The sequence below is a fragment of the Chlamydotis macqueenii genome, chromosome 2 (assembly GCF_036417535.1).
Source record: "Chlamydotis macqueenii isolate bChlMac1 chromosome 2, bChlMac1.mat, whole genome shotgun sequence".
Classification (NCBI taxonomy): domain Eukaryota; kingdom Metazoa; phylum Chordata; class Aves; order Otidiformes; family Otididae; genus Chlamydotis; species Chlamydotis macqueenii.
This window is the reverse complement of record NC_141557.1, coordinates 124434726-124502928: the sequence shown is the minus strand read 5'-3', so window position 1 is coordinate 124502928 and position 68203 is coordinate 124434726. Positions and strand designations below refer to the sequence as shown.

Genomic DNA, 68203 nt, shown 5'->3' with positions numbered 1-68203 from the left:
TTTTACATGTTTATACCTAGGCACAACGGTATCATGAGGGTTATCATCAAAGCCAGTAAGTCTGTAAACTTTCCTACCAATCCCTGGAAACAATCTTCTGAAAAACAGATACCACTACACACACACACACACACACACACAAAAGTACTGAAAAAATTAAACGCTACATATACTTTTAAACCCTCACTGCTCGAAATGCCATAAAATCCCAGCAGCTTAAACTGCTGTAAGAATTTAAAACTGATCATTCACCTCAAATCGTAAGTTTTACTAGACATTTTTCACCTCCTTTAAAAACGAAAACCCCGATTCAGCTTTTAGCAGAAGTGAGACTACTGCTTCACCGTGATTAGATATAAGCAAAGGAAAAGAAACAAACGAACCTGGGGCCTGATGTTGTCGACGTTTGTTCCATGCACAGTGCCTTACTCTGCACTCCTCAGCCCTAGCACACGTGGTAGTTTTTGCGAGATCGTGGCCTTGTTTTAGTGTAACACAATCAATCTAATTTTTACAAGGTCAGAAAAGTTGGAATAAGAGGAAACAAAATCCAGGCCGGTTGTGTCTGGAATCAATTAGGGCTTACGCGCTTTTCAGATGCTGCTCGTCTTTCTGTTAGACAGCATTTCAATGTACACGCACCGTTAGCGTACCTGGAGGCACGCACTGCGTACGGTACGTTTCTCCATTTATTTAAACCCACGTAAACGAGGGACTTCGGGAGGTCAAAAAAAGGAGAAGGGGTGTTCATCTGTCAGTGCTCTGAACGTACAGCTTAGTTATCTGCCGCCCCAACGACAAGCTGCTTAGAAGGGCCGAACGTCCAGGCACGCCTGTGGCGTGCTCCACCTGTCCAAAAAGCAAAACAGAACTGAGGGAGTTGTCCAGGCAAACACCGGCTATGCCCACTGTCACCTTTTGAGCTTTAAAATTTAGAAGAGAGAGAATACGTTACTTTGGCTCGTACTAAAATTAAAGGCAATACCGGTACAGAGGGGATGTGCAGGAACGTACGATCCAGAGAGATCCTTGCTGCATTCACAAGTAAAACGCATGAGAACAAAAACGTTCACTTGTTGCTAACGTTGTGAAAAAAAAAAAATTTACAGGCACAGAAGTTCAATTGTCTAACGGCATAAAGATCAAAATGTTTACCTTCGCTGCTTCTTCCCTCGCCTTTATTTTGCCATGTACAAACCCGCAGCGAAATAAAGTGCTTTTCCCCCACTGCAGTCACTGCCTAACGTAAGAGGTTGGCCTTATTTTGGAGACAACACGATAAACAAACAACAAAGTGCGGCGGAAGAAGTTTTAGACCTGAAATTTCCTGATATTTTTCTACGCGGAACAGCGACATCGCGTCTTTGCTGTAAACGGGGAGCCACCGGGCTGTGCCCCCCCCCCCCCCCCCGGGGATCCCAGCTCCCTTTGTGCGGGGGGCTGCACGCACGCGCCCAGGGAGCCACCCCCCCCCCCCGAACCCCCGAGGGTTTGGGGCCGAGATGGGGCCAAGGCCCCGTCCGGGTGCCGGTGTCGGTGCCGGGGGGGGAGGTGGGGGGGCGAAGGACCAGCAGCAGCCGGTGACAGCCGCCCCCCCCCCCCCGCCCCCGCCGGGGGATACCGGGTCGGGCTCCTCCCCAGCGGGACCGAGGTTGCCGTAGCGACGGCGGCGGGACGGGACGGCGCGACTCCTAGGCCGAGCGCCCCCCCCGGCAGCGCTGCGGGGGAGCCACCGCCCCGCCCCCCAGGGGGAACCCCCGCCCTGCCCCGCCCCCCTCCCCCCACCTCCCGCGGCGATGGGCGCGGCGGAGGCCGCCCCTCCCCCCTCACTGGCCCGCGCCGCGTGACGTCACCCGGACGGGCTTTCCTATCCCTGACGGCTGCCGCCCGGCCGCGCTGATTGGGTGCGGCCGCCGGCCAATGGGGAGCGCCGCCTCCTCCCTCGCCCCTCCCCCAGCCCGCTGCGGAGCGGAGCGGAGCGGTGCGGGGGTCGCCGCGCCTCGGGCACTCCGGTGTCTCCGCTCCCAGCCGCGGCCTGCGCTCCCTGGTTCCCCGCAGGGCTCCCGCGCCCCTCCCGGCCGGGCTCCGTCGGGGCCACCGTCTGCGCCCCACTCCGGGGCAGGCAGAACTGCACCCGTTTAACTTAAGCTCCCGCTGTCCCCACCCCCGTAGCCGTATTTATTTGGGTTTAATAGGTGTTTATTGTACGTGAGGGCGGACCATCGATCCGAGCTAAATCAAAATAACGCGGATTTGTATCGGCCGGGGGGGCGGGGGGAATTCAGGGTGCCACCCGAGCAGGTTTTTACCTCAGACCTGCGGAGAAACCGGGGGCGGTTGGGGGCGGGCAGGCCCCGGTGCGGGGTTAGGCCCGAGCGGGGGGCCGGTCAGGCCGCTTGGGCGGCGGGAGGATGATGGCTCCGCTTGGGTTGTGGCACTTCGCCTTCCCAGGCCAGGGTGGCGAGAGCCAAAGCGTGGGGAGCACAAGGGTGCGATGATGGAGGAAGTTACGGCACATGGATGTCAGGGCCCGGCCTTTTTTTTTTTTTTTTCATTTTCTGTCCTGGCTTATGGGAGGAGCACATGGTCGTCCTAAGAAGCGACAGCACTGGGAGGAAGAATTACCTCATGGAATTGCGAGCACTTTCCAAGCAAAGGTGGAGTCTGGAGCAAACAGCAGATCCAGCTGATAGTGGCTGATAAGCCTGGGGAGTATCGTGTTGCTGCTTTGCGTACCTCAAAGAGACGCCTCAGTCCTTGTGGAGCAGGAAGAGGAGATGGCTCGAGCAGACCGGCTCCCAGCGCCCAGATAATGAGACGTCTCCTCCTTCCTGCAGCAAGCAAAGCTCATTCCTTGGCTCATGAAGCAATAGTATCCGTAGCAGCCTTTCCTCTACTGCAGCCTTGAACGAATCCTCTTTACTTTTGGTGAACAACAATAACTCAACAACTTTAGAACTTCAGAGTTCTTCTGACGTGGAAGGAAAACTGCTTTTTGCCTGATGCAGCAATTGAATTAAACTGGAAAGCCAGTGGGATGGAATGAAGTTGCATACACCTTCAAAATAAAGCCCAGTGCTAGTGAGTGACCCAGGAGTGGGGATTTAGCAGCCTCCGTGCAGGCCGGTCAGTAAGGCAAACCTTCAGCCTTGCACATCACCTGGTGCTCCGTGCCCAGGGCTCATACCCCCGGCTGTGGTTATCCAGCCTTTTCCTGCGTGTCTGCGTCAGGTACAGCTCAGTGAGCTTCCTCGCGTGTCCTATACTTCTCCCGGGTCCTTAACAGCGTTAAACAGATGGGTCTATGACCAACTATGTATGTTCCGTTTACATAGCGGCATTGCTACAAGCAAACATCACTCAAAGTAGACAAACTAAAGCTGTTTGTTTGTTTTTAACCAGTGACAGTTAAAGGTCTTCCAGAAGAACAGGGAACTGTAAATACGCCGCTCTTTTTCTTGAGTCATTCCCCCTAAACAGGCATCCACTCCCAACCTCCAAGTAGGAAAGGAAAAGGTGGGAGAAGTAACAAAAAGGAAAGGAAGCGGGATAAAGAAGATGTGAAGAAACACATAAGAAACATGGCATGGAAACTGGACACCTCTGAAAGAATTGGATAGGAATCCAGAGGACATGTCAAAGTATTAATTTTTGATGCACAGTGGTTGGTCCTGCAGGCCAGTGCTGTGACATAATTGTATACATTAAATTTTCTTCAGTGGTAATGATGGCCTTTTCTCTGAAGTTACGTGGCTTTACAGAAAAACATCCCAGAGAGGATTGCAATATTGCACATACTTCACAAACTTAATTTCTGCTTCACAGCAACAGCTACGGGAGACACCGCAAGCATTTCAGTTTCTGTGTGGGAATGTTTTACTCGTGAGATCAGAGCTGAACAACACGAGGCAAGGAGAAGCACCATAGCCCCCGCCTGCTGGATTTTTACACGCCGCTGATGGCCCAGACACATTTGTCGGTGACCGGTTAGTTTAGGTCAGTCAGCCATGCTTTGCTTAGAAATGGCTGGATTGACTCTCAAGGACATCAGAAACAAATTCTTTTTTGCTCTGATATTCTCGGTCTCAAATACTTTTGATGTGAACCTAACCAGCAAGCCATGAGTAAAGTCCAGTCATCCTCACAAATTAAAACATAATAGAAAAAACACACAAAAAATCCCCACTTCCAACTATGCTGAAGACAAAGCTTTGGTGCATTTATGTACAACAATCCCAGACAGGTGTTGTATGTGGATTCAGGTTTTTTAAACCAGCACTTGACAAGTTAATTTGCCCCGTGCCCTCTGCAGCTGTTTCTGTTCCCATCTCTCTTCCTTAAACCACGTGTACCTGTCCTCGAAGTGTGGAAGCTGCCTCAGCTTTGGTCTGAGCACTGCCAACGTGCTCCTGGCAGCAGGGTGTCCACATTTATAAACTCCTTCACCACAGCCAACCCAATGTTATGCTTCTCCAGCAGCACCTTCCCAGGTGTAGGTGGCAGCCTTCAGCTGCTGGGTAACGCTTGCTAAACAGGTGGCCTCTCCTGCATCCTCTTCGTGGGAGACTGCAAGCAACCCCACGGGTTTTTGTCTTTCCGAGTACCCTTGTTATTTAACTGTCTCGTAAGTCCCATTATTTCAGACATTTCCTGCATCTGAAAATATTTTCCCAAGCCCTAATCAGAAAACTAACTGTTTACTTGACTAACTTGGGCAATATTAAATTGACAATTGTTAGAATTGTACCTTGGTCTCTTCTGAGCTGTCCTCTCATTTAAGGATTTTCTTGCCCCCCAGTATTTTATGCCTAAGGCTAGGGAAAGGAAACAATCAGCTTCCCGTTGGTCTGACATGTGGTACTGGGCTTTGCTTAAGAAGGGCTAATTAGATCCTGCTATAATTTACACCAAATGTACTGTAGTCCTCCCCCCCCCCCCCCCCCGCCAAGATTCTGCCTAATACAAACATTTATATCTCTGACTCTTTAAAGAAGGAATTTTAAAAATCATAACTATGGGGGGGGGGGGGGGAAACACAAAATATGCTGATGCACTGATTCATCTACATTCATGCTGCCATGGACAATTTCACAGGAACTGTAATTTGGGATGGGAGTTCAAATGGACGTACAGGCAGTGTACTTTCAAGAAGGCTTTTGCTACACCTTTCACTTCTGCATCACATAGAGCCGTGGGATGTAGCAGTTAAAACCCATGTCTGAGTATCAGACACATGTTCCAGTTTATTTTTCAAAACAAGTTTTCAGAAATACCCATCACCACGGCAGGGAGATTTGCAGTACTGAAGGTTGCAACCAAATACATTTTTTTTTTAAATTTACTTTTAAGTGAACAGTATACCCGATAGCATAGAATAGTGATCTGTTTAATCAGCGCTCCTGTGACAACAGTGTACTTTTTCAGACTGGGCAAAAACTGACTGCAGAGCACGCTGGTTTTGCCTTTTCCAGCTTGGCCTGCCTGCGGTAAGATCGCTACAGCAACAATCTCCTTCCTCAAGCCAATCCTGAAGCAGAAACACTTTTTTTTTCCTGCCCCCGGCCCCCCCCAACCCCGAGCTGCTAAGCAAAGAATAAACTTTTAGCTTCGCCCCTCCTTTATTGGAAGGGGAATAGGGTAATATGCCGTAATTGGTTTTTCATGTTTGCCAAGAGTCTGTTTCCTCTTATCATCCACAATATTTAACATAAGTCTTGTAATAGTTCCAAAAATAATAAAATCTGTCCCAAGAATAAAAATGATAGATCCACAACATGCTGCTTTTTTGTCATGGTCTTGGTTTCGTAACATTCTGTTAGTAGTTTTTATTGCCTAATGTTGTGGTTTCTTTCATAGGCAGCAGACCCAGTAAAGACATTTCATCAGCTACTTACACAGCAGCAGCCTGGATTATTTACAAATGGAGATTTCAGTACGGTATTAAAATAAATCACCACTGCATACTGTTAAAGTTACATTGCAGGAATACGGCAGAAGGAAACCCAGAGATTCTAGGGGGAGGAACATTAAGTACATACAAATCATAAGCACGATATCAGCAAGCAAATTTGTTAAGACAGTCAAATAAAATGTGTTAGTCTTCCTCCTCCTCCCCTATCGCCCCCCCCTGCAATAATGGAAGAGGCATAGGCAAATTATATCCCCCCCATGCAAAACAGTACACGTAGTATGTGTAACAAGTAACGCAACCCATGCAATACTTCCCTCATGGTTTTATATCATGCAGCAAGAGAGTGTTTATCCCTCTCTCCCTCTGTCTCACCCTTCCATCCCCAAGGCAAATGCCCCACATTGGGCAAATGCCCTGAAGTGTAGGTGTAACAGATGTGAAGTGGTAAAGATGGAGAGCAGCACTTTGCTCACTGGATTCAGCTTGAATGAAAGAATACCACAACAGACAAGACAAAAAGGAGATCGTACACAAGAGAAACTTGATTTAGGAGCTGGGGAGGGAAGGAAAAAAAAAAAAAAAAAAACCAAACCAAAACGAACCACAAACAAAAAACCTAAGAAGAAAGCTGTAGGACAATCAGCAGCTTCAAAAGAATCCATCAAGAGGAATCCTCATCTCAAGCTTCAGCATTTACAAAAGCAATACCCCACTGGTAACAACTTTGAGAAAATGCAGGCATATTGAGGTCTTCTCATTTAGAATGATTACTTTAAAAAAAAATCCTTTAATGCCAAAAATTTCTTATGATATTTCTAAGGTTTTTTTTTAATACACGTTTTTTCACTCTGATTCAGTTTAATTGTAACTTAGAGCCTGATAAGAAGTTTTCCTTTCTTCCCAAGAACAGATTTAGCGCTCTCACAGTCACAGGTAAACTTTTCAGGCAGAAATAACTTTCCTAACTTAAATATGTGCCATTTAGCCCAAAACTAATCTCTGCCCTTCTAACCCCTCCAATACTGTGTTTGAAGGCTCTAAGGAAGGTTAGGAAGGAACACAAGGAACTAACCATCACAAAAAGCATAACACAGCAGAAAGGAGACGTCTCTGGAGCAGAGAACAAAGCACTTGCTGCCTGCGAGGGGCTTCAGCCAGCCTCTCGTTATTTTAGCTTATCAGGAAGTGTTTTGGCAGTCATTTACCTTAAGTCACTGCTGAGTCTGATCTTGCACAAGAATAAATCAGAATGATTGAAGTCAACAGAAACACAGGTATAAGATTGAGGGGGAGTGTTAATCTTCCTTAAACGACTGCCAAAATTCCTGGAGCTTCTCATTTTACGTACAAATAAGAGAAGTCTTAAAATCATGCTTAGAGGATTTGCCACTCTAGATTTACTCTTCTGTAAGTTAACTGTGATTTGTACCATATACTAAACTGGGAGTACAGGGAAGCCGCACCATGGCAGGATTTGTCAGTACCAATAATAGTCTTACATCACATACAACAGCTGTACAAGTTGCTGGGGAATAATGAAGTGTTTTAATTGTTTGGTTATGAAAATGCAACCAGTAGAAGCAACTGGAATTCAGCATGAAAAGCTGGGCAAGTTATCGGTCACTCATGTACAAGTAAAACTGAAACCTGTGAAAGAATACCCTTGTAAAGCAAATGCTCTAGAAGTAAACCCTCATAATTACATAATTTTCAAATTCTAATAGGATAAAGTAGGATGAGAGGCTTCTCAAAAAAACCCAACAAAAATACACAACTTTCTCATTGTGAACAAAAGGATTATGTATGCACAAAGCTTGTGACAAAAAGCCAGGCAGAATGCAAGGAAACTTCAGGTTTGTCCTAGCTCCTCTTTGAAAGTACCAGATTTTTGTATGATGCACAGTGCAAGACCAGCATGTCAGCTAGGACCAACCAACATCATTAAAAAAGATAAAAATCAATAAGCACCCGTGACTATAATATGTCACAACACATTCCTCCCACCCTTCACCCTCCCCCAAAAAGTGCTGGTGGCTCCTCACTATAACAGCCTTAGATTCCTGGTCAATTCTATATGCTTTTAGAAAATCAGTGGCTGTCTGAAACTTTAGCTTTGTAAATCATCAACACTTAAAACAGCATGCATTTTTGTTCTTCTCAGGATAGGGTACAAATTCCCTGCCTCTGCTTCCTTAACAGGGGCAACATTTACAGCTAGGAGACACATACTGCCCTTTGCAGTGTAGCTGAGGCTGCTACAGAAGAGCATGCTTTTCTACCATCTCGCCTCAAGCAATTGAGTTCTGCAATGTTTCCTGTTCCAAAAAAAAATCTTCTTCCCTTCCCCCAAATACAAACAAAAGGTTCCACACATTTTTTAAACTTTATTTAATCTCAGAACCACTGCTATGTTACACCTGTCAGGCTGAAGTTTATTCACTTCTGATGTTAAACTTTTGACAGTAAGAATGGATAACATGAGGATCCATGTCCCCCAGTGTTGTGTTGCAGTTAGTATTGGTCCAGTAAAACAAAAGTTTTGCGGTCATTCCCCCCCCCCCCCTTTTTTTTGTTAGATACATGAAGCATGGCCTAGCTTTAGTGTCACCCTATTATCTGCAATTTATATAAATAGGATGAAGTGGAAATTCAGTTGTTTCCTCATTTGTAGGAAAAGCGACATGAATATTCTGTACTTGAACAAATAAACACTTAAACATAGGATTTTGTTCTGTACTGTTGCAACCCTTTCATTTGAGGCAAAACATCCACCCCCGACCACCACTGCAATAAGTACCAAAGCATTTCTAGTCTTCATTTTCAGCAAGATTTCCAAACTGGCAGATTTTATTTTCACACCCTCTTCACAATAGACAAGATGCTTACCATATATTTAGGATTACAAGTTGTCACTAAAAGAAAACTTTACACAACCACTGTACATTTAGGTTGAAAAACTGTCCTTGCATGAAAAATATACCTAGAAATCAAGTGGTAAACAAGAAAAAACATTAAGAAAAGATTAATGTTTTTATAATGTGCCATTTCAAATTTATCAACTCCTCCTCTACTTCTCATTCATGCTCTGCTTTTACCTATAGTACTCTTTAAGGCAAACAGCTAATCCATTTCTGAAGAGGTGCTGTGGAAATTGTGGACAAACAGCAAACATTTGGCATTAAAATAGATAGCACGTATGTAGCCTCTAGTAATATACATTAAGCATTTCTCTTGGACTTCAGGATAATGACAGGGGAGGATGAACATGCTAACAATGTCAAAAAGGCTTAAAATTTAGCGTCCAAGCAATTTCTATTAATGCTTCTGTAGTTTTCAAGCTCTAAGTAGTATAGAATTTATGCAAATGCATTAAAGAATTCTAGCTTGGCAAGTACACCCAAGCAGGTTATTAAACTATATATACAGAAAGTGATAAATACAGAATTAAAAGAGTCCTTCCGCTTCTCTTGATAGCCTTGAAAATTGACAAAAAACTTGAGGACAGCTCTACAATATTAAACATTAGGTAACCGCAGGAGCTGGGAAACCTAACTACACAAACTGATTAAAATACTCAGATGACTTTGTAGTGTTTAATACAATTCAGTTTGTAGGCAAGGGCACAAGACAACATTTAACAAAAATAATCACATCAATTGACCTAGAAATCAAATGTAAATAGATATGAATACAATCTCCAAAATCTGTCTTTAAGTGAACATTAACCATTTATTCAAAGTTATACAAGAATTTGAAGGATAAAGTCTTCTTCTGCAACAGGAAACCAACTTACAAGTTTCATGTCTCAGTTGAATCGGAGTGGAGGCGAGCGGGGCGGAGGGGAAGGGAAGGGTGAACAAACAAGTTAGTAGGCCCCATCCAGGCAGCTAGAAAGTAAAAACAGGCTCAACAGCAGCCTCCTCCAGCTTGTTGTCCTCCCTGATTGCCTGCAAGTGTTGCATTAGTAGCAGCATGCTGAGGGCCAATTTTTATGCCATTTGCCTGAAATGAAATTTAATAGACAGTGTAATTATTTCAGAACACTAATATAAGTGAAAAACTTTTTTTTTTTTTAGAAGATCATATAGCAAATTCTCCTAATGTATGCCATAAATATAGCCAAATTTATATAAGTTTTTAGGAACATGATCTTGGTGATTGAATATAATTTAAAAGAAGGTGCTTTCCTTCTCATTTAAATTTTATCTCAATGTTAAACTCCGTACCTTAAACTCCTAAGATGAAAACACAGATCAAGAACTGTATCTGAATACTACTTGGCATAGGCTTTAAAAATACATAGCATTTGCTAGAAACGTATAACCTCTCCCCTCTCACCAAAACCTCCATTAGTTTAATAGTTTCATATGAAACTTTTCCTCTCTAGACAGCATTTCTTTCTGTGTTGAATCAGCTGTAGAGGCTAAGGGCATATGAGTGTTCTGTGTCATCAATAATTTCTATGATCCCGAAAGACATGGCTACTTGCCAAGAACCCACACACAGCGTAGCTCTTTCATTCATCAAAATCACACTTATATCTTAACCCTCACTCCCTCAAGTGGATTTTACCTAAAAATACAGCACTTTGAGAAAAGTAATACAGTAGCTTCAGAAATTAAGCTCTTAAGGAAACTTTGCGTCACAGTAAATCTCAGATTTATAGTGCTTGGCAGTTGTTCTGCAACAGTAGTAGCCTTGGGGTTTCTGGCACTAGCTCAGTATTGACAGCAGCTGATGTGGTTTCTTTTCGCTCTTTGACTCCTCTTTAATAAAAAGCATGCCCTATGGCTCATTGGTTTTGCCCCCTCTGGGCTGATAGCAACTTCTTGAGGAATCAAGGAGCCGGCCTTGGCATAAAGCCAAATAAATAGCATGGACTGTTGGCTCCTGACAGCACGTTGCAATCAGAGCTCCACGAGGCACAGTAAAGCAGTCAGCTCCTATATGAAACTCAACAGATACAATGAGCAATGCTTTTTCAGATTCTCAGATTACTGTCCAATTTATATTGCACTTCAGAGTGCATTTTCTTTAGGAAAAATATTAAAGAAAATTTTAAGTTTTTCATCACTAAACTGAATTTTACAAGTGTTTCACTGAAACACCATATATACACACACATTTTCCTAGTCAGAATTAGCATCTTTGAAGGATTACTCTTGTTTAACTACAAGTTTCCTAATGCAAATACTTTGCATACTACTGAAATTTCTCAGTCTTTCCTCTCTAGAGTAATAAGAATGGTATTTTTAATAGTCTAAATTTTCTAATGTTGAAATATATGAAGGAGAAAGAGGTAAAGCTATTTGAGTCCTCCCAGTTCCCTCACTACTCTGAACAATTCTGCAAGGACTTTCACACTTTAAGAGAAGCATCACACTGACAGTCCCAGAAAGAGAATGCACCTATTCACAGAACAGACAGAGAAGAGAGAGTGGTGGTGCAGATTTCCACGTGGTTTCACCAAGCACCCTCAGCAATGTTATTTAGGGACATACACAATTGAAAAAAAAAAAAAAAAAAAAGGCAAACAAAAAACAAACAACTTGGGCACCAGAAATAACTGACCACTTCACACTATCAAATTTTAACTTTTTTACATAAAAAGTCACACCACATAAGTGTTAACCGAGAGTTTATACAATCCTCACATTTCTGTATGATCTCAGTATTTCCATTTACTCCCACTGAATTTGAATCTGCTTTTTATGTGGCCACAAACCTCCCTCCTAACTGCTCAAGATTTTCAACAGCACAATCGTTCCAAAATTCAAGGGACACGCAGGTCTTTCTAGGCTCCTGCATTACAAAAGTGCTCCCTGATTCACCTCCCCAACCCCTCCCAAACAAGCAAAGAGATAGGCCCCGGTAATCTGTAATTTCAGTAATGTGCATAGGCAAAATGGCTAATCTTTTATTCCCTACAGAATCCAGCCACCTAAACCAGGAACATTTCAGAAGTCTTTTATGTAACTCTCAAAGCAATCCCTCCCCTCCACTGGACAGCTCATGGAGTACATCTGGCATATCAACATGGTCCCCCATTTACATAGTGGAAAATTATCTTCGAAAACAGATGACACCATATGGAGAAGTGGATGAAAGTGGATTTTCTTCTCTTTTGGGGATTTATATTATTTTGTGATGCTTCATGGATGGATAGGGTCACTTATTTTAATCCATTTTTATCACAATGGAAGACAATTCTACATCCAAATAGAACACATAAATATTTTACTGCCCAGCCTTCTAGGGAAGGTGAGTTTGGTACATTTAAAAAAGCAAACAAACAAACAAACAGTGTTCAGAGTACTAAAAAGTTACCTCGTTATTAATGTCAAAAACTCCTTCCTGGATTTTCTCGTAGATCTCCTTTGCGGTGTTAATAAATGCCTAAAATAGAGGGGAAAAGAAACCCACGATGAGTGTGATATCCTTTGGTGTAAGATGCACTAATTGGAGCCCAATCTCATGTGCAGTTGCTTCAGCAAGACTTTTCTTCCTGACCTCGGCAGGAACAGGTATGACAACAGCATCCTATAACCTACCCAGGAGTAGCAATGGATCACACGCTGTTTACAAAAACAGTGGCATTTTCATAACATCTGTATTCTACAATCTGTTGTCCAATAATTGCAGGGAAAAAGTGGTTTTTAAGATATATAAATTACTTCTAAATTATTTATTTCTGACCCTTATGGATAGATTGTGTGGCAGATGGTTTCCCCTACCCTTAATATCTTCGTAATAGGCCACTCTAGATTAGAGTGCTTAGCAACATAAAACCACAGGGTACTTACAATGATGATGTAAGGATGCTGTCTGCTGGATGAAACCTTATGCTATCATTTAATATTCACCTAATTTTAAAAACGTATTCTCTTTAATTAATCTTGCACACGACAGGTAATAGACAACTTAACAGCAGAAAGGAGAAGCCTCAGGTTTTATTATGATTTCTGAGAATCTATTGTTTTAATTCAGATAAAAGACTTGACATTTAGGTCTGAAAAAGTGAACGATATATACGTTTTTGGTTAAAGTTTACAATCAATTATTCAATTTTTCATCTCTCATTTAACTTTATAGGTCAAGTAATACCTAAAATAATGTATAATTTAAGAGGTGATTAACGGCAGCTAATAAGTACAATCAATGTCAAACATATAGTTCTTTTTGTTTTAAAATGCCAACACCATGCAATCATACAAGATATGCTATCTTCTGCACAAGCCCATTACAGCAAATACAGATCTAATTCAAATATAAAAAAGTAAACAGGGTTCATGGAGAGGAACAAATCATACCTTTCCTCATTTCTACACTGGAAGCATTTGACTGCTGAACTTGCCACCAGAGCTTTGTTTCCTAATTAACAGGACTGATATGTTTTCACCTTTAAAGGCCTTACAGCTCCCCAGAGTAATCAATCTACTGCAGCTCAATTACTGCACCAAGCACACACCACAGCCAGTGAAGGAGACTTCAACGACTGCGGCAGGAGCAGAAAGATATGAATATGCATAAACTCTAAGTGGGTGATCGAATCATCACAGAGGGTCATGAGAATTTGCAGCAAAATAATGAGAAGAATTAATCATTGCAGATTCACAAGGCACTTAGGAAGTGAGTTCGTTTTTCAAACATGCGTTAGAGTTGAGAAGGAAAATTGGCTTTCGGCCAACTACGAATTGATTCAAATTCCTCAGAAATTGAAGTTTCCAATGTAAGAAAAAAAAGTCAAACTCATCTTGGTTTCTGATAACACACTAATAATTGTAATGGCCTCATACACAGGCCTACTGAAAGTTTCAAGTCAAAAACTTTGGAAATTCACACAGCTGGGATCTGTGAGGATACTTACACTTGCTTGCTCTTTCACTAGGACATTAAACAGAACTTGAAGTCTTAAAAATGTGTTATGATAACTTCATGTAAACAAGCACTTAACAATTGGCACTTCTAACGTTTCTAGAAGATGTTGGCTACGTACACCTAGGCTCTTCGAATTAATTTAATGAGAATTACATTAGATCTATAAAAATTACTTTAGACCAAGAAAACTAGAATTTTAACAGACTAAAACAACTGAGTACAAAGTATCTTCTGGATGCTACACTCAAGAACAGATCACCACAGGAATGCATCTATCCTCACAAAGAGTAATAAGGTGCACTTGAAAACACAGTGTGATTTAACAACACTCAACTGCCCCCACCCTAGTTATTACACATGTACTGTAAGCAAAAAACTATACTGAGTTCAGTACAGTCTATTTCGATATGAAACATACTGCCTAAGAAACTGTTGATCTGAAAAATCCAAATATTCCATTCACCTCAGTTCTGTAATTTCAGATGCCTTGAAAAGACATAATCTGATTACCACATTTCCATCGGTGATTCTGGCACACCACATATTAGTGGTAAACCAGCACGTACTGTTATTCTGGATGGCAAAATGGCAGGCCGCACTGGGTCACACATAAATTATTATTACTTGAAAACAATGGTTTCACAACATTATAGTGCATAATAAATCTACCTCATGTTTTCTTCAGTTGGTATGAATTCTGAAAAATTAATACTAATCAGCCATGAAAAGAGACTTGCATCCCTTGAGACTTCCATTTGTCTCTTACATCCATCTATTTCAAGTTAGCTTACACTTCAAAGTATAAGCAGACTCAAACTAACCACCTTAGAATCTCACTGAAAACAGCAGTCCACTCGCTTTAAGAATATCATATCAGATTTTGCCATTGCATGCTAGTGCCCCAATTAGCAAGGACAAGAAGGTGAACTCAGTATAACTGACTTCCTGTAAAAATCTCTTTTTATACTGCATGTTCTAACTCTTATCTGGAACATGCAGTATACTATAAACTCTCAATTATTTATGGGCAGTTTATCCTATTTGCAGATTAACTGGGCCATAGATGTGGAGACACAGAGTGGCTTCCTCTCAAATCCAGTTTGGATTTATGAGACCATGTGCAGGGGACTGCAAGAACACAGCTGCAGCACTTCATATGCCAACTTGGATCCAGGTGCAGTTTAGCCACTTCCACACAGCACAAGACCTCAACCAGTAAGCCTTCATGGACTTGGCTGGCTGCCTACCAAGCCTACTGCGGTTGCACGGTACGTTCCCATAATGCTGCTGTTACTAAAGCACCATACAAAGATACTCAAGCATCTCCACCCCAAATCAGCTCACGTCCAGGTTTCATTTCACTACCCCAAGAGAGATAGTACCAAACTCAATCTGGGTTTATACTCAGTCACCTGAAAGATGGCAAGGCCCTAGTACACAGCATGTCCATTACTCATAAAAGGGAGAGAGAGACTTTTGAAAAAGCAGTATGTTAGACTTCCAAATATAAAAATTCCAGACTACGTTTCAGGAAAATTAAAGAAAACAATGTAACATTAAATGTAAACATTTTCCCGAAGTCCAACTTTTGGTTTTAATCTTTCAAAATCACAAATTACTGATGCTTTTATGCACGAGAATACTGAATATACCTATACCACAGCATTAAAAAAAAAAAAAAAAAAAGGTTTTATGCAAGTTATTCAGTGATTTGTTTTAATATAACATGTTTTTCAATGGTGTTCACATTATAACTAGGTTCTCAAATAACAGCAATACCCTGCTGAGGAAAGTTACATTACTGTACAAATGGGAAAGCGAGTTTTGTAAGATGTCATCTGCCTGTTGTGTCACACCTGCATCTACTGCAAAGCTAAAAAAACCGAGGTTTTTGAGTCCCACACACCAGTATAATATCACTTTAGATAATTGTATAAGGAGTTTTATAGATCGTATTGCTACATGGGAACCAAGAAGGCAAGTTTTCATAATGCTAACCTCAAAAAAAACCCCAACCCTAAACAATCTAAAACATAAAAACCCAACTACCAAACAGTACAGATGCTGCTTTTAAGATAAATTACTCCTAAAAACACTCAACACAGAATTAAATCAACTTTGACATCAGTTTTATCACACAAAGCAAACAAGTAATGTAGGTTTACCACCATAAAGACAAAAACAGGACGAATTAATTCTACAACTGGTGAAAACAACAGAGGAAGTAAGGGAATAAGTTCCTGACACCTCTCTGTTATGGAAATTGTATGCAGGAGTAATAATAAGCTAAGGACACTAGAACGCAAGTTACAGAACAGGTACGTTTAGTTTTCACCTGGCAGATGTCAGTAACATCACTTCTCTTTCTCAGAAAGCTAATGCCACGCTGAGTATCTGAGGACTTAGTTACACGCTGAACATAACAGGAAAAACTTGTAAATGAATCCTTGATACTCTTCAGAACTCAGATTTTACAAGTTCCTCTTTGCTCAAAGTCAGAATAGAGCAGGTTCTACGCTGCCAGCTCATGTAACATGCTGCCCTCTGGTGGCAACATTACAGTTAAATTTAGTGCTTTGAACTACAAATTGGGCAGTCATTATTTCTGAATGCTTTCTTACAATGAAATGAGAAATGCTTAAAGGTTAAATATCTCACAAATTCTAAACCATGACGCACACACCTCTGTGGTCAGCCAACACTTAGAATTTCCTCCTCCTTCCCAACTTCCTATTTTTTCTATAAGCAGTAAGATACAGTATAGTTTGATTACTCTGGCATTAAAGAACGCATTTGGAAAAAGTAACAGCATGGACCACGAATGGCTTTATCCCTAGAGCCCGTCCCACTGTATAAGTGGTGCTGGATGGCCCCTTTACAGAGCAAGATCTAGTTAGGCACCTACACCACAAAAAGCACCCCACCACATTTGTAGCCTTATTTTTGAAGTAAAGGTGCACAGCCACAAAACAGAACTTGACAGCAATTTGTTTATATGTACCCATTGAAGTGCAATTTTTCTGACAAACTTATTGGGAAGACGTGTATTACTAGAGCTCAAAGCGTCTTGAAGTCTTGAAGCTGCTGTTGAACAATTACAAAGGACAGAGCACCTGAGGAAAAAAGAAGATAAAAATCCCCACAACTAAGGATCCATCTCTCCAGTAGAATCTGCTGCCAGATCATACTTTTCATACTCTTCTATAATGCCTGAAACCGTCGATTAACTGAAATTTAAAAATTCTGATTATACCTTGAGATGCTCAGAAGCCCCAACAACTGTGGCAGACTAGCACTCCTTACTGTGCAGCTCGGGCACAGTTCAAAGGTTTGCCACCAGGAGGCAAAAGCTGTGAATCTTCACTGGAGCCAGGAGTCCCGCCCCTTCTCTCTCCTACAGCTGAGCCGACATGAGCTTCACCTCTTTTCTCATGGGAGAAACTGGCTGAAGTGACAGCTTCACACAGCTGAAAGGTCACAGAACTTTGATTTCAAGGAACTTGAAGGAATATTGGTTTTGACAAAAGTTAAGATAAACCCCTGACTCCTGGCTGTTTTTTGCTATTGGGTTTTTTTTGTTGTTGTTGTTTTAAACTCTCATGAACTAGTCTAGTACCTGTTCTTTTGCGAGTTCTAGTCAGATTACATCTTGTGTGACACTCCACCTTACTATGAAAGCTATTAACATTCTATGACTTCCAAGTGCTTGAATTATATCCCTGCTAACTATATTAGCAGGGCAAACTACTGTTTGTTTACCAGCAATGAGTTGTATTTAGAGAGGGTGAGGAAGGGTAATAAAAAACACTTCTAAAAAAACAGTTCAAATTTGGAAGCTGCTAAGAATCTCATCTTTCCCTGTGATTTTCATTTCTACCCTTTAGAATACTACAAAGGCCATCTCCCTTCCCTTATCTGTGACCAAGTAGTACTGCTGTTGAAGCTACAGGGATTTTGAATATTCATGATCCATTTAAGCAAAAGTATGAAAGAAGCTGCCTGAAGAGAAAATTAAGTTACAGTTGAAACAAAGCCGTTGAATGACTATCCAGCTACATGTAGCAGAAGTGCTGAACTGCTCAGTCAAAACCGTTAGTCTATTCAGATTTAATCCTAAATAATGAATCCATTATTGCATTCTATTTATGTGCAGGCAATTTGGAATAACAAAGACAATACTCCTAAGATGAAAGCTTGGCACAGGGCTATATAATCCCCTCCATATGGGAAACAAGCTACTAAAACCAACTCCCACACCAGGAGTCAGTGATACACCAGTACAACTCAAACGAGATCAGCTTCTGAACAGTGACAGTTGTCTCATACTGGTTTGACCAGTATCCAGAAAACTTCTTTGCTTAAGGTCGATCACATTAATAATTTTTAAAAGTAGCAGTCTTGAGTGCAGGAAGAATACACAAAATTATTCCAGCTTCCCAAATACAGCTAGGTATCGTTACTTCTTTAGAATCAGTGCATGTAAATTGATTCAAACAAAAGAGATGCCAGGGACACAAAGATAACTACTGTGTGCTGTAGGAGACTGCCTGGTCACCCTGAGTTCACACAGATGATTCTATTCTGCCTCTACGAAAGTTAAGACACTGCCCAAGCAGAAACCACTCAGCAAGCTCTGAACAGCACATTTCAGGTAAGACTCAAATTAACAGTCATTCACTGTTGTTGAATTACCAATGAAAATACAAATACGATAAAATTGTTCAAGTCTTGCAAATGAGAGAAAAAAATTCTTTAAGTGTAGTTTTAATGCAAAGTAGGAAGCATTTGCGGACACCGGGCCACAAGTTTTGTCTGCTTAAGATTTCATTTAATTTTAGCTGAATTACCTCAAACATTGTTCTTCCTATTTAGTTTCTACATCCTCAGTCACAAAACTATAATTTCTTTCCAGTCCTGAAGTCAAGTACTGAAGGCTTGCTAGATTTGCCTCCATTTTGCATACTTCTTGTTCTTTCCTCAAATGCTGCCTGTTCCATGTGGTTTTTTTCCTCATTCCCTTCTGGGTTTTTTTTGATACTGAACAGTCCAGAATCAACATTAAAATGAAAATGGTCTCATCTTCTGCCCACAAAGTGGTATCTTTCACTTACTGTGCCTACTATTTCTCCTAAATTATTTTTAGTGGCACAAAGATTAAGTTTTTGCTTCTTCAGCTGTAACTATTCTAGATTATGCCACCTCTTTTAGTGTTGACTGAGAATACTATTTAAGGAATGCATTTGATTGTCATTAAAAGGGATTATTATATCCTGAAGCTTTTCCAATATAATTAGAAAGTTAGTACATGCACACAATCACTCACCTGTATCATCAGAAGGATATTATTATATTTGAACTGTTTTGACAAAACCTCCTGGTAATCGGAGATGCATTAGGAAATGGACAAATCAGTCACTAGCATGTATTTTTTGACATGGAGAGAGGTGCTAATGTTAGAATCATGAGGTAACAAACCAGAACGAAGTCAGCGAAAGCTGTTTGTTACTCTTACTATAACTTTTCAAAAAATACTGAATATTTCAAGACTGCAAGGCTTTACCACTGAAAGAATAACTCACTGGTTGTCCATTTTGCATTTAGGATAATTTTGGAAAAGACTAAGGGCAGATGACATAGTATGAGAAGCTGAACTATGTCACGCTGTTGTAAAAAAAGGTTAGTAAGTGGGGATGTATGAACCGAGCATGGGCCTGAAAGACATGTGAAGCAATCTTTCTGTTTTACATAGCATTAACATCTCAGCTGGAGCTCTCTGTCCACCGCTGTACTGTGTCTGGTTAGGATGGAGTTAGTTTTCTTTATTTAACTAAATAAATATATTTATTCTACATACCAGACTGTATGGTGCCGTGTTTTGGATTTGTGACTAGAACAGTGTTGATAACATACCAATGTTTTAGCTACTGCTGAGCAGTGCTTATGCAGTGTCAAGGTTTTCTGTTTCTTACTCTGCCCTCTGCAGCAATCAGGCCTGGGGTAGGCAAAATCTGAGGAGGGACACACAGCCAGGAGAGCTGACCAGAATTGGCCTAAGGGATATTTCATACTGTATGACATCATGCTTAATAATAAAAACTGAAGAGTAGTCTTTCCAAAGCAGTTGTTGCTCAGAGACTGGTTGGGAATCAATCTGTTTGTGGGAAGCTGTGAGCGACCTCCCTTCCATCACTTTTCCTCCCATCTCTTTCCTTCATTTATTAAACTCTATCTCAGCCTCTGAGTTTTTCTCACTTTGGCTCTTCTGGTTCTTTCCCCCATCCCATTAGATGGGGAGAGTGAGCGAGCAACTGGATAGGCACTTAGTTGCTGGCTGAGGTCAACCCACCACAGCCACCCTTCACCACAGCCACCCTTCAGGAAAGGTGTGCAGTAAATCAAGGTGAGATATGCAAGAACTCAAATATGTCCAGAAATATGAACTACAAGTAAAGCTTCAAAAGACTTAAGTTCTTTACTCTGAAGTAGCAAAGACTGAAAAACTTATTCAAATACATAGCAGACTACACGAACCAAGATAATGACCTCTTCAGCAGCTCTGTAGAAGACAAAAAGAAATGGCGTGCATGAATTGCAGCAAAGAAGATCCCTGCTAGGTAGCAGAGGGGAAAGATGGCAACAATACAAATAGTAAAGCATTTCAATAGATTGCTCTGAAGAGCTTGTGAAATATTAGAAGTTTTTAGAATAGGTTAGACTGACATCTACCAAGTATACCAATAGCTTGGCTTGCTTTGTACTAGCAAATCTATTCTAGTTTTACTTTTTAGATTTCAAGACAGACAGAAGTACCCATTTCTCTGACCAAATATTTTAAAAAAGAACAAGTATACGAATTACTAGAGTCTCAACAATGTAATTAGTGCCACGCAATTCGATACAACATAGACATTGTCTTTCTTGTAATACAAATTTAAAAGTAGTTAATTCAAGTTAAGGAATCCAAAACCTAGAGGAAAAGTATCTGTACAAATAACAAAGTGCAATTCAAAACAACTGTTTGTTTTAAGCAAAGTTACCTCCTCTACATTGGAAGCAGTTTTGGCAGATGTCTCCATAAAGATAAGTCCATGCTCTCGTGCAAATGCTTCACCTTCCTCCTTCTTGACTTCTCGCCTAGATTCTAAATCACTAAGATGGAAAAAGATAAGTTAGTTGTGTGGTCTAACTTGTCCATGTAAATATTATTCTTGAGACACATGCTTCTAAGCCAAGAGCCCTCATTAGAACTTATTTACATATTAATATCTACTCAAGCCCTTAATCAAGTAGAATTATTCCAAGTCTTGCAGTTAGGGAATAGGTATATAGTGTGTATGGGGAGAGAGATGGGGGGGGGGGGCAGAGAGAGAGAGGTGGAGGGAGAGAGAGAGAGAGAGAATACCTTAGTAGTACATGGAGTAGCTGCAGACATCACACTTGCTTGAGCTATCAATTCTAGGTGACATAGATCTTATCAAAGACTTCATGAAATGGCTTTCAACAGGATGCATGTATACTTATCTAGCTATTCCCTGAATGCTAACTTTAGACATTGTCACGTGAAGTAAATATCACTCTTTTCTAGTATAATGTTACCTGCCAATCCACACTGTAAAGCTGAACCAGTAAGGGAGTTTTATAGAAGATTTCTAAATGATATTAAAAATAATTTTAAAAATAATAGTTCATTTTTTTTCTATTCAGTAATAAAACTTCACACAGTCAATTTCTGTTCTGATAAAAAGACTTAAAAGCAAAAATATGTTATTTTTAACTACATTAGCTGTTCTTTCCCAAGAAGCTAACATTTAGGTTTTGAAACTCCAGGCCTGGTCCTGTAACAGCAGAACTTGAAGTGACTGTTACGTAACTTCTTGTCTCCTGCTTTCCAAGCAGTTTAGATGAAAGTTAAATATTACACAGAAGAAGAGAAAAAAACCCTCTCTTCAACTGGATAACTAAAGACCACTCCACTTCTGTAAGTCATATAGGCACATGCTTCTTACTTTTTAAGACTTCTTTAGGAACAAGGATTACACAGTCCTTCTTTATAACTATATTATATCTTGAGCAATAACAAAGGTACATCTATACATAAATAATAAATATTACATATATAAATAAAGTTTAATTTAAGTTGTGCATGTGAAAATATCTTCTCAGATGTACATTTTTAAACTAAACAGCATGCAAATACAGAAGTCTACTTTGCAGCCAGAAGACCAGTAAAAAGTATCATACTGGGCATCAGTGCTGCCATCTTTGTAATTATACATATATTAAAAGTAAACAATACTCACTGTGGCATCTATTTTGCCGCAAAGCAGGTTTTTGTTATCTTTACAACTACATGCTAGCTCAGATGAGTTACAGAGTCAAGACAATTCAGCACATCATTTAAATACGGAGCATTTTAAGATAAGGATACAAGAAATGTCTTCTCAAAACACTGTTAAAGCTGATGTTTATTACATGTAAGTGTTCCCAGTATCTCAGCCTCAGGCTTAAGGTATCTTAACAGGGCATTAATTCTCAGTTCCCTGAAGTAGCTATCTGACAATAGATTTTTGAGCTTAAGCAATGTCTTTATTTGCTACTACCATGCTACCCTCAAAAAGATCTTCTTTAAAACCTTGACTCACTACAGTGTTATCTTCATGACAGAACAGAAATAAACAACTCTCAGATTTGAAATAGTGGAGCTGCATTGAAAACTGCAGTGATAACACAGTCAAAACTCACTACTGGTATCTAAACATATTCTTAAAGAGCTTTAACTGCTTCTACTAACCACAGTTGTCTTCCTCTCTCCATTCCAATAATTCGAGGCATTTGGTCTTACTAGATCAATATAGCTATGTTTTGTTCTGGAAAGAAGATTAAGTACAGTATTTGTCATGTTTTAACACTAGTATTTGTAATGTTTTCAAAAAACAGCTATTATATTTCAGATTAAATTCTCAACACTCTTCAAATCCAGTAATAAGTCAGTACTACAAACATACACCAAGTGTACTTTGGGGATTCATAAGAATAATATTTATTCCTTAAAAAAATATTATGCAAGTATACACGTTCTTCCTTCCATCCATCGCCAGTAGTATGCTCAACTCTAAGAACTCCTGTAACACACTTTCAGGATAAATCAATACAACTGAAAGAGTTTCTTTGCTGTCCTCCTCTTTGAGGCTTGAAAATAATCCCCTTTAAAAACCTTCTTAAAGAACTTATACTTCCTGTAGCACCTTAATCTGTAACTTAAAATACATAATTTATTTATTGTTTGAATAAAACCTAGTTATAACTGGAGTTACTGAGCTAGCTCCAAACAGCACATTATAACATACAATCATGTGGTATATAGTCTGCATCAGCAGACACAAGACAAACATTTAGTTTAACACCTAAGAATAATCTGCAATAGTTACAGATGTCAACTAAGTATGCAAACTTGTGTTGTACTTATCCCAAGTAAACTTCACTGTTTCTCTCAGTGCCATATTTTTACTCACATAAGCATAAAAATAGTTGGTCAGGGACATCACAGGCTTACCAAAGCTTCATTTAATAAAAGAGATTACATTTCTATACTAACTTGTGAAGACTATGCTTATCACATTCCTCAATTAAAAAGAACATAATCATTTTCTAGATTATGTATAAAAATGTCGTCAAACTTCACAATTACTTAATGCTTACCATGTTTTTCAGGGGGAGGTAGAGGGTGGTGGGCAGAAGGAGGGAATAAAAAGGAGAGGAAGGTGGAAGAAGAAGAGGAAAAGAAGAGGTAAACAGGCCAGGGTAGCAAAACCAGACACTCTTACCACATGGCTTTTTCTCAGTATTATCTAAGAAGTGATCTGGTTGTTCATTAAATTTTAAGGGACAAGCATACATGTTATTATTTCAACTGGCATCTTTACCTTCAAGAATTGCTGAGGCATGGAGATAAGTTAAGGTCAATTAAGTAAAGGCCTTTAACTAACGAGTTATTCAATTCTGAGATGATATTTTTTATATTTGGAAAAATGCTAGATCCAGCAAAAACATTTAGACATGATGCTACAGTTCACTGGACTAGAAAAGTTACAGATAAACTTAATTTATTCAGTGATGTGTTTTTTATAAAGATCTTCAATACAGATCAAAGTCTCAGCATCAACAGGAACTTTGGACAGTCTATCTGATGAGAAGGCCAAGTAAATAATCCTTTACAAATTGGGAAACACACTTCCAAAACTTTTAGTTGTATATTCATTGCCCAGTGTCTAAGAGCAGCCTGAATTCACTGGGAAGTGGGGAAAAAGCATTCTCTGCCCCCAGTCTCAGCTAAAACATACAGAATATGAAACAGGCTTAGAACTCAGGAACTTCTCATATAATCATTGAGGTATGCACTTCTTACATTTGAGAAAAGTTTAAGAGAATCCTGTGGTATGGGCTTCCTTTTTTTTTAAATGACAATTTTTCTGCTGTGATTCTTAACTAAAAACTAAAGCATTTTAGAATACCTAAAATTAGGAGCCATATTCTCTTTATAAGAGAGAGATATAGGTGCTTCTAAATGGTGATTCCAGATGCAAGAAAGGTAACAAGAAAAACAATTCATGTAATCCATGACCTCATGCATTCAGTCAATCCTTTAAACATAAAATTACTTCTCAAAAAGGTACTCAGAATGTAAGATAGTTGATCCATGTGCACTGCACATTGTATTAGTCTAATCAGAAAAGGAAAGGTTTTAGATTCACCATAGAACTATGCCCAGTGACTGAAAGTAATTTAAGGTTAACATACTGCCTATAAATAAGAAAACACAAAAGCTGAAATCCAGATAAGTCATAAATCTTTCGCACCTACAAAATCATAACTGGTTAAATTTTACCTTTTATTTCCAATAAGCATTATAACCATGTTGGAATTGGAATGCTGACGAGCATCTTCTAACCAAGTTGTCAAGTGGTTGAAAGTGTCCCTCCTAAGGATGGAAGAGGATGAAAATTAAAAGCAGTTTTCCAAGAAATCTCTTTCCTTTCTGTTAGTCAGCTTCTCTCCTTGAGTAACGAACTCATTTATTAGTATACATGCTCCAGGGATAAAAGCTAGTAATCCCTTGGTGAGAGGGAGAATAGGCAAACAAAAATGTAGTAAACAAGGAACATTAATGAACTCTGCCTAAAAAGTAACTGCAAATACATTTGCTACAAAGAGTAAAACAGATTAATATAGCCATAAGAATCTGTAATTTTATAGACATTTAAAATTCAGTTCAGCAGATTTTGTAAGTCCCTAACCGTCTCAACCAATTCAAACAACAGTACAAATAATCACATACTCATGGAGTAATATTTGTTCTACTGAAGGCAGAAAATGGTTGACAATTTTCTGTGAGTTTATAAACGAATATGGCAGGTTACAGATTTTACAGAATGTATACACTTCTTAGCATATGCATTAAATCACATGCTTGTAAAGTGCGTTTAAGATTTCACAAGACTAAACCCATCTATTTATGCATCAAAGATTCACTTGCTGGAAATCCAATGGAAAGAATACGTTGCTTCCTGATATTTAAAAATAAACAGGGAACAAAAGGAAAAACGTCTAGGAAATCTCTAGTAAAAGCTGTTGCTTAATTCAGCCATGAGACCCAAGATCCACAAAGGGAGCCACACACCCTAATAGGATTTTGGAGCCTGAACATTTTCATAAACCAGCCACAGTACCCACAGTTTTGCAGATAAGAAGTTGTATAGAGACTTTATTCAATACAGCAGGAAAGCCTTAGTCACTTCTGAACAGCTGCTACCAAAAAAACCACACTGAGATCCTATTTTCTGAACCTCATAAACACTGCAATGGTAGAAATTTCCTGGTATTTTTATGTAAGCAAACTTTGATGTTTTACTACTTCACTCCTTTGCAGAATGGCACTTCAGTAAAAAATCTGCTATAATTAAACAGAAATTATAGCTCATGGTAATAAAAACACTAGAAAGGAATTAATGAAATACTTCAACATCTTTATCAATAAAGGTAATCCAGAGGTTCCTGGTCAACTAGTTTATAAAAATACTTTGTTTCATTCTTCCTGAGACTTTGTGTATACTTTTTCTCAACGACTATACAGAGAAAATTGGAAGTATATAGGTTACATAGGCTATATCTTGCTTTTGAGAACTTAAGGAAAGTTGGCAAAACATTAGATCACAAGTATCTATACAAAAAGTCAAACTACATTAGACATTTTAAGACTGCTATATACCATGGCACAATTCTACAAAGACATATAATTTTAATCCAGTTATACCTCCTCAGTATTCTCACCTTGTAATGTCATACACTAGTAAAGCTCCTGCTGCCCCTCTGTAGTATGACCTTGTAATGGAACGGAAGGACTCCTGCCCTGCCTGTAGAAGAGAAAGTTCCATTATTTCATATATCAAATTTATTTTTTGGTGCTGAAAACCACAATCTTAGAATCACAGAATTATACAATTCTAGTTTTGAGAGGAGGGGAACAAGGACGACTATGGAGGGAAAATCAGAGAGAGGACAACTGGGAACAAAGTTTCTAACACTAGCAAGAGAAGGCACATAAGGAGAAGACACCAACTGCAGCACAGTGCTGTTAAAAAAAAAAAAAAAAAAAAAATCGGAACAAGACCTCTAAACCTTTTTTGGCAATCCCTGACAACCCAATTTACTGAATGGCTTCACAATACATGAATCATTATTAGAGCACAGAATGGACTCCTAGCAACTAAGCTCTGAAGACAAATTTGAAAGGAAGCAAATAACCCAGAGCTTCACATTTGAATTCAATAACCCGCTCCCTGGGGCAGCTGTTGACACTAGAATAAATAAAGCCCATTGTAAATAAATGATGAATGACATCTTTACGCCCACCATCTGCTGGTGTAAAGGTTGTTGGAAGGCCAAGGATGCAGATTTTATCCGTTATATCATAAACTGCAGCCAGCTTTCAACAGTCTTCAGATGGAATTCTTTCAGTAATCAGTTTATTATGAAAAAACAGAAAATGGTTCTGAATTCAATTTTACACAATTGTGCTCCACAGTTAATCAATTTCCTCCATACTTGATAAATAATGCTTGTCAAACAGCTACAGGATGCAAAAGTCATCTTCATATGCACTGGTGAAAAACTTTAGAGATCCTACAGAAATTAGATAGTTCCCATTGAAAAGTATTCCGTAAAAATCTCAGCACTTAAAACAACATGCTCAAAGGAACACAGTCCTGAAAAATAAATATTCATAGTTGCAGACCTTGAGCTCCCCATGCTCATGTTTTTCACAAGTGCTATCTAGCACCTGACAGTTGTTAGAAGAAACATTTACTTCTAATATTTAGTAATAACAGAAGCTTTAGCATAATTCAAAGATAACACAGAAGACTATTAAGAAATACTGATATTAATGCTGAAAAAAAACCCTTGTATTCAGTAAGATAGTTATCTGCAGAACTATAGGAAATCACCCTGATTTCAAACCAGGAAAAGCAAGAATGAAATATTTATCAAATACAAACTACCCTTCAGCTATATCTACAAAATTAGTGTACAGAGAACTTTTATCTTCTCAGTTACTGTACTTTTCTTAATATAGAGTTTTCTTGAATTCAAGGAGAACTTGATCTAGATTCTGTCACAAGAACAGTGGCACAACAAGTTTCGACATGTTCAGTCTTCAGAAAGCATACTTATCTTCCGGAATAATCAGTTAGTTACTTCAGTTTAAGAAGACACTTTATCCTAGCCATTCCAGTGGAAAAAGTTACAGAAGACAGACAATACATTTAGCAGTTTTCAACACCATCAGAATATACCAGCATATGCACTTGATGGAGAGTCCAAATGCATTTTTATATAAATTAAAGTAATAGAACACAGACAATCTGGTAGAACGCACCAAGGAAAAGTAAAACCTGATGTTTTTAGCACAATACTTGGTTCCCTACCCAGAAGCTCCACTAAGCTCTACAATTTCTTCCTGGTGTGGTAACTAGCTCGAATGCACGGTAGATGCATAAAACATGTTCCTTCTAACTAGAAAACACATAAGTTATTGTTACCATTGTATTCCATGTACTGCTTGAAATCATACATGAAGTGGACTTAGCCTGCCACATTAAGATTGTCTCCTTCACCTTCATAAATTCCACTCTGACACATGAAATTGGACGTCTCTCTGGGTAAATTAATCATGATCAACCAACATTGTCAGAGGTTCTAGCAGATCTTACAAGAACGTAAAAACTGTGAACTCTTAGAAGAATCACTTACTTACAGAAGTTCTGTATCTACATCCTGAAAATATGATAACATTTTTAATTGTGTCTCACTTGCCCATGATGAAATTTAAATATCATTGCTTCCTGAAGGAAAGACTGGGGAAAGGGTGGAAAATGCTATCTCTTCTTCATCAAAGAAAATACAACATTCCACATAGCAATAATGAATTTGTGGTTACATATACCAAAAGACAACACAAACTGAATTCCCTTTCATTCTAAATAGAAGAAAATTGTGTTTTTGTAAAGAAGTTCAATGATATTTATGTTTATAGTATATACTGACTAATAAGAAACACCTTACATATATTTCATTTACTGTCTATTTTAACAGTATCATTCTGAATGAGAGATCTAGAAGGTTAATATGGCAGGGTTAGGCATGTAAAATATAAGCTCCACAGCTTTTTTTTTAGTATCGTTATTACTTTAAGCATTTTTCACCTGTTAGTTTGTTCTCTGCCACCTCTCCCTTTTTTTTTTTCCAAAGGGGATAAGCTATTTCAAAGAAGACAAAAACAAAAAAGTGTAGGCTATTAGCCAAACTTTTTTAAAAAATACAAGTGTGTTATAACTGTACTTTATCTGTCTTGCAAAGTAGAACCAACCCAAGTTCAGCTACTTGGTACAAGGCAAAAAATCAATACAAGTAGCAGTATGGAAGCTCAGTATAAATTAAAAACAGCTTTGATACCATGGGAAAGTCCTTTATCTTAAGTGGAATTAACATTGTTCTTACCATCCCTTCGACCTTCCCCTAAAATGCAGCACTTCTTTTCTTTTTTTCCCCTTTTCCATATTAAAAAGCTTTTTTCATAGAATCACAGAGTTGAGGTGGGAGGAATCTCTGGAGGTCACCTGTTCCAATCCCCCTGGCTCAAGCAGGGCCCGCTCAAAGTAGGTTGCCTAGGTCATTGTCCAGTTAGTTTTTTTAAGACCTCCAAGGACGAAGATTCCACAACCTCTCTGGGCAACACGTGCCAGTACTCAGTGTATGCCTGTGTGGAACCATAGAGGCACTAGCCACTAAAGTAATGTTAAATAGAGTATTTCCTAAGGTCACATTACATCTAGTACAGGAAACACAAAGTTCTGCTCTGAGGCAACCCCTGGTTATACCCACTTGCAGAGTTACACTGGAGTGGGAAGATCTTTTTGGTAGCAATCAGACCATGACAGCTATTTCACATGTAGAAATTCTAGCTCAGACAAGATTGCCTACAGGAACCAATAAATGCATACTGAATGTGCCTGGACATGCATCCTTTCTCTTCAGAGAAAAAGGGGCTAGCTCTCAAATGAGCAGTTCACTAATCACAAAAAAAAAAAATGTAGGCCTCTAATAAACAAATGATGTTTTAAGTGCTAAGTAACATTCCTTTTGGCTGTTTTCCTGACTGTATGCTTTTACACGTCATATCATAGTGGTTTACCAAAACAGTCCTTCAGATATGAAAGACTTATATAATTACAGTTCTAGGAGTTACAAACTCTATAGTACAAAAATCTTCATCCCTGCTTGAACTGTAGAACTGCATGGACATATACCTCATGTGCTTCTCCAAATATACCTTGGTATAGAGACTAAAATGCAATTTCAAAATCATGATGTAAGCAGAACATGAAGCATTATCAATCACCTTAGGTCACTAAAATACACAGACATTTAGGGCCTGCACTAAAGTTTTCAGGAATACTTAAGCTATCTGTTACCTTGATACAGTATCTGTCGCACATTTGAGAAAAGACTCCAAGTGTTACTATTCCCATAAGAAAACTTGGTGTCATTTCCGAGTGTGTGATGTCGCTTGTAAAATGCGCGGGCAAATCCCTGCTATCAAAAAGGGTTTCTTGCAAGTTCCTTAACTGTATATTTTTGAATCTATGAAAAAAAAAAATTAAAGAAGAGCCACGATGCAGTACAAGAAAGCAGTTAGTTAATTAAATAGGCTCCACAACAGCACATCTCCCTAGAAAACAGTCCGTTAATTTTACAGTCCATTTCCATTTAATTTTAATTCTCTATTCTTAAGGTTGAAGAATTTGGAAAGTTTCAAGGACTATGTAGTCCGAGTACATCCCAGCAGGTCTTCAACATCCAAGCTCACCAATATTTTAGTTTTTATTAGAAGGAAACTTTATAGTATACATGAAAAATGAGAAACTGCAATGCAGCAGAGCTAGTAGCTTTAGACTCCTTCACTTTTAAAAGGGGTGTACACGTGTGGTATGTTCAAACTTGGTGACAGAACACCTCATTCGCATTTGGAATAATTACTCATTTAAACTTGTTTCCACTTTCATAAGCTGTACAGAAAACTGAAAAGACATCCAAGAAACAACCAACTCACACAAGTGTCACACTGCCTATGACAACTGCCAGTTGGGAACTACTCCACTAAGTTGATCCCTGGAACAAAATGTTCCAGAAATAGAAAGGAGCAATACATACCTTTGAATATAGTTTTGAAAGTTATAAATAAATTAACAGCCTTTTAGTCACATGGCAACTTGTTTATACAAATGCATTCATCTTTATTGCAATCATGTCTCTTCTCCAGAATAAAAAGAATTTTAAGGTGATTTACTAGTGTACACTACAAAAATAGGGACAAAATTAGTACAAAAATGATTTTGAAATCCCATGCTGCTTTCCAGCAAAGACCGTGCCAGATAGGAACAGAACTAAAGATGCTTATGAAGAGGAATCTGAAACAATTTAAGAAAGTGTCAGAAGTGATGTGGAGTATTCAACCAAGTTACACGTTGCTTCAGAATAACCCTGTCAGCATCCTAATAAGAACTGAACTTTCAACTTTCAATAAGAACCGACTGTCCCGCACGACATTACTGTCCCACACGACATCCTTCTCTCTAAACTAGAGAGACATGGGTTTGATGGACGGACCACTCGGTGGATAAGGAGTTGGCTGGATGGCCGCACTCAGAGAGTGGTGGTCAACGGCTCAATGTCCAAGTGGAGACTGGTCACGAGTGGCATCCCTCAGGGGTCCATGCTGGGCCCGGCCCTGTTCAACATCCTTGTCGGTGACACGGACAGTGGGATAGAGTGCACCCTCAGCAAGTTTGCTGACGACACCAAACTGTGTGGTGCTGTCGACACGCTGGAAGGGAGGGATGCCATCCAGAGGGACCTTGACAGGCTGGAGAGGTGGGCCTGTGCCAGCCTCATGAATTTCAACCAGGCCAAGTGCAAGGTCCTGCACTTGGGTCATGGCAATCCCAAGGCACAAATACAGGCTGGGCGGAGAATGGATTGAGAGCAGCCCTGAGGAGAAGGACTTGGGAGTGCCGGTGGACGAGAAGCTCAACATGAGCAGGCAATGCGCCCTTGCGGCCCAGAAGGCCAACCGCATCCTGGGCTGCATCAAGAGGAGCGTGGCCAGCAGGTCGAGGGAGGTGATTCTCCCCCTCTACTCTGCCCTGGTGAGACCCCACCTGGAGTACTGTGTCCAGTTCTGGAGCCCTCAACAAAAGAAGGACATGGACCAGTTGGAGAAGGTCCAGAGGAGGGCCACGAAGATGATAAGAGGGCTGGAGCACCTCTCTTATGAGGACAGGCTGAGAGAGTTGGGGCTGTTCATCCTGGAGAAGAGAAGGCTCCGGGGAGACCTGATAGTGGTCTTCTAGTACCTCAAGGGGGCCTACAAGAAAGATGGGGAGAGGCTGTTTAGTAGGGCCTGTTGCGATAGGACAAGGAGTAATGGTTTTAAAATAGAGGGGGGTAGATTTAGATTGGAAATTAGGAAAAATTTTTTTACAATGAGAGTTATAGAACACTGGAACAGGTTATCCAGAAAGGTGGTGGAAGCCCCATCCCTGGAAACGTTCAACGCCAGGCTGGATGAGGCTCTAAGCAACCTGATCTAGTTGGGGATGTCCCTGCTCCTTGCAGGGGGGTTGGACTAGATGATCTTTCAAGGTCCCTTCCAACCCTAACCATTCTATGATTCTATGACTCAAGACGACTAAAGATCCCCACGGGTGAAACTGTAAGTACATCCAAATACAGATCATTTGCACATATGCCTTTTCCTCCGATGTTGCTGAATGCATGCAATTTAGACATCCAATGCAATTCCCAACATATCACAGGAACAGAAAGCTTTAGCCCTCCATTATTAGGAGTACCCTTATGATTTAATTCAGTTCATACATATATTTGAAACCTTTAGATTTTAAGTAGCTACCCTCACTAAAATGGGAGTTCCACTATGGACAAAAGGAAGCGATTTGCCCTCCTTCCATCTAAGGCCTTATCCTAAGCAAGAGCTTGCTCTGTTATTGTAGAAAGGCACAGATAAACGGACAAGAAATCTGTAACCAGTCAGAAAATAAAATACCAATAATACAGTATTTCAATAACCAAGTACATTTAAGCACATGTCAGACAAAGGTTTATGAACACTAAGCTAGGAGGTGCATCAAGTTACCTTAGCTTCCTAAAAGTGCCATCATGGATGTGAACAACAAATAACTCAGCAATTGTCACTGAAGTTCAGATCATGATCCTCTTACACAAACTGCAATAGGAATAACTATTAAATGGAAGACTCCCCTTTGATCCACGAATCCAGAAGTTAATGTTCCCACATAGCAGCAAACACAGTCTGTGAACTGATGATCAAACTACCTTCAGGAACCAAAATAGATCCTTTGCAAGTTCTTGATGATACTTCACAGTAGTAAAACAGAAAGCCACAAACACTGAGTCATCATAACTTGAGCTGTAAGATGTAGCCACATTCTTGCAGGTACAACACTTAAAGAGTTAAATTATTAAAAATTCAGCAGAAGAATTCACCAACTTTTTATTTACCAGCATAAAAATATGCTCTGACTACCAAAACGAGTAGAAAATATCATGAAGTAAAGAACTCTTGGGGATGAGCACCACATCCTAGCAATTGTCAACAGCACATAGGTGAAATCAACATTAACTTAATGAATTAAGGGAACTTTATTCGGTTCTACTAGATCCAAAGGGCTTGCAAATACATGAAAAATAACTCCATTTCTAAGAATGATTAGTATATTCAGAATATCTGAAAGTGGACAGATAAGTCACGCTGTGGTTTTAGGGGAAACAGACATGTGCCTTCTGTCTTGCACAAACATGCTTTTTTTGTGCAAACTCTCAACTACTAGAAAACATAGTCAATTTAATTGCAAAGCTCACTTGTATGGAAACCAGGAAATTACTTGAAATCAGCTTATAAAAATAAAAAGATTATTTCAGATATTTAGTCTTAGTCTAAGCAAGACTAGTTCAAGCCTAAGCAAGACTAAGGTGTTACAGAAACATAATAATGAATAAAAATAAACACTTTTATCACAATTTCCATTAAGTGAAGCAGAGATAGATATTAAAAATTATTATATTTAAATACACAGGAAAAATTCTCATTCATATAAATTTAATTTAGAGAACATAAGTAGTATTGCTATTATCACTGATTTCTCCCCCACAGCATCTGACAGAACTTAAATTCTCTTTTTCAACGACTGCTTATTTTTGCTCATCAACAATGACTTGTTAGTAATAGCCAATACAATACAGAACACCCCCCTCAACAACAAAATGAAGGCTACTGACTCAGCCTGGTAACAAGCCCAGTGCTTCTCTACAACAATGAAGTTTTTCTGAGGAGAAGCAACCTTATTATTTCTTAGTGTTACACTGCCACAAGACAACCAACCTCATCTACACAGCTTGTTTAAACTCACAAAGCTTAATAGCTCCCAGAAAGGTAACTTCGATCCTTACCAGCTTCTGTAGACCACTTCTGGTTCACTAAAAATTATTTTTGCAACTGACACTAACTCAAATACAACAGTTCCACAAAAGAGTAGCTTAACTTCTCATAGTAGGCAATTACCAACTAACCAGTTCTGACAAAATCATATCTCAGTCTATCCAACTATTGAAAGCCATTACTAAGATTAAAGACACAGGAAAGTAAATAATCTAGAGACAGACAAGACAAATAAAGAACTCAGTCCAATACCTGCACTCGCTTTGACTGACCTAAATGAAAAGAAAAGTGAAACCCAAGGACTCACAGACCTAAAAACCTGGGCATGCCACAGCACACATAGCAGCAAGCTTGCAGAGCCCAGCAGTGAGGAGGTCAGGAGCAGCCTGCAGCTGGGAGAGAACAACAAAACACACTATTTGCTTGTGTAGACATATGATTAGCAGTAGAGCCAAGACTGCAACACCTTACACTGAGTATGCAAGGGCCACACCCAATATCTTTCATGGAATGTAGGTTTTGAGGGTTTGGTGGTGGTTTGAGTGGGTTTTCTTTTTTTGGGGGTGGAGTAGCGTTGTGCATGTCTTTGCATCAGACTACTTTTACTAGGCTGCCAGCTCAAAGGACCAAATACTGGACTACAATTTCTAAAGGGCAAATGTGCACTCCTTGAGCCTATCTTCCAGTTTGGCCTCACCGGAAAGGAATTCAGTTTGTGTACTCCCACATGAACCTCAGACTGTGGCAAGCAGAGCTAACTTCTGTAACACACTCCTGATCCAAACTAAGATGCTTATGAAAAAGTAAAATATTCTTGAGCTGTAATACAAGAAGAACACATAAATGAATCTCAGACATGAAACACTCTTAGCTCCAGCTGGCCCTGTACATTATGACATACTCCTGCAGTGAGGTATGCTGCAGCTTCCACGTATTCCCATTATTAAGAAACACCTTTTCTCGGGGCTGCAGTGATCTGCTGAAGACAAGACAAACTGTTGCACAGAAATAGCTGGTCAGAAAAATCTGAATTGAAGTGTTTGATTATCTTAAGAGAGCAAGTCCTTGTTCATTTTTAAGCAGTCAAATCAAGTTTTACCCAGTTTTCTTCTTCTTATGTCTCTGCTCAAGATGCTTCTGGTTCAGTGACCAGAATTAAAAAGCAAGAATGCAAGGCTAGCACTAAATCAGAGAAGTGCTGGTGCTGTGACTCAGTAAGCACCCACTGAAAATATAAATGCTTCATATAGTTCCTTAGCCATATGTATAAAATTAACTTCTCTTATCAAAGAGAAATTGTTACAGCTCAATAAATACGGAGACAGCACCAGTAACAGCTAGAAGTTTTTGCTAACAGAAATTCAGGAAATGCTCACCACAGATACACAATACAGTCATGGTAACCTTGGTCATAATGGACATCTTTGTGTACTTCAAAATACCTCTTGAGAATTACCTCATCGTATTTCTTATTTTGCTATTCCTTCAATACCTCTGCACCCAAGATCAGCACTGAGACAGCGGAATTTACATGTGCTTGCAAGCCAAGATTGGATTAGAATAGAAATATCCTGTGTTTTAAAAATCAGACTCTATACAGTTAAAAATTTAATTACGACCAATATACTATGTCATTCATTGCTTACAATTTATAATTTATTAACTACAACACAAGCGTACAATCTACTCCATGTATGAAAGCTTCCAATGAAAATTTTTAATTTATGTACAATATACTTAAGAAGCTAGCCAGATAAAATCCCTGCTCAAAAAGAGTTTAGACGTTATAATCAAAAGCAATTCCACTGAAATTTTGGCTATCATACACTTTGCATGCGTTCAGGAAGCCAAACAGACCGCGAAGACCTACTGAATCAGAGGCACCAAGAAAAATAAAATCTACTAAAAAATAATTGAAATTGTACCCAAGGAGCAGATAACAGCACATTAACAAGACCAGTTTGAAAGACAATGAAAGACAGTGGCTGCATTGATAGTAAAATTAATAATTTTGTCTACAGAGAATCTGTCCCAATTTTAGGAAACAAGGACCAATGTAGATACAGTCCCATGTAGTCACACTACATACTAAGTTTGCTTTTGAAGCGACTGTTTATGCAGAGATTTGCTTGTCTGTTGAATTTAAAAATAATCAGCCACTTCGGTAGCCAGCAATCCACAGTTATAATAGCAAAAATGCCGAGGGCAGAAAAAGCTTGAAGTAAGCACAATTTGACCATATTCTTCCATACCTTTTTGTGGAGAACTTCCAAGGAGGTACAGGTGTTAGATGCCATTTCAAGTCATAAACTTGTAAAATAAGTAAGGTACTTCAGATCTTACCTATGAAGTTAGCTAAAATATTGCACTTGTTTACATTTTTATATACACATGCACATATGAATGTATCTCCCTTCAATGATTTACCATACCAAAAAGAGCACATCCATGAAGCAACGGCTCATGTCTCTGTGAGTTTCTAAAGGTATCCTAAAATGCTTTTGGGAAAGGAAACAGATAACCCTGCCTTAGGGAACAGTTAAGCAGATTTGAAAAACGCAGCTGTCAATATGAGCATCTTAAAGGCGTTGTATCACAACAACTGTAGACACTGAAGCTGACTGCTCTGTGGTAAAGTGACTGAGGAGACGAAAACAGCTGACTTTGCTAATACAGGTTCTTAACCTGAACCTCCTCAAAAGTCAAAGTCTGGGTTTCAAAACTGTAAGCCTTTCCCAGTCCCTTCTTGATTGTCTCAAGTATTTAGTCTCTACATGATTATAGTGAACTTGAGTTCTTAAGTCTTCTTCTATGAAAACAGTGAGCTTTTCTTCTACATTGCAAATTGAAATATTTCCTCTAGAGAATTCTTGATTAAAGATAGTAGACACATCACAGTTTCCCAACAGGATGTTATATCAACAAGACCTTGCACAAATGCAGAAAAAATTGATTCTCTTCTTTTTTTTTTTTTTAAGTTTTCTTTCTATTTAGAGAAATATAAGTTCTTAATCATATAGAAATTTTCACAAAAAAGCAAGGGAGCACAAATACCAGTCTTACAAATCTGACAAAGTGTTACTTGAGGAAGTAAAGTTACAGTGCAAACAGCAGAAATTTGCACTTTTTAAGAATACATCACATCAAAGAAGGAAATTTTAGCAAATTTTTAATCTCCTTAGAAACCAAAGAAAGTTGCAAGACAAAGTACATATTCTCACATGGGTGCTGATGATAGAGAGCTTAACCAGAACAAAGGGAAGGCTAGTGGAGCCATATGTTTGAATAATTTATATGATTTATTACTTACCGTATCCCATATCTGAAGCTTTATCTGTTTTCCATCAATAGTTATCATTCGAGCCCCAAATTCTACACCTGAATAGATTTTACAAAAGATTAAATTCTTAGCATATATCAGAAAGAAGAATGTCAAGTACTATGAAAGCAAGAATGTAAGTTTAAGTTACATTGCATTTGCAGGAAATAGCATCTTTCACAATCTGCTTTTAGTTAGTTTTCCAGCTGCTTGAAAGAGCTGGAAAGTTTTCCAGAAGGAAGAAATCTGTTTTTTTCCAAGTGTTTTAAAAAAGCATCAATTAGAGCAAGTGTCAAGGAGGTATTTCCTACAAAGTTCTCCAAACGATTTAGTAGCTCTAGATCAGAGGGAGAAAAACGTGTCCATTTGAACGCAAACAGGAAATTTAAGAGTCACAGTTATTTTAACACTCGACCAATGACAGATCGCTAAAGCCAGTTTAGAAGAAATTAAATCTACAATTCTTTATCAATAAAATATTCTCTTAAGTGAGCATACAAATGTCACCTTCAACAAGATAAATTTTATTATATTACTATATTAATTAAAACTCATTTGCCTTTATGAAAAAGTGCTTCCAAAATTCTAGCTAAAGATCAAAGCTAATAACTGAGGGAGAAAAATTAATGTGTCTCAAATAAACAAAATTAATTTCTTCACTGGAAAATTCAGCCTTTAGTACTGTCTTTTAAAGCAATTTTAAGATCATTAACATTAAATTAAAGCATAAATCGAGGCTATTACTACAGTAGTTAAAATCTGACAAATGCCTAGAGATAGTGGACATATTTAAAGGCTATCAAGTTTCCATTAATCTATGCTTCATATATCCATTACTGCAGAAAAAAAAATGAAGATCTGGTAGCTTAAGTTTTGTCTAAAATTGGTCACTGTCTAGATTTGGACTGAAGTCTTCCAGTTAATCAGCCCCTATTTGAAGTATTCCAAATGCCTCTTCAAAAGCTTGTTTAGAATTCTTGGAGGAGCAGCGTTGCTTTCTGTAGAATGACTTTTGGGGAAGGAGGCAGGGAGGAACCACTCTCCTCCTCACAGAATATCGAAGCCAAATAAAAGCCGTGGACCAAAGGACACTGTGCTCTCTTTAGCATCCAAATAACTTGCAGTAACTGTATGCAAACAAGTTGAAAGAAGGGAGGGTGAGGGGCAGAAAACAGGAAGCAGGTGAATGGCAATGATCTGAAGTTGATTGCAAAGCCAGCGGAAGGTCCTTGGACTAGTACATGTGTCAATACTGCAGGCATTACTTGATCTCAAAATGCAGATATAGAGCTGCTGATTTAAATCCAGCAATCATCCTAAATGTTTAGTTTCTACACACAGCACCAGAAAAAATTTAAAAGAATATTTATCCTGTTCCATCAAAATATCTGCTGAGAGAAAATTCTGAATTTGTAACAACACACACAGTTTGATAGTAAGTTTTATTCTCTTGCAGAAGGAATAGAAGCTGTTCCAGCTTACAGTAAGGGCACGTCCTCAGGGCAATGGGCAAACCCAAGAGAATGTTTACAGTGCTTTTTGTCACCCATATCTACCTACAAATGTTGTAGGGTTTTTTTTTCCAGTTGGATTTTTGTGTGTGTGTGTGTTTTGTTGTTGCTGGGTTTGGTTTTTTGGAGGGCTTGGGGTTTCAGTTTTTATTTTCTGGGATTTTTCCCCCCAGACTGTAGCTTCTCCCTCCCTCCATAATTTCTTTTAACAACAGATACTTCAATTCCCAAATGAAACGGAGAAAGGTGTTGCACTGTTAAGGTCTTCTAGAGTACACTATTACAATTATGTACAATTCTGAATGTACCTCAGATGGAAAAATACCTACCTCTATGTATTCTATCTTTCTTTCTCTCCCATCTTGTTTTCATTAGAGGTAAAGTTTCTCTCCAAATTTCTTAAATCTTAGCAATAACATTTTGGGCTAGCTGTACTAAAATTTGGGGCTGAATTTTGCACAACTCTAGGTGAAAAGTCTTTTTTCCACATGTCCAATTTCAGTTTCCCTCCTCCTCTCCCAAGTTGCTCACAGCAGGAATAGAATCTGCACTTTCATACACTAAAATCATCATATTATACTGAAAAAAAAAGTGAGGCTACGTAACAAAACCCTTTTCATTCAATCTACAGGCTCCCAGGAGTTTTAACATAATCAGTTGGAAGTGCATTAGGTAACATCAGCCCATCCCATCTCACTCTACACAGGCATTCATATGGCTTTGAACACATATTCTTTATTTATCTCAGTCCTTCTAAGTCTGTTGGAGTAACAGGGAGAATCATTCTCCTGGCCAAAACACACACACACACACACACGTGCCCTATCAGTTAAGTGACAGCCTATGTCCCTTCTTTCTCTTTCCAGCCAGCTTACTATGCTCCATTCCTAGATCCCTCATTATGTTGCTATCCAGGTTCACCTCCTCATCCCACTAGGTTCAATTTCTGCTCCCAGATTTCAGCTAGCTACACACCAGGCAAAGAACTGGCGCTACAACCACCTTGCTCAGGTGAAGCTCTTTCCAACAGCCTGTCAGTCTGCTCATGTGACAGCACTGCCAAAGGCATAAGTGATATGTAAGGTGTCATGTATCTGGCAGGCCTAAAGAAGAAAAGATGACAATAACTCATGCCTCCCTAAAGAACTCAGGCTCTTTATTCAGCCAGCCTGTATGCTGCCAAGACCTCAGAAATATTTGGAAACTGATGTTAGCCTAAGAATTTTAATTATATTAGACAGTCACACACAAGGTGTGGAAGGACTGTCAAGAGAGAAAGGGAAGCCATAACCAAACCACCTGATACATTCTGTTACATAAAGAGTATTTGTTTATATTTCAAGCATCTATTTCAGTACTTCGAAACACAGAAAGGCTACTTAATCCTGGGAACTAACTAAAAATAGAGACTAGGGATACATTTTGTGCAAGGCTCACCATGATAGGTTCCTTGAAGTAACAACAAGAAGCTCAAAGGTTTTGCAACCTTATCAGACACTAGCATCTGTTACACTTAACAGTGAAACTGACCTGAAGACTAAGCTTGCCCATAGAATAATTTATTCCCACAAGATTTCTCATATTTTGTGTCGAAAAATAAATAAAAGTTTATATCATCTACCATAGGTAGATCAGAGGCAATGCATTCTGTCAACATGTATTCATTTCCCCTAGTATCAATACCAAATCAACCTAATACAGATGGTCCACATCCAATTGAGGAACTGGGAAGAAAAACCCCTGGCCCTTCCTTCCAAGCAGTGAACACTTTCACACTCCAATCCTTCTCTATCCAGAAGTTAGTCTTCCCACATAGTAAATCTGCTTATTTGTCTTTAAGGTTAACTTTGCTTTAGTTTATCTGTAACTTGCCTTCAAGTTTCTGTGGCTAGGCTGATATTCTGTTCCCTAGTAAAATATCTGCCATTTGTATCACCATCAGTGCATTTCAAGCTTGGTCAATTTTGCTTCATGCCCAGTTTTCAGCTTTTCTGAAGGGACAGTCAAGATACTATGGCTACAAAATTTTTAATTGTTTCAGATTGTACCTTCCCAATATGAAAAAGACCTACACTTGGTTTTATTATCTAACATATTCATCAACTAATAGTTATTCGTCTGCTAAAGATTCACTGCTACCTTAATACAGCAAAAATCCTGCATTACCACAGCACAACACACTCTTAAATGCATGCTAAGGTACCCCAACTATTAGCACGGTGAAGGACAAAAGAGACCTACCAATAGTGAGATCGTGGACTGGTTGAAACCGCTTGTCTGTAAACTGTAACAATAAACATGATTTCCCAACACCTAAAAAAAAAAAAGAAAACAAAGATGTTTTAAGCAAATAAAAAATCAGTTAATAATAAACAGAAATTAATTTAAGTGAATGGTATATATTGTTTAAAATTCATTACTAGAACTTGAGATACCAGATTTCTCCTACTTTTAAGTATATACAACTTTTTCATAACACAACAGCTTTTAAAGTTCCAGAAACATTGAAGTCAAAGCAGTTACTTTCAAAAATTGAAAAAAACCCTAATTATTCTTTTGAAAAATCAGTTCTGCCTTTAAAATTAAATGGGCAAAAAAAGGTCTCCTAACAGACCTTTAAAGTATCATTTCACATCCTCTTTCCATAGTAACTACAGGTTTTGCTACTCCTCACAACCCTATATCTGCTTCCCCTTCAGCACTTTAAGCTTTCTTCCAAGCTAACTAGATTGACAATAACACTTCACTCCCACCTCTCTCCTAATTTATCAGCTGAGGTTACAGGAGTACATACATGGCTGCTTACAACCACTACATAGAATCATAGAATGGTTAGGGTTGGAAGGGACCTTCAAAGGTCATCTAGTCCAACCCCCCTGCAAGAAGCAGGGACATCCCTGACTAGATCAGGTTGCTCAGAGCCTCATCCAACCTGGCCTTGAACATTTCCAGAGATGCGGCATCCACCACCTCTCTGGACAACCGGTTCCAGTGCTCTACAACCCTCATTGTAAAAATTTTTTTCCTAATATCCAATCTAAATCTACCTCCCTCTATTTTGAAACCATTATCCCTAGTCCTGCCGCAACTGGCCCTACTGAACAGCCTCTCCCCATCTTTCTTGTAGGCCCCCTTGAGGTACTGGAAGATCGCTATAACTGCACACTGGTTCCCAATAGGCCAAAAAATAGTCCAAGCAGAATTTGCAACAGTTGAGTTCACATTACAGCCAGACAGATAACACAAACATTGCCCCCTCCTGATATCTTTATTTCCGACCCAAATGGGCTAACTCCTTCATATTACATGGACACTGGCCAACAAATGGGCAATTTCTTCCATATGTGAAAGCACAGAAAAGTAAAAGTTAACGCAGTCAACAGGAGTACTCAAACTACTTAGGTTCGTAAATGTAATACTTTTTTGAGTTAGTTTTTCCTTGTTCTTTTACTTGGAGGGATTATTCTTCCTGTTCTGCTCAGTCAAATTTTATATTTTATCGTTTTAAAACTTGACAGTCATACATTCAGTTTACATATATTTAAACTCTGAACTATTATGACATAACATACAATACTGTAGGATCCAAGTTCCTGCTATACTTTGCTTTATCTGTCCAGCAAGATAAGGCTGTTTTAGCAATATACTAGAGGTCAGCTACAGCTGATCAGAAGGGACACATCTGGTAATGAAAGACAGCAAACAAAGGGATAAGGAAAAGAACCATACTGCAAAACAAAAGATATGCATACTAGAGGTGTGCATGTAATGACATTGATCTTTCTACCACTAAATTCAGCAGAGTTTCTTAGTATGGTTTCATGAGGAAACAAAGCCTACACAATCATAAGCACTGCTCACTTGTCACTTTGGTCTTAAAAAGCTAAGACCAGTGGCCAGTTTCAATCAAATCTAACAGAAATAGGAGACTTGCATTTGATTTTGTTGCAAAGTGCGTTGTGACAAATTGATGACACTCTGAGATTAATATCTCAAGTGATGCAGCAATTCCAGCAGCCTAAGCCAGTTGTTCGTGCTCCTATCCCTACAGCACGTTTGTGCCCATTTCTCCATTAGATGAGTTCTGAAGCAATTTCAGCCGTCCACTGGTTTAGCATGCTAACCTGACAAGACGAGTGACAAAGCAAACAGAAATGGCTTAATGCAGGGTCAGGCAAGCATGAGAGTTAGTTCAAATGAGGGAAGAGAAACGCAGCAGCCAGCAGATCAACAGCTTAGAGTGGCACGGAACTACAGCTCAAGGCAAAGTTTGCAGCATCAGCCTTAACAGATCTTTTTTTCCGTAGCTCTCTGACTTATGCTGGCAAGCTGTCAGAACACAAGCAGCTTAGAAGCAGATAGAGATTTTGTCCAACACAATTAGTGGACATAAGAGAAGTGGATAAGGAATGGTGGAGAGCGCTGGAGATAAAGAAACAGGGAGGACAGGCAGAATACTGGAGCTGTAAGGACAGAGAACACAAAATTCTAAGGAATCTTAAAATATTAATAACACAAAACACTATTTATATATACAGATAACTTTTATACCACCAATTAAATACGCTGCCTCATCACAGAACATAATCACCATCCCACTTACAAAAACCAACCTATAAATCACACCAGAAATAGAACACAGAATAGCTTTTGCCATTAACCTTACAAAGTTATTTCAGTATCATTGGATAAACCAGAACCTTAAAACTATCCAATATTCCTGCACAAATCTTACTAACATTAGAAAAGTATTTCAAAATCTAATCAAAGTGACACTTGATTAGGTGTACCAGCACTAGTTCTCAAGCAGCAATCTGACACTACTTCTTGTAAGGCTGGCAACCAGCTTGTTGGTTCACGAGAACATACAAACACTAGCATCAGCACAGCGAAGATGATAGACAAGCACAGCCCCTTTGATGGAAGCCCTGTCTCAAACTGGCACAAGATGACTGCACCTCTAGTTATTTCTATCTAGCAGGCCTTTTAGGAGCAGACTGCAGACTGATGGGTTCACACATAGAAACAGAAGAAATAACTTGTTTCTGTTTAATGCCATTCCTGCTACTTCAGAACCTTCCAGCAAAAAACGTCTGGAAGTCCAGAAGCTTTGTACTGCTGTTGACTGAAAAACATGTTAAAATGTTGCAAACGAAGCTGCCTAATAAGTTTAGGTTATAACCTATTTTAGACAGTACTTACAAATATTTTATTGCCTACATTTCACAATAGTATTGTGTTTTAATTTTATAGTTTTAAGATGTTCCAAGTTTGTAACAGGAAAGTTCTTAGAAGAATAACTGGTGTCCCATTCACTTCCAGAGCCTGAGTAGGCTGCACTATCACAGACACAGCCAGGAACAGGAGCTATATATGAACTCCTGAGCAGTTCACCACCTTGTGATATAACTGACCTTTGCAGCATCTGTTTAACAGTTGCACGGCAGCTAATTCCACGGCATACAGATGGTTTAAAGTAACTACACTAGTTAACTCTAAGAGCAAAGTGGCTGTTTACCAGGTATCTCATTCACTTAGCACTGTAAATCTTATACCTGAAGTTAGGCAGACACTCTGAGAAAAGTAGTTGAGCATGTCTTATAATAGTGAATTGTAGAACACAAAAGGGACAGCTTCAGTTATTTATTAACCCAATCTTCATTTTACTGCCACAATTACTTTACTATGGCTTCAGATAAACCACACTCAGAGGAAAAAAAAAAAAAAATCTTAGTATCTCAAAACAAGAAGCAAGCAGAGCTTGGATACACTTCACCAACAACCACAGTAAACAAAAGCTTTTGCATAGGAACAAATTAAAACAATGGATTATGTGCTCAGAGGAAGCAGCATGCTTCTTTGCAAGTGCCTGTTCTAGGATCCCTTCACCACTTCTTAGTACCCAAACAGTGACGGGAAGTGCAACTTGTGCTCCAATAGTTTTACCTTCCAGCTCTGAATTCCAATCAGCCTGACCTGGTTCTCCAAATTCATCTGCCTCCCTTAATAGCTTCCTCTTTATCTGGGTGCTGCTCTGCAGTCAACTTCCCTAGGCAAAGGGTTGCCAGAGCTTTGCAATTGTCCACCTTGGCCCAGCCATGCTTCAACACTTCTCTTCCTTATGTCAACACTAGTGTTCATTTCACTGCTCAGCAAGCCAGAACAGCCAAGTGGTAAAGCTAACCTCCCTGTTCTCACTCATAAGGTTATTCAGTGACCTAAACCAAGAAACAGACGCAGCATAAAACTACAGTCACTCAAAACAATAGTATGTGCATGAGACTAGGGATACAAAATAGGAAAGGGTCTTTCTTTTCAGTAGCAGGCTGCACTCACAGCAATTAAAAAGAACCAGCTCTGGAACCACAGCACAAGCAATGATACAGCTGAGCCAGTTAAATGGCTTTTGCTTCCTTCTCCCCTTCCAGCTCCTGTGACTCCCTGTGAATGGAGCAAGAAAGTTCAGTTGTCAGCTGCAAAATCAGAGGTGCACTAGTGTCAACATGAGGAAAACTTAGACTTTTCTTACCACTAGATGAAACTCATCTACTGTGAGATTACAGCCAGAAGGAAAGGATCCACAACAATTTAAACCAATCTAACCAACTGCTGCAGTCCTGTTACTTCCACTGACGCTTGACTACCTTAGTAAGCTGAACTGGTTCCAGACTAAAAATGGCTCAAAAAAAGGGGGAAATGGGGCTAAGATTATTTCCTTATTTGTTCACATAAGCACCACTATAGCCAAAGAAAAGTGACAGATGAAAGGAACTGCAGTAGTAGTCACCCCAACCTGGGTATCAAAACCAAATGCTGAAGACTAATATCTTTAGTTAATCTGCTAGCTGCCTCTGATGGGTTGACTCATTTCTTCCCACACAGTTCAACCTCCTCACTCAGAACGGCTCCTATACTTTTCTGACCGTACCTGCTATTTTTTTTTGTTTTGTTTATAAATCATCTTTATGAGCTGAACTGGCTCTCTGAAGGACCAGACAAGCGTTGATGCTGACAGCTAAGAAGAAGAACTTCACAGCTAAGACAAGGAGTGGTAACCAGGTCTACCCATTTTGGCAGCAGATAAACATTGGATTAACTCAGCCATCTCACAGAACTATATTTTTCACAAGACAGGGGTGATCAATCAGCTCACCACACACAGAGATGAAGACCAACTCCCCCTTTGGTATCTTCCTCTCACTGATCCTCCTAGGTCCAGTTTCCTCCCTTGAAAGTAATCCAGACCTTGGAAAGCACTTCCCTGGGCCAGCTCAGGGATTCATAGAACAGTTTGGGTTGGAAAGGACCTTTAAAGGTCATCTAGTCCAACCCCCCTGCAAGGAGCAGGGACATCTCCACCCAGATCAGGTGGCTCAGAGCCCCATCCAGCCTGGCCTTGAATGTTTCCAGGGATGGGGCATCTCCCACCCTCTCTGGGCAACCTGTGCCAGTGTTCCACCACCCTCATTGTAAAAATTCAGCCACCAAGTAAAATGTTAACCCAAAAAGTAGGTAGTTTTCTACTGCATTAGCAGGTTGGTTCACCTCATGGTAGACTATTGAAGTCACCACAAGGTAAGAGGACCAAGGCCTCCTCCTTTCATGTGTAATCAACTATGTCAACTTTGATGCCTATGAAACCAAAGCCTCAATACCAATTGAGCTGAAACAAGCTTCCTGCTTCTCTTACCTTCCTTTAGAAAACAAACAGAAATAAATCTTTAAATAGGCAAAGGATGGTCTCAAACAACGGACAGTTCTCAAAAAACAGATTTTAAAACCAACTCAGATTTAAACCAGGTAACTAAATAGTAAAAAAGTCACAAGGTACACACCTATAACCTAGCTTACAAGCTACTTCCAGTTCTTTGTAGTAGTCTGCACAGCTTCCAGATGTTTCACAAGGCCTTTTCTCATCACAGGCCACAGCTCATTCCCTCTCTACTTCCCTTCAAACCACAGCATCTTTATGCAATTCAGCAAAGTGCAGTATTACCCTTTCACAGGCCTGAGCATAATGAGACATTAACCTAAAGCAAAGATTTTTCTTAACCTCTTTTCAGCCAGTTAGGTGTTATTCAGAACTCTGTCATCAAATGTGGAAAATTTTATTTAAATTAACAGGAAGGACAAAATACAAAATACCAAACTGCCAGTTACAGAGCAAAGGGATTTCACACACCAATTATACAATGGACAAGAAGGGAAGAAAAATAACCTCTGAAATCCTTCATGATGGCTACATAAGTTTGGGAAAAGTAATGTCATAAAAATGGCTTTTTAACTCTTTTTAAAGATGATTCAGCTCCGATACTGAAATAAATAAATATTGCTGTAAATTATTTACAACAGTGTATCTGAAGCCAATGATGTAAGTTTTCCTTTCTACATAAAAATTAGAGCAGACCTACAAAGTGAAAGGAGCTGTTCAGCTTTCTCGTATTTCATTTAGCATGGCACTACCCAACTGCTAACTCTGTGAGTTTCAAAAATAAATAAGTTAAAATTATTTAATGTCCTGGATGATCACAAAAGACTTAGAAAACTGCCAGCCATTCATAATAAAATGGTTTTAGTCAAGGTTGTGGAGGTGAGTTTGGGGGGAATTTTTTGTGGTTTTTTTTTTTTAATTTTTTTTTTGTTTTCTTTTGGGTTTTTTGAGTATAGTGTGGTATTCTTTTAATTAAAGGTTAGAATTAGTTAAAATTACAAAGGTGCACAGTAAGTCTCATGAAACCATTCGTATGGGCATCTACTTACAGTTTGTTATTTCTAGTTAACTTCTTCTAAGAGGCTATGAAAATGTACAACAACTGATATCTACTCTTTTAGGGATCAAAGTATCATTGAAAGGGTCTCAAAGCAAGATATAAGTAGTACAGATCAGTACTCTGATTTTCAATATGAAGAAGTTCTCAAACTATCATGGGGTGTTAACACTAGGTCTAGTGGGATGAAAACCTGTTTAGTTAAGAGATATTGTTATATACTCATAGAAAATAAAGGCAAGAGGCTTTGGTCATGCCCACTGCTAGCTAATAACAGCTGCTGTTCCAGAACAAAGTGCACTGACACTAGAAACATTTCAAAAGGACTGAAAAATACAGCCAATGCAATTGCCTAATTTCAACATCTGAGAATCTCCTAGACAAGTAAATGGTTGACTAGACAGCTTATTTTACTCTAGAGAGTAAGGAGAATTAGATCACCAAGCAATTATACTTTCTCTCATCATCTTCCCCTAGTAAGAATAACTTGGAGATATCGTTGGTTTATAACCAGTAACTATCTGCTGAAATTGAAAGGCAAGTAAAAGTTCATTACACAAGAAGCTCTGAGGGTTGCTAAACTAACACATTCAAGAAAAGCGGAAGACAGACCTGTTCATATAAGATGCACCAACACTGATCATAGAGAGACATTTAGATGGGATACAACTGACAAGTTATGATGGCAAGAAATCTGACCACTGCAAAACTGGTATTGCAGGTATACTAAAGTTCAGTAGCATTCTCTGGTCCTATCTAGTAAACATACTCCAATATAACAAAATTTTGTTTGATGCACATTAAATACTCAGGGGCGGGGGGGGAGGGGGGAGGAAGTCCAACTCTAGTCCTTACAGAAATCTCATATATCACTCCTAGTTTATTGCCATGTGCTACACTGCTGGTAAGAAAAATATTTAAGTAGTAAAGAAGATTTTACCATCATTCAGAAAAACTGTTAAGAAAAAGATAGACTTTCAGTCACCAACTGCAAAAACAGGCAATACTTGTGTGCTAAGAGAGCGTTCACTCTGGCTCTGACCAAAGTCCATCTCAACTGGTGGCCAAAACCAGATGTGTAGGGAAGAGTGGATAAGCACATTAACTCCTACCAGCAATCAAAGATGCCATCAGCCCCCAAGGCAAAAGTCTCAGAGCCCTAAGCAGAATACACCACCTATCCCTCTAAATACATATGCCAACTGCTAGAGTGTTTTGGAAATATCCAGATCAAAAGATTATTCCTGGTTAACTCTCAGAGCAGTCAGTATTCCATAATACTTGTATTTTTCTCTTAACAATACCATGAAATTCCACAGCTGCTGTCCCACTGATACAATGCAAAAAACATGCAGATTTATGACAGTGTTATTTGAGCACCTGAAAGACAGCCATGCCATTTCAGGTCTCTTCCACAACAGAAAACTAACTACATCTTAAAAGAGTTTCAAGTACATTGAAAAAACTACTTTTTTTTTCCCCTGAAATATATATAAAATGTAGCAACTGGACTAGAATCCATCCCATGCTCATAAAGCTACCATTCCTTAAGTACCAGCAAAAGAAAAAGTCACTGGATGTCAATTACCAAAGCAGCAAGCAATGCAAGGAGACAAGAGCTCCTGAGCAAAAAAGCAGTCTTGCACAGTCAGTTTTTGTGGCTGTCATTTTAAGAGACTGAGATCATACTGAATTCCGATGTTTAAGCAGATGAAAGTATGTGGAATCACAATTCCGAGACAACACATGCAAGTGTCTTGTATAACTAACTGCAGAGGTTTTTCGTTGGTTTGTTTATGGCTTGCATAATGCACTTTGTTTTGTAGTGCTGAAAAGGAAGACGGGCTAAACGTTAATATCTGCCCTCAGCTGATGCTGTCTTACTTTTCTCCTACAGTTTGTTTACAACTAATTGCTGAGTCACTGGGTAGTTGATCCATTTCCAAAAACTCCAAATCAAATCCCAGAGACAAATTTCTTGATTGCTATGAAAATTACAAGGCCTGCAAGACCCCCAGCGTATCTTCACTGGTTAGAATGCTGTAGCAGACAACCACTGAGACTGCACAGGACAGTCCTGACCCACTTCTCATTTCCATCAGCAGAGCTGAGTTCAGCTGCCTTCGTCTGAGGAACAGCAGTAATACCTAAACTATCACAGTTATTTTGGCAACAAACAACTGTCTGCAACATAAATTGGCTCTTCAGTACTAACTATATTAGAATACTTAAAAGGCTCATAGGAGACCTAAATAAAAACAAAACCAACTTATCACTACTGGCATATTTAACTCACTTCAAGAACGATTGCTGCAGCAGTTTTAATTAGCTTCCTGTAGCAACTCTGAATAAAAGCCAAAGGAATTTAAAAAAACAACAACAAAAAATGTTGAGCTGTTTTAGTCTCTATATTTCTCCTCTCTATCTCATTCTTCCCACATTTGGCTCTTAAGCAGCTGCAACAACTTCAGAAGTGACACACATCCACTCTGTATTTCACATTTCAAGCAACTGAAATCCAGAAGTACAGCACAGACCATTACACTAAGGATATTTCATTGTAAAAATTTAATCAGTACACGATCAATGTATCAAACCAATTGTTTGCCACCACTTCTACCATTTTAATGATTATAGTTTTTAGAGATGCACCAGAATTGGCCACCTGTTCTGAAGCACTATCATTCTGAATTCTGCACTACCATTTTGCTCACCCTGGGCAGACTAACCCCTTCTTACTTCCCCTGAATCTGCTCAGGTAATTTCCGGTCCTCTGGTTTAACAAACTGTCACTCAGCTAAATACTCAAGAAAAATCAGAGTTTTCACTTATTATCTACAACCTAATGCTTCCAACACGGTCATTATAGCTGTCATATATTTCTTAATATTCATTTGTACTACAGCTGCTACTGCAATACTCTAAAAAAAAGCTTCCAGAATTTAAATGTAGGTTTTAAAAAAGATAAAATCACATACTAGTGTATACCAGTGTATTTAACAACCTCATGTGTAACGCAACTGTAGTGTATAATTACACTCTACCAACAGATAGTTTGGTTCATAGGTATGAAGTGTATGCAGGTATCCTTAGAAAAGCATGTCAAATGACAGCTGTGTCATCAACCTTATTGAAGAAGGCATTTACCCAGGTATGAGGAAAACAAGAAAGATGCACAATACATAGGCACAATAGTTAACTATGGTAGTTACCTCATCCTGACAAGTTTGATTAAAGTATGCCACTTACATCCACACTATGCTGAGGAAGCATAGAATATATTGGCAAAGGCGCTTCAAACAGCAATTCCTATCAGCATATGGTTATGCCTGCAGCATTCGTAAGCATTATTATTTGTAACAGAGCAGCCAGTGACAAATAGAATAGAGCAAGTTTTTTAAAAGTGGCGAGCAAATGGGTGGCAAAGGGAAGAGACCACAGAAGCAACGTGAAGCATCTGGGACAGCAGTAGTTAAAAAAAAAAAAAAAAAAAAAAAAAAAAGTCCTTGTAAATTAGAATGAAAGAATCAGGGCTCTTGATTTTCCTTTGACAGCATGTCTCAACACTTTAAGTTTGGTACAGCACCTCCAGGCAGGGCCAGAAAGGGCATCCTTGTGGCCTGAGCTGAAGTAGCCTTGGCATCACCACAAAACTGTGGGATGGTATGTGGCACTTCTCAGGCCTCACTGCTGTGAGGACGCAAATAAGGGGCCCTACCCAGATACAAGTTTTGCAGTGACAGTGCCTTTCTCCTCCCCGCTCGGATGCCGTAGCCAGGACCGTGACACAGCCCGACTGGCCCCGCGGCCTGTCAGCGCGGCCGGGAGGCGGCTGTCAGGCTCCCAGGCCTGGTGCGGGGCCCAAGGCCGCCGGGTGCGCTGCTGCCGAGAAGCAGGCCGAAGCCCCGGGCGGGGCCCAGCGCAGAGGCGGGGGGTGTGGGGGGGGAGCCGCCTCTTCGCGCACAGCCACCACGTCGACGACGCCAGCACTGCGGAAATGGGAGCGGGGAGCCGGGCCCTGCTCTCCGCTCCGCTCCGCCAGCCCGCCCCCCGCTCCCGGGACGGCCTCTCCTCTCCTCCCCGCCCCCGCCGCTTACCTGTGTCCCCGATGATGATGTACTTGAAGAGATACGCGTAGGCCATGGCCGCCCGGCTCTCCGGCTCTCCCTCGCTCCTTCGTGGACGCGCGCGCGCGCTCTTCTCTCTCCCCCCGCCCCCGCTGTCAGGGCTCGCGCTGCGGAGAGGTGGAAACGGTTAAACGGCCGCCGGCCCGCTCCCGCCGGGCGCCTCCGCGGCCACCGCTCGCTCCCTCCTACCTCCGCCCCCGCGCCGGCCGGCGGGCTCGCTCGGTCGCTGTTGCCCTCCCGCCGCTTCCCCGAGGCGCCGGGGAAGGCAGACACGGCGGCGGCGGGAACGAGCGGGCGGCGAGAACAATAACAGGCGCCGAGCGGGCCCGGACACCTCCGGCAACGTCACGCACGCACCCACCTCCTCGCTCCGCTCCGCCCCGCCCCCGACCCGGAAGTGCTGAGGGAGCCGCCAGCCGGGGGCGCGCGGCCGCCTCCCGCCGGCCTAGGGGGCGGGGCTCCGCTGGCTGCGGGGCTGCGGGGTGCCGGCGGCGGCGGCCGTGGCGGTGGCGGCGGCGGCGGCCCGGGGGTGACCGGGGCGGATCACCACCTCGCTCGGCCGCTCTAACCAGTGTCAGAGCCTGGGGCCACTGTTTTTGCCGGGAGGCCGGGGCCGGGGCGGCAGGCGCGGTGGCCTCACCCCGCGCGGTGGCCCCCCGAGCTGCCCTGGTTGGGGGGGGGGGAGGAGAATGGCGGCAGCCGGGCCTGTGTCAGGCGCTGCTGAGCTCCCCGTTTGCACCAGGGTCAGGGGTGCTGGAGTACGAGGAGGGGGACAGTTTGTGGATAAAACTCCAGTGCTGCTGTGTGGAGTACGTACGGTGTTTCTCGCTGAGAGGTTCCAGGAAAAAAACTTTTGGTCCAAGGCTGCTAAGCCAGCTCTGAGCTAGAGATGCCTCTAAGCATAAACACTAGCAAGTGATTCTCTACAAGTTTATTTTCATCACTCATCAAACTTGAGTTCTGGCTTGGAAAGGGTCTTTTCCTTTCCAGTTCTGCCTTTCCTCATTGAACTGGAAGCAATGAGCCAGGAAGGTAGCTTCAGTTCACAGCTGCCGTTTAGGACTTTCTACTTCAGAGTCCAGACAGCGCTGGTGAGTTGGAAGAAACTTCAAGGCTTTTCTTAGTCTAAGCTGCTTCACAAAGTGTCCTGTGTACCTGGACCTTTGGCCCTGGAGTAGTCAAAGGTAGCTTGGCTCATGGGTCGGTTCCACACCGAAGCTACGTCGGATGCCTGGCAACAGTAATGGGTAGGACATTCCAGTCAGCTGCTACCGCTGATGATGCTCTGGGGCGCCCTTCAGCTCAGCTGATTGTTGACTCTGAATTGGTGGGGCTCTTGAAGAGCCATTGGCATTTTCTTCATATGAACTCACAAGTCTGCTTTTCTGGCTCTGCCAGTCTGGTGGCTTTTAAGTAAAGATTTTAATTTGTAGTGTGTCAGGTCAACAACTTGAACGACATTGACCTACACTGCTTCTAACAAATGTGCATCCAGCTTACTCGTAAAAACCTTCAATAAAGCTGATTGTGCCAAATTCTGTTTCTGTATTTCATGACCTCTCTATTTCCCTGAAACCTAAAATTAAGCTTATTTTTTTATTGTTCTCTTTCCTGCAGACATGCAAAAGAAATGAATGTAATGAAGAAGATCCTGTATATGTTATAAACATTATATCTACCTTTTCGACGTGAAAAAAAAATCATGTTTTCCATGTTCCTTTGTCAGTCATTTTTCTCTTTCTTTGTTTTGTCTCTGTACTTCTCTCGGTTTCTCAACATTATTTATAAAGTGTGGAGTCCAAAATTGCAGTTCTCATGTATACGTAACACCAGCCTCATGACATCAAAACAAAGTCATATGAATATCTTCAGTTACACATGTAGCTCCTCTCTGAATGTGATTTTTTTTCTTTTTTTTTCCCAACAGCACCTGAATTTTACTTTTCATCCTAGATCCCTATTCTAGACAGTTACTACCCAAATGTAGTACATTTAGTATCTCCTTATTAAGCAAGTTTTTCTCTTTGCTAAACTTCAGTAATTTTGGTGAGGGCCACTCAGTTTGTCAAACATATTTGATTTTTTTCTTTTTGTTCTATCACAGCCATTTTGTTACCCAGGTTGTTCATTAAAATATTTAATAGGTCTTACCTGGACAGGACAGAGTATTGGAAAGCAGCATGTGAAATTTTCTCATAGTTTAAAAACACTTTACACCCAGAAGAAAGCCACTTCCCCATTATTTCATGTACAAGAAGTGAGTTTTTGTTCATTACATTTCTTAAATCAATTTTTCAATTAACAATTCCTATCCAGAGTGAGTTTTCTCAGAAAAACAGGGGTTTGCCATGTTTCCGATGAAAGCTGGGCTGCTGTTTTCACATATCCGTGTGTGTAGGGGTCTGCCTCTCTGTTCCTTGTCCTAATAATGATCATGAAAACTGGCATCTGGATGGAGCAGAGCACCTTGGCTGAAGGAAAAGCTGCAGTTGGGGTGAGCTGTAAAAGCCAATCAAGAATTCACACCAAAACAAGCCTTCTTAAGTGCTCCCTCTACAGGTAGGACCTTCCATTGGCATTCACGCTGTTCACATGGGTTTGTGTGATCTCAACCACAGGAACCAACACTGCAGGAAACCAGCCAGTAAGAAGAAAAGATTTCCTCATCCAGTATAAGTGAAGGTTGCTGATAATAGAGATGGGGCAACTCTACCTCCCACTAACCCACTCTTTGAGCCTTCCTTGTTCTGGCACTATCCGAGTAATCTGCTGAATCGGGGAACTGGAGGGGCTAAGCTTTAATTTTCCCGTACCAGCTTTCCAGCAAATCCATTCTGGGTCCCACACCCGCACCAATAAACAATAATGCCTTTGACAGCTTTGCTAGGTGGATCCCACCTCTGTCCAGCAGTCCTCACTCCTCAAAGAGGGTCCCATCGTTGTGAAGGCTAAAGCCCATTCTGTCACACTCATCAAGCAGACAGGTATTGACTTGGTCTTCTCTCCTACAAGAGCCTCTCCCTTGGATGTATTGAGGAATAGGAAGGAGAACTGTGTGGGCTTCTGTGTCCTTCACCTTCTCGAGAGCCCTGCAGTCGTTCATGACATGCTCCATGTCTCTGTTAGTAGTATCAGGGTTTCCTACATGGTTGAGCTACAAAGGGTATTACTCTGAGGGCTGGTCAAGCCTTGGCAATCTCTCCTCAACATCCCAGGGTAATAAGTTTCAAGTGTATTTAATGGGGATAGACATTTTTCTAGGGCCTGTAGTGATAGGACAAGGGCTTTAAACTAAAAGAAGGTAGATCCAGACTAGATAGAAGGAAGAATTTTTTTTTACGCTGAGGGTGGTAAAACACTGGAATGGGTTGCCCAGAGAGGTGGTAGATGCCTCATCCCTGGAAACATTCAAGGACAGGTTGGATGGGGCTCTGAGCAACCTGACCTACTTGAAGATATCCTTGCTCCTTGCAGGGGGGTTGGACTAGATGACCTTTAAAGGTCCCTTCCGACCCAAACTATTTTATGATTCTGTTAACCTCACTGATGGGATTTGGTCCCCACATGGCAGGGCTATGCTCTGCTGACTGGCTTGATGGCTGCTCGGCTTGGGTCTGCAGCTGCATAGTGAATAGACAACCAAGCCTCTTGTGGTTTGCCAGGCAGCTGGCAGTGCTGGAGAAGTTTTACATAGAATCATAGAATAGTTTGGCCTTGAATGTTTCCAGGGATGGGGCATCTACCACCTCTCTGGGCAACCCATTCCAGTGTTTTACCACCCTCAGCGTAAAAAAAAAATTCTTCCTTCTATCTAGTCTGAATCTACCTTCTTTTAGTTTAAAGCCATTACCCATTGTCCTATCACTACATGCCCTTGTCAAAAGTCCCTCTCCAGCTTTCTCCTAGGCCCCCTTGAGGTACTGGAAGGCCCCTATAAGGTCTCCCCAGAGCCTTCTCTTCTCCAGGCTGAACAGCCCCAACTCTCTCAGCCTGTCCTCATAGGAGAGGTGCTCCAGCCCTCTGATCATCATTGTGGCCCTCCACGGAACTCACTCCAACAGATCCATGTCCTTCTCATGTTGGGCGCTCCAGAACTGGACGCAGTACTCCAGGTGGGGTCTCATGGGAGTGAAATAGAGGGGGAGAATCACCTCCCATGACCTGCTGGCCATGCTTCTTTTGATGCAGCCCAGGATGCAGCTGGCTTTCTGGGCTGCGAGTGCACATTGACGACTCATGTCCAGCTTTTCATCCACCAGTACCCCCAAGTCTTCCTCAGCAGGGCTGCACTCAGTCCCTTCATCCCCCAGCCTGTATTGGTACCAGGGGTTGCCCCGGCCCAGGTATAGGACCTTGCGCTTGGTCTTACTGAACCTCATGAGGTTTGCATGTGCACATCTGTGGAGTATTTCATTCGCTTCTGATGCTACTGTTGGGATATTTATGGAATCAGTGTTTGGTAGAAGCTTGCAAGGATAACGTGCAAGAATTTGTTGCTTGCACTATCCCACTGCTGGATAAGAGACCATATGCCTGAGTTAATGAGTGTTATCACCAGTTCTGCAAATCTCAGACATCTCCAACTACAGATTAATGCAAAATTTATTTTCCTCCAAGTCATGTTTAACACACATTTGTTTAAATGGTATTAAGAGGCATGTAAGTAAATAGGTTTTTTTTAATTTATTTTTTACCTCTCAACTGTCTAAATTTCTATTTTCCAGACAAAAAAAATATCTTCTTTTGTTAAGCATTAGTACTTTAAGAGAAGGCTACCATGGACACAGTCTCACTTATTAAAAAAATTATTAGCCAGGAGAGACAAAAGAAGCAGTGGTTATTCAATATTGAAACATCATGATTGCAGAGTGTTGCTTTGCTTTTGTTTCTTTGTTAATATTCTCTTGAATAATACATGTTATCTGTTAGTGATTTTATATAATATGCTCTTTAGAAATATGATGAAATATTTCACTAAGATTACAGTATCGGGATTATATTCTGGCAAATTTGATACACTTCATAAAACTAGAGCTTGCTCTTTTTTTTTTCTGTGTCATTCAATTTTTCACTAAATTTCCATCATGCATCACTCTACAAACTCATTTGGGGTTTACAGCAAAGCCTTAGGGTTTGCAGGGTCCTTACCACTAATAGTACTATTTAGGAAAGAGCTATGGAGGCATCCAAACCTCTAGATACTCTGCAGAGCAAAGCATTAGACAGGAATTTTTTACAGAAACTCAAACACAAAAGCAGAACCCTAGCATAACATTTGAATACAACCACACCTTAATTACAATTTGCACTGTACTATCATTTAACTGTTAGAAGTCAATCTCTACCCACTTTTCAGTTTAGCTTAAAATTTTTAAATCATTCCTTTGTACTGTTAAATTATTTATACAGATGCTGAATTGGAAATGTTATTTTCTAGTGTCTGGCATTTAATCTGTCTGTATGTACTTTTCCTGAACATTAATTGTATGCTACAGTTTATCTTTGTGGATTTTATTTACTGTATTTTAGAATTTTTGTATTTTATGTAAGTAACAAGAACTATATAGGACATTTTATTTATTGTAATATAAATAAAATATGTATTGTTTATTTATGTATTATTGAAAATGGGGCATACCTCATGTGGAAATAGATAGAGCAGATCCAGCACAATGGCATAGAGAACAGTTTGTCAACGGATCAGTGTAGTACCCCCTCCTTCAAGTTTAGCATTTTAAGAGTCTAGTACTTTGGTTTTAAGTTTGTAACAGTTGTACTTCAGCTAAAATTGTAAACTGAAGTAATGGTAGAAGTCCATGTAATGTGTTTGATGTGCAGAATCAAGTAGTGATATTTACTGACCGTTTTGTGTTATCTGTAGTGATGGATATTTTATTTTCATAATAGATTATCACAACCATCACCCATGTTGGATTTTTAATTTTTTTTTTTTTAATTTGCCATGGCACACTATTTTTTTTTCAGTGTTCTCTTGCAAAATTGGCATATCAAGTCTGTTCATGCAAGCATCTTGTATGCTCAGGTATATCCCTGAGATGTGGGAACGGTTCTTACTTGCAGCCAGAGAGCTGCTGAAGTTGCTTGTTGTATTTTTTTTCTTCTTAACATTGAAATTTGCTGGTGCTGCACTCTTTCTGAAAGAAATTCTGAAATCCCCTGTTTGTTTCTGATCCACTTATGACTAATTGGGTCTTCTGTGAAGTGGCTCAACCCAAACCCTGGACTTTATAGTCCAGTGATAGTTCAGTGATGAAATTCATTTTTTCTCTCTAGTTGCAGGGTTTGAGATACTTGATTTTGGCAGTGTGAGGTTCTCATTTGTTGTTTGTGTTTGGTTTCATTTTTTTTTACAGGAACATTTGGAAGCATCAGCAAGGGCTCAGATGCATTTGATCTCTTTACGTCCTGCAGATAGAAATCTGTGTTCCCCTCTTCAGGTCAATCTGACAGATTGTTGTCTATCTTGAATGGGTGATTTCATGCATACTTCTTGTTTGCACAGAAAGAATGGACTTGATGATCTTGGAGGTCTCTTCCAGCCTTAAGATTCTATGAAATTAGTCTTTTAATTCCCAGTCCTTTGTCCCTTGGGCTTCATAATAGGATTCTCACTTGTGGGACTGGAATATAGGCTTGTCTTCCATGGCTTTTTTAATCTTTGCCTTCAAGAAAGTGAGCATGGCTTAACTTTAAAATGCTGTAAACCTTTATACTCTGACTGGTTTGTGAGGTATGTAATTCATGACCTAGCAAACACATTAAATTCTCTATTATTTTTACGCCATTTAGGCCCAGAGTGTGGGAAGCAGCAGAGGCTGAATACACAGAAAATGATGGAAAGAGGATCAGGTATCTGCTGGACTCTGGGAAGGGTGGTCTGGAGCAAAGAAATGAAAATGCTTAGACATTGCCACTCAGGTATGAGAAGAGTAAGTGCAGGAATAGAAAGAGTAGGGGTCTCTGGGCTGGGAGAAGTTGCAGGTTGGAATGAGAGAGGCTTTGGGGCAATATGAGAAGAAATACCTTCAGTGAAAAGTTAGATAAGTTTAGAATAGTGTAATATTTAACTAGTGGCCTTAGTTAAATGCTATTAGCTAAGCACTAAAAAGAAAAGTAATGCATTCTAAAAGATACTATATTTCTGCAATCACTATAGTTCTTGAATGTTTTATTACAGATCAACTACATTGATAAATAATTTTGGGGAATGAAAAATTCAATTTTAATAGCATTTTTTTTTTGTTTTCAAAATATAATCTTGAGACTACATTTTCAAGCCAGTGCAACAAAAAGTGAAAGTAGAGTTCTTCAAATTCCCAGTTGTATTCATATTTTAGGTTTTTGCACCCATGGAAATATTTATGTGACCTCTGCCTTATCCTTGATTATTTACTAATGGCCTTTGCCACTGTTATCATTGCACCCTGTTTTTCCTTGCAAATAACCTTGTTTTTCACTGTCTTGACATAAAAATAAACAGTTTGATAAAACAGCACATGATACATTTTGATACACTTTTCCCATAAAGACTAGGAAAACAAAAGGATCCTTGAAATAACCTTGAAATGACTAACAAACGAAGTGAAAAGATATGTTGATTTTTTTTTATTATTATTTTCAGGAGCATTAGAAAATGTCTGCTTGTGTGACAAGAATCACGAAAGCATTATTAGTGCTACACAGACAATGTCAGAGATCCATGCAGAAGTCTGCTTAAACTGGCATCAAGGTAAAATTTCAAGATCTTTTTTACTTTAGAGGTAGATATTTTCTTAATTGTCTTTAGATCTTGTTTAAAAATTATTTTGTCAATGGTTTGATAAAGAGAATGTGGAAGGTAAATAAAGTTACTGCAGAGGCTCAGAGGAAGTGAAAGTAATGCACATTTCCTGTTTACTCATAGCAAGAAGTGAGAGAACTTTAAGGAAACTAGTTGGCTTGAAAAGTAATAGGAGTAAGCAAGCTTGGTCACATTTTTTTCAGATTGAAAATATTTTGATCTGAAAGGGTTAAAAAGAGGTTTAAACTAACCACCCTATTTTATTCATATTTTTCTCTTCCAATAGTAATTATTTTTTTCTTTTTTCAGACACCTCCATTGATGTCTTTTGGTGGCCATAGAAAGTAAGGAACTATCTAAGACTCTGGAAGTCAGCTATGTTGCTAAAGGATTTGAGCTGAGGAAATCTTAGGGTCAGCATCACAGAAATGATTTTTTTTCCACCAAGGTTAGCAGATAACATACCCTACATTTTTGTCTAAAAGGTATAATAACAATATCTGGATCTGGTAGTTCTAACAAAATGCTTGTAGCTAAACCATACCTAAAATGATGTTAAAAGGCTTTAAGTTCCTATTGAAATTATTTAAAATTTAACAAACCAAAACAGCACAAAAACAGAGGTTTATTTCTCTTTTCAGTACTTCTTCATGGCACATTCCACTGAATAAGCTTCATCTTAAGTTATTTAAATTAAAAGACATTTTACTTTAACAGATACATATGTAGGCTTGTTTGATATTCAGCCATTGTTGATGCAGCACATGCTTCTCCATGTATTCTCCTTTGTTCGATGGAGTAATTTTCAGAACTCCAGCCTTTTAAAGGTTATTTCAGCACAGTTTCCCTCACTTGTCTTCAGGCTGTGAAGGTGACACCAAAGCTGTTATTGCCCACGATTTGTGCCGTCGTAGCCTTACATTGTAAGCTAAGGAGTCTTTAGTTCCACAGATCAGAAAGTGGGAAAGTATTATTTTTTTTTCTCTTCTTTAAGGTTCCTATATCACTGTCTGTCGGCCATTCATATACTGGCTGAGAAAGGTAAAAAGTACATCCAGGAAAGGCAAAAAACCCAAGAGAATTAATTGTAATGAGACAACATCCCAGATCACTCCATCAGCTTGCATTCATTTCAGATGGCAAATTATTAGGTGTTCAATTCCTACATGTTTATTGAAAATATCTTGTTGCTCTGATTATGAAATACCAAGTAGTGCAAAATTTTGGGTGTCTAGGGTTCTGCCTCATGTTTTATGGCAATAACTGTAGGAGGATTCTTCTGATTCCAAGGTCCAGTTCATTTTTCTTCAGATTTCTCTTGGATGGAGAGTCTCTTCCTTTGTAGTTCTATAGTTTACTTCCATACCACTTAGTAAAAGGATTTTTCTATTCTTTATTTCTAGTCCACAAATGGAAAGAAGGGTTGCATCTTGACTTAAGGAAGCTCTTGTCTGCTAAAACTTAAATTCAGATGATATCACTAGCCACTGTAATCCCATCTTTTTAAACAGTGAAGCTTGTTTAGTTGTCACAACCTTCATGTTGTCATAATTACTTAGCATAGAAAATGCTTGCAGTCTGTGGCATTGCCAAACCCTCATCACCATAAGGCTTGCCCTGTGGTATGTTGACAGTCCTCTCCTCCAAGGCCTACTCCTATTCAGCATTTTTTTAGCTGCTGTGTTTTTCAATCCTATTTGTATTTTCTTCAGGCTGGCCTTCATTAATTTTATGTGGTCAAAAATACATGAAAGTTGATAAAATGGCCCTCTAGGTAACAATTTAAGTTGGGGTGTTTTCTTCCCAAGTTTTCAAAAGGTACGATGACCAGTGTCTTTGCAGAACTCCTTGGTACTACAGGAAAAATATACACAGTATATAGTACTCCCTAGTAGGAACACAGAGAGGTCCACAAACTATGAAAAGTAATTTAGTGTTTCAGAAATAAAAACCAAACTTGCTCCTTTTAGGAAATCATCAGCCATATAACAACTGGTCAAGGCCATGTAACAACAGAGTCAGCATGCTAATTACAGAATATAATAATGGAGTCATTTAGGCTGGAAAAGACCTTTAGGATCATTGAGTTCATCATCACCATCATAATGGACTGTGAGGACTGGGAGCCTACTCCCAGTACTATGTCTAGAAGTTTTCTATGACGGAGGCAATAGAAGAGCATACAGAGAAGAGTTGGAATGAATTCTTTCCATGAGCAACAGTAATGTGGACATTTTCCATAGTTCTTACCATGCACAGGAACCTAGATCGTGATGGGGAAGAGCTGAGCTGTCCCTGACAAAAAGAGTGACCAGGAGCATACTAGATAAATTATTTTTGCATTGGCAGTCCTCTCGTCCTCTCCATTGTGTATACTCTGTGTAATTTAGAGTTAATCAGACTTTACCTACTCAGTAAATGGGGTGCTCTCGTGGTGAATCAGACTTCCTGTGCTGAAGGCATGCAATAAAATTCTGCCACATATTGGGAATGCAACTTGTCTCAGCACAGAAATAAATGAAACAGGCAACCTTCCCAGGAAGGTATGGCAGCACTAAGCTAATTCATGTGAGTTAGACTAAGTGGAGATCAAAATATTTGTATTCTGATGACTCAAAGCAAGGTATTGAAACAGTTCCCTCAAAAGCAATGAAAATGTATCATTCCTCTAGTATCATGTCAATTGAAGCAAAGAGAAAACACAGAAAAAAGCTTATGGGAATTATAATATTTACATCCAGTAAAAATGGAGAAAATAGTGCAATATCCAGTTTAGGTAGTACAATGTCATGTATAAAATAAAAAACAACAGTTCATGCTTTTTTGAGCATGAACTGGATGATTTTGCTGAACATTCCATCCACCCTGTGGCTCATTCTTTCTGGTTTCATCTTGGTAAGTTGAATTTTCTGCCAGTAATTTGCATTTAAATAATGAAAAAAATACGGCAGATTTCATTGTACTTTCTTAATGAAAGTTTTGCTGTAATGACAAGAAGTATATTTATTTTGTTTTACATAAGTCAATTTGGAACATGGAATTGTCCCATTGTTTGGAATAGTTCAGTAGTTCAGCTTTACAAGCGCTAAGTTTATGACTGTCTCTTAAAACATGCAAACATTTTATCCTACACCTTAGATAAAGATCAAATAGGTTTAAATACCACACTTGCAGTAACCAGATGTTTGACCTTATGTTCTGAGGTGAGTGAATTCCATGCATTTTTGTACACATAAGTTGGGCTCTGCCTTTTCTGCCAAAGAGGATTACGGAGGTCTAACTGATGCTTAGACATGCATGTGATCTAGCTGAGTTTTAGAGAAAAGTAGAATGGAACTGAGAAATGAACCAGTAAGAAATAGTACTTTGCTGAGCTTTATTTTAAAGTAATTACCTTGATCAGAACTGGAGTTCTGTTAATCCTGTGTATTGAATGGGAAAAAATGAAATTACAAATTTAACTCTCGTGAGTGCAGCTCTGTGAGGGGAAAAAATATATTACCTATTATATGTTTATCTGTAACAAATTAATATGATTAGTATCATATTTGATAAACAGAAATTAGGTAAGTCCAATGAAAGCTATGACAGAGTGCATATACTGGTTTATATTTGGAGTAAATGTGGAACAAAATGATGTAGTAGAGAGAATTCAAAGCACTTTTGACTAAGGTACTGCCACAGACTGGAAGACATAGAAGATGTGCCTCTGTGGCATTAAAACACTTTGGAAATGTACATGTTGTGTATTGGGAATATATGGGAAGAATAACATTATTTCAGAAGTTCAGTATCTTTAAAATTGACGCAAAGAGAGATATACTCATCATTCCCCAAAATACACATGAAGCAATAGATGTTATTGTTAAAACAGGAGCCGTACTTTCCAATAAATAAATACAGCTGTCTGCAGTAAAAGATCCCTGACATAGTTTTGCCATGTGTATTAATGTCTTTATTTATGAAAAAATCTTTTATTCCACTGGAAAAAAGAAATACATTCCTTATCCTGCTCTTTTGAAAATACTCAATTAACTGTATCTGATATTTCTTTCTTTCCTGTCTCTAATTTTCAATACTATCTAAGAACAAACGTTATCAATATTGCACTAATACTTCTTACAAACTGTTACCTCTTCATGGGGGAAATAGTAGGTGATGCAATAAAGAGAAACTTTACATCATGGAGAATACATTGCAGAAAATAAGAAGCACATTGTGAATGAAATGCCTTAAAAAGCAACCAAGGAACATCAGCCCAAGGACTTCAGATTTCAGTTACAACTGATGAACCTGGCCCAGAGTGTATTTAGCATGTCCTGAACTTAGACTACTAAGAATCTGAATCTATTAAAGTAAATCAGGTAAGCCCCTGGCAAATTTCCCCACATACTGAAACAAGACCAGATCTTAGACTTGAGTTGAATGGTTTGAATTCTTTGTCAAACAATAATGGTCTTTGCATCTGACAGTAGCTAGGGAACCGTTGCTGAAAGGAAGGCAGTGCAAGGGCAGACATAATCCCTCACCAGAGAAGGCTACGGCAGCATTGGAGAGAAGGGGAAATGAGCACTCCAGAGCTCTCTTCCAATGGTGGAACAAGGTCAGCAAGAGTTTCTCAGTCATTTTTGCTCAAGACAGGGTTATGGAAGGGCAATGGAAGCTTGGCACAGTATCTTTGTTGTGGTTGAAAAATGCAGAATAAGAAAGGAAGGAGACTTTAAGAATCATTTCAGTTCATAAGAAATTGCAGACCGAAGCAGCAGCCTTTTTCTAGAGAGTTGCCGGTAACGACAGGAGAGAGGAGCTACTGGAATCAGAGTGCGATGGTCCATTCTAGTAGTGTATTCCTCTAAGCAGCAGGCTTTGCCAAGATTTGAAATGTGGAAAAGATGCTTCACTGAATAATTTAGCTCCTTTAACTGCATGGATTGTGGTGGCATGCAAACACTTCCCAGAGCTGCAGTTACTCCAGGAAGGTTAATAATAGATTGTGGAGTAGTTTACATGACACCAGCTTCCATTAAGAAACAAAGGAAAGAAACCACTTAAAATTTGCTAATACATTCTTTATTAACTGAACTGAATTTACCCTCAAAACCTCACAGATCGCGAAGGTTTAAACATCGTCTCTCATCTAGTGACAGAACCATACATTCTAAATGTTGGAACAGTCAACTGTTCAGAGCAGCATAACACCTCCTTGAAGATGCATTTTGGCTCGTGTACTTTTCCTGGAGTGTTAAGTGACACTGGAGCTTCAAAAGAGGAATTACTAAGAGTTTAAATGGCAAGAAAACTATCTGTGAACACCAAAGGAAAAAACTCATAGCTTTGGCTTTACATATACTAAACAGTGATGTCTGTCTCACAACTAACAGCCTAACTAGCTAGGAATTATTTTTTTTTTCAATTTGCAATGTCTTCTGTTTTCAGTTAAATAATAATAAAAAATTGTGTGTATAGAAGAATACATATAATCTCACAGTTATGCTGCCAGGAATTTGAATTAAAAGAGACAAGAAATAGAGAGTTTAGATTTATATAACCAAGTCAGGGCTAAGCAGTGCAACTCCAACTCCCTTGAGGAAGCCTGAACGTTTGAGATTATCGTATATACGAATAATAGCTACATAAAATCTTTCAAGACTTTGCTTCTGTAAATAGCAGCTATAGTAACCCCTGTAGTTTAGTCTTCAGTGGAGCTTATTCCTGCATTACTGTTATTATTTTATGACCAATGGAAGTGATCTGAATAATGTGATTGGCTTTTAAAATCTAAATGCACTGCAGTTGTCTCTTACAGGCTACCATTCCAGTCTTCGGATGCTCTTACTAACTGCAGAAAGGAATTCTGAGATAGCCATTAAAAACCTCCACAATACTACTACAGTTAAATAGCTGTGGTGATTTGATACTTCAGAATATAGACCTTCTTTCTCCAAACCATGGTTTATGTTTAACCATTGTATCCAAAATTGTCAATACCTCAGATACTAAACCTTAAAACTGAAACTATTGATGTTTCATTTAGCACAATATTGGCTTTTCATTGTTTCTGTGGGCCAAACCTGACTGCCGACCACTGATTTTAAAGAGATGTATGTTTGTGTCCTCCTCCCCAAATCCACAGAAATGATCAAGGTTATCTTGGTGCAGTTCCCTCAAAAAATACAGAGTGATATGCATTTCAGAACAACAACGTTTAATCTTTGGTTCAGGTTAATTTAATTTAGTCATACATGTTGACAGTTATCCTGAAGTACACTATGTTGACATTGTGTTTCTTCTAGGTATTTTGTGAGTTTGCTTTGACTCATTTGGAAGAAATTTTGAGGAAGGTCAGCAGTCATGGCTGAAACATCACTTTCTTGAGTGACTGTCAAAATAAACAATTTAGGCTAGCATAGGTTATTGAAGTCAATGTTTCTTTTGCAATATTCTATGTTGATTGAGAGGCGTACATTACAAAATTCACTTTTATTATACACAAAGAAGTTTCAAGGTCACTTTTACCGTCCTCCCAGTCACATCTTCTTGGTTTAATAATGTAGAAACAGGAAAACGGCTTGTTACCACCAGCTTCTCTCTCTCCAAAACTTCACTTAAAAGTGAAAGTAGGATATTTTTAGGAGGGAGAGTTTAAATTTACTTAGGGTATATCATGGAAAGTTGGCTTAAGAACTAGGACATTAGCTTGTGACTTGAATTTACTACTCTGCTACAGATTTACTGTTGCCTTGGTAAAAAATATGGTTAGTGCTTTCTTGCATTACTTAAGTAATATCAAGATCAATATAGACTGAAGAGCTCAGATATCACAGTAATAGGGGCAATGCAAGCATGTTAGGTATGTAGTCAACTGAAACTAGATAACTCAGTAGAAAGTGTGTATTTCCGTAACAAATTGTATATGCAGAAGCCACCATCATCTACCATGATCCCCTAGCTGGAATGACCCAGTCTCTGTTTATATTCCAGCCAGGTTTCTGATGATGTTTTGACCGTGTTGAAGATGTCCCTGCTCCTTGCAGGGGGGTTGGACTAGATGACCTTTAAAGATCCCTTCCAACTCAAACCATTCAATGATTGTTCTAAGCTTACATGACTAAAGATCATTTAGATCTTCAGTAAGACATCTTACTGTATTGCTGTAGAATGTAATCTCAGAAATAGAGAGATGTTATATTGTATATGTTATTTATATAAGTATTCTCAGAGTTTGGCATTGTCTGTATAAATATTCTCTATATATCACATACAGCTATCGTAAAAATTATTTTCTGAATTTACTATGAAATGTAACCAGAAACCCTGCAACAGAACTGAATTCAATCTTTCACTTAAAACAGTGATTAAGCTTATCCTCTCTAAAATTTTATCACTCTGGTAATAGGTAATGAATTCCTAACAACTCAGAAGTAATTACTAAGTTATTAAATGTATTTTCACCAAGAAATTTACCTCACTCTGACAGCCTTTTATCTAGAAATAACATCTGTGCAGAGTAATTCTTGAACTAACCAATTGCAGAGGGTAATTTTAAAAGGAATTTATTTAGGGTTGGTGATTGTTCTTCCTTTTCAATAATTGAGCATTTATTCTTCATTACTGACTAAGATTAGCAACCTTCATCAGGAAAGAAAAAAATAAAGAATTGTCTGCTTCCAAAGCAGACTATTTGGAGTAATTTTTATTAATATATGTATTATAACAGAGCCAAGATTTACTAAAGTAATTTTAGATACTTCAGAAAAAAACTGCACTTGATTAAATTTATATATAATCTAAATTCTGTAAGAGGGTACTCAGCCATAATCAACTCAATCAGTATGTCAATTGTTTGTCATGCTATGTTTTATATTTTTTTGTGACCAAATGTCTTGTAATGAAAAAAAGTTAGCAAAATCTAGACCTTTCTTCTGGGTGGTGAAATGTTTCCTCATCCAGAAGGCTTTAAATCAGGCAAATGTTTTTTTTTCTGTCAACCGATTAGTAACATCTAACCGAGATACCTTTCCATCTCTTTGGATACCTTTCCGTCTCTGTCTCCCTACTGCAAAACAGAATTATCACTTTTTGTAATTTATTTAGCTTCCGGTGGCTTTTTCATAGTCAGAAACAATCTGGAGAGAGCCTTTGTCTCTTCAGCTGACAAGCATCTTTTCCTGTTTTAACCTCTAAGTTGACTGACTCTGCACTGAATTTCAGCCTTGTAGAACTGAAAGCACAGGTTAAGGAGCTGCCATTGCTGTAGCTCTTGAAGGCTTTTTCTTGCTCCAAGAGTGAGTAGGTAAATTTACCTGCTGAAAGGCCTGGGCTTGAGACATCTGTTGTATATTACTATGTTTTTCTCCAGTTTCTTGGAACCTGAGTCTGGTGCACTTTATCATTCTTTCTTTTCCTTGATCATTTGGTATATTAGGTAAGACATTAGTGAGTCTTCTCTACAAGTTACTGGTCATATTTCTCACATGCAGACTAGAGATCCAGTCTAAACCTTCAAAGATGTTCAATACTCTGCTTTGAGTATTTTGTAAGCTATTTTCCTGTATATCTCCAATAAGCTGCTGATTCAAAGCAGCTATTCTCTGTATTGGCTAATCCACGACACAAATTCTTACTTTTTCCAGATAGATTCCACCTATACGTGCTGAGTGTCCACTGCAATTTCATCTCTGTAAACTTAATAACAGTCTTGTCTTTTTAAAATAACACCAATATAAACCTTTAAAATACTTAGGTTAGTATGTTTTATTTTCTCTTCTTGAGTCATTGAGCAATAGCATTCCTCCA

The 68203-nt window shown here is 39.4% G+C and overlaps 1 protein-coding gene and 1 long non-coding RNA gene across 2 annotated transcripts in view; both read right to left on the bottom strand.

Annotated features, from left to right (window-relative positions):
- Nucleotides 1-1692, bottom strand: part of LOC147601772 (uncharacterized) — a 4187-nt gene extending 2495 nt beyond the window's left edge. Inside the window, exons 1-2 of the long non-coding RNA XR_015257857.1 lie at nt 1622-1692; nt 1156-1240 (exon numbers count right to left, since the gene is read on the bottom strand). This is a non-coding gene — a long non-coding RNA (uncharacterized LOC147601772). The remainder of the gene's footprint in view (nt 1-1155; nt 1241-1621) is intronic.
- Nucleotides 1693-8275: 6583 nt separating this feature from the next.
- RAB2A (RAB2A, member RAS oncogene family) lies at nt 8276-51941 on the bottom strand. Its single transcript, XM_086740853.1, has 9 exons — nt 51796-51941; nt 51577-51713; nt 40953-41024; nt 37192-37259; nt 26117-26199; nt 24675-24767; nt 20827-20938; nt 12239-12307; nt 8276-9913 (listed from the first exon to the last, which is right to left on the bottom strand). Exons 2-9 carry the CDS (start codon nt 51620-51622, stop codon nt 9818-9820), a joined length of 639 nt encoding a protein of 212 aa, XP_086596979.1. The 5' UTR covers nt 51623-51713; nt 51796-51941; the 3' UTR covers nt 8276-9817.
- Between the last annotated feature and the right edge of the window lie 16262 nt (nt 51942-68203).

Excerpts from the sequence above, each read along its gene's own strand:
- RAB2A (XM_086740853.1), bottom strand. The coding sequence starts at position 51,622 with ATGGCCTACGCGTATCTCTTCAAGTACATCATCATCGGGGACACAG. Across the intron at positions 41,025-51,576 it reads CATCATCATCGGGGACACAG|GTGTTGGGAAATCATGTTTA; the intron begins GTAAGCGGCGGG and ends TTTTTTTTTTAG. Across the intron at positions 26,200-37,191 it reads AGCTTCAGATATGGGATACG|GCAGGGCAGGAGTCCTTCCG; the intron begins GTAAGTAATAAA and ends TCTCTTCTACAG.